At 41.8% G+C, this 72,089-nt stretch overlaps 1 long non-coding RNA gene across 1 annotated transcript; it reads left to right on the forward strand.

The window, feature by feature from the left end:
* The first annotated feature begins 4,963 nt into the window (after nucleotides 1–4,963).
* LOC306827551 lies at nucleotides 4,964–51,242 on the forward strand. Its single transcript, XR_013779645.1, has 3 exons — nucleotides 4,964–5,025; nucleotides 48,322–48,419; nucleotides 51,005–51,242. It is a non-coding gene; the product is annotated as an uncharacterized lncRNA (long non-coding RNA).
* The last annotated feature ends 20,847 nt before the right edge of the window (nucleotides 51,243–72,089 follow it).

A 72,089-nucleotide genomic window follows, 5' to 3' on the forward strand; every position in this document is an offset into this window, starting at 1 on the left:
CGATCACACGGCCCACTAAACCTCGACACTGCCCCAAACTCTGTGTGTCCGTGTGTGTGTGCGCCTCTGTGTGTTTACTGCTTGAGTGCTGACTGACAGCTGTCACAAAGTCTGAAAAGCAACAGACCGAATGCACTGTGTGTGTTTATGTTACTGTATGATGGATATAGTGTGTGTGTGTGTGTGTGTGTGTGTGTGTGTGTGCGTGTGCGTGTGTGCGTGTGTGCCTCCAGTCACAGGAAAAGGTCAGTGTCTGCTAGCTACACTGGGCCAACACACACATTTGCCCCCAGAAGATCGCTGATTGCAGCAGATGGTGGTTGTTAAAGATGGCTCACACACACACACACACACACACATACATATATCACACCTGCTGGTGAGGAGGACACACACATTGCTGTAGCAAAATCACACCATCTGACATTGCATTAGAAACAAGGAGAGGCTCTGAAAATGTAGAACGTTTTAATAATGGACTCTTCACTGTAGGCTAACCTAAAGACACCTAGAAAGTCCTTTATGTCCTTTATACCAGTGTGACCAGTACACCAGTATAAAGTGCTGCTATTAATTCTCGTTTCAGTTATCACAACAGGTGAGCTTCAGGTGGAGAAGCGTGTTAGTGACTAAGCCTGTTAGTTTAAACCCATCACTGTCTGAGCTAAACGTTTCATTGTGTGGCGATCCAAAGCAGGCGTCTTTCTCCAGCCCTGTCGGTTTGGAGAAATCTCAAACAGCGGTATGTAACCAGGATGGAGTTCTTTTAACGTACTCACTCTGAAGTTTCAGCGTTGATCCCGCTCCGCTGTGAAGCAGGCGGTGAGGAGGTGACGCGCCCGCGTGGGAACAGAAACTGCAGCATGATAAAATCATCACATTAGTGCGTTTCCACGATCTCTCTGCGTTGGCAGATCGTCAACACGTTAAAATCCTTCACGATCTAACATCTTTATATCGTACACCACTATCTCCAACTATTAACTTTGTTACAATTGCCCTGCTCGAGTGCAACGTCCATTTGAGCATCCGCACCGCAGGGGCTGAATAGCAAAGCAGAGGGGCAGAGGAAACAAACGAACCAATTTAGAGACACAAATGGCCTGGTTTAAGTCCCTCCATAGTTAAACCCTGACACAAGGCACAGAGGCAGAGAGACAAAGTGACATTAGTGGTCTCAGTGTTTCCCTGTAGGCTAATATGCTGTCTATATACATGTGTTTGTGTAGTCACAGTGAGTAAGTAAGTGTGAAAAAAGCACAGGGAGAAATGTCCACAGCATTTGGAAATCCTCACAAACTGTTTCCCTGCACATAACAATGAGCATGAATAAGTAATGAATTACTCATTAGCTGTCACTCATTGGACAAGCAGAGTCGTTAATGTTAGCACTGATTTATGACCTCACACAACTACGATTGTTTCTACTTATTTCTCACTCGCTCTCCGTGGAAATACTAATTGACCACACTTCCTGTTCCTGGTAAAGTGAGACTGGGTGAAACTGAGTGCTGTGTGGCCAATGTGCTGCCTTGTGGTCACATTTTTAAGAGCACAGCAACGGTTTTATAATATGAATTCCTAAGAGAGAGAGAGAGGTTTTAAAACATTTCACTTGCTTGATCATATCTGGTGTGCTTTGTGTCGGACGGCTCGTTATCAAGACGCAGCAAAAACCAAAAGAGCAGAATAACGTGCTGCCCAAAACGGGAAAAAGAACTGCATTTGAAGTTTTGTTTCACAGACATCTCTGTGTTCAAAGAGACTGAACAGCGGACATCTCTCTCTTTTTATCTGCATAGTACACAGACCATGGACCTGTATGCAAGGGCTACAGAGAGAAGTCTAACAACCTACACGTTCATTGGGCCAGATATCTGTATATCCACCAATAAGTAAGAGAAACTACAGTAGATCCCTGAGGCCACATGTTACTTTTTAACATGAGCTGATAAACCACATCTACAGTTATCCACATCAGTACAACATTGACAAAGATGCGTGCCCTGGTGAAAGTAGATGTTGATTTGAGAAGTCAATGTGGAAAACTAAAAGACAAAAATAAGACACGTGTCATGGGCCGTCATTTCAGACTTTCTTTAGCCTTGTCTGTTGTTTACATCCAGCATATCTGGTTGTTTTAACAGGTCAAAGTCTCTGGGGTGCCCTCTAGAGGTAGCCTCCAATAACACACGTAGCGTATAGTCAAGAATGTGTGTACGCGAGCTGTAAAAGCAACTCCTGCCGTCCTGGAATTCTCCAAACCTAAGTATCCCAACAAGTTAAAAATGATACAAAGAATGGACGAGCTGAGGGCAAGACAAAATACTTATTATCTATTAAAATTAGTGGTGGGACTTTAACGTGTTAATTATGATCAATTAATTACAAGAAAATGACGCATATTTTTTTTAAAAACGTATTTAATTACAGTTTGCTTCACTGTTTTTTTGGAACTGTTTGTTACTGCACGTTTTTTCCGGTACGTCGATTACACTGATGCACACGTGACGTCAGCTCGGCTAAAGGCTACTCGGATGAAAGCGCGCTGTTAGAGCCAACGCAAGGACATTTTTATTTCAAGAACCCACCTGACGGCAGCCTTGATAAAAGTGTGGTTCTGTGCAAGCTGTGCAAAAAAAGAGTTTGCATACCACTGAAGCAATTCAACCCCCCAGTACCATCTCAATGCAAAGCATGTCGGAGTGAGCACACAAACCACTGGAGCTACTAGCGCTAGCAGCTAGCTAGCATACAGCTACTAGTACAAACAAGAGATGTTTGCATCCCTAACTCGACCAAATGACTCGACCAAATCACAAATTCACTCTCTAAATGGATGTGATTCATTTAGATTAATAAATTAATTAGAACGCCCTGAGTTAATGAAATATTTTTTTTAATTAAGTTAAGTAATTAAAATACAAAATCATAAGTTAGTCTATCGTGATTTTATCTTCTCTGACCACTCTTATCCATATCGCCAAATGTTCCATAAAGACGCCTCATAGTCCAAACATTCACACCCTGATAAATGGCTGTCCCTCGTGCCTATAAACAACAATATCTCTCTCACACATACTCCCATACAAACACACAGAAACAGAGGAGGCTCTGCACTCCATTCTCGCCCACTAATTCCTATTCATTTAAAACAGCCACCAGGGCACAGCGTAGCCTCGCCGGGCCCCAGACACCAGCCATTCATTATTCAGCTGCTTCTTTATGAATGGCTTACAGGTGGATGCTGCAACAGCAGCCCTGCAACACTGCTCGTAAATCACAACGAACAAACACACTTTATTTTATTTTTTCCTCCCCCTTTTTTTTTTTTTTTTTTTTTTAAGAAACAGCCTGAAGATGCAGAGCGCTGTGTGTGCTTGCAATTGGTGTGTGCACAGTGTCGTCAATTTCCCTCTGTGCATTTTCTCTTGCTGCTGTTTAATTAGTAATGAGGACAAATATTTGTTTGTTTCAACACTGAAGGAGGGAGGAGAAGAGAGGGAGGAGAGAGGAGAGGGAAAAAATGAGAGAACCCAACAGGCTAAATGAGTTTTCCTTTTTTTAATGTCAAAAATGCTGCTTCTGTCTCTCCATAGGCAACCAATGATAGAGGTGGCCACTATTCTGTGTGTGTGTGTGAGAGAGTGTTTCTTAGTGTGTGCATGAACCAACACAGAAACACAGGGCAGCTGTTTAACATATTCTGTGCTATAAGTAATAGATCAAACTGTGTTACATTTGTCAACGTGACACTTTCTCCTATATTGAGTTACACTTCAGGGCTTTTCTCTCTTTCTTCTCCTCCCTCCTCGTCTTCTTCTTCATACTCCTCCTCTCTCGCTCTCTCATTTTCGTTCGGCCTGTGTCTATTGGTGCTAACCTCCGGTCAGCTCCTTTCTGTTTTCTCTCCACCAACGTGACTCAGGCTGCAGACAGTGAGGGGAGATCGTCCTTGCAGAACGCCACACAGGTCCCGTCCAAAGTGTAGACACTTCTCTCCTCCATCAGCTGTGATGGATGACGAGATGGACTGTGTGTTCGACCCGAGTTTTGTCATGTTATATGTCAGTGTCCACTCGAACGCACCTTGGATGTTTACATTTTCTACAGTTTGTCACCTCTGTCTGCGCTCATGTTCAGCTTTTCTTCCAATCTGCTGAGGGGAAGCGTATTGCTGCAGCAGGGTTCTTATCCATCTCGAGGGGTCGATAACATACAGTAACATTGGTGAATCATATCTTCAACAGTAAACAGAGTTTGTGTTTCAGTATTGAGATGTAACAAGGACTAATGGTTTCATCTGTGTCGAATAAATAACACATTATATTCAATATCTCGTCCTATCTGCTGTGCAGTTTGCGTTGTGCTTCTACAAAATAGTGTTAGATTTTTAAGAGGAAACGTAATGTCCAATAAAACCCAAAGCCTTGGACCAGGACTCTGCATGAAACCTTTCTGTTTTTCACTTTGGCTCTCAAATCAAGCCCCGTTTCCACCGAGCGGTCCGGCTCGGTTCGTCTCAGTACGGGTTAGCATTTTGCAGTGTTTCCCGGGAAAGATCCCCAAATCACCGACCCACTTTTTGGGACCCTTCCGTTGGGGGGCCAAGAATGTGGAACCGACCTGAAAAGGTGGAGCTAAACACTGCAGTCCGTTGATTGGTTGAAAGAATCGTCACTTCCCGTGTAATGTTGGCTAACAAAACTCCGCCATGTTTAAACCATTGACTGTAACAAACATATACAGTATATATATATAAATATCTTTTCCCAGAATGCTTGATAACTGCATTCGAGGGATAACGTTAATAAATGTGTTTGTCTAAATCTATCTACCTCTAAAGACTGAATAAATTCTGCTCTTCATTGAAGACAATGTTACAAAGTATTTTAAAGTAAGAGTACAAGTAGGAAATGTTCAAAAGTAAGTAACATTTGGGGTGTTTTATTTTTCTCTTCTCAGTTACAATGACAGTGAGCCACCTTGAACAATACCAGGAACTTCAATCTGAAGCAGCTACATGTAAGTCCCACTTCATTTATCATATACTGAACACCTAAACATGCCTAGATGTCTGAAGTGGTTGAGGCCTGTTTGACGTCTGCATAAGTCAGTCTCATCTAAAATATGTTGGCTGACGAGGCCAAAGAAACGTGCCTTTCAAATCAAATGCAACAGTTTGAAAATAAAAATGCTATCACTGAAATAGGCTGCAGATGAATAAAAGAACATGCTGCAGTAAACTGAAACAAATGCAAAACCAGATCATGCAAATACATGACATAATAATGCAAAATCCAAACACACTAATTGAAAAAATAACATAGTATTTCCAAAAAAATTAATGGCCTGGTTGAACAAAAACGTGCGTGTTGTCGTCACACACACACACACGCACACACACCAAACATTTAAAATCACAGTGATTACATGCTCATGTTTGCAGCTGACTGTATCACCAGGCTCAGTGTGAGCAGTTCAAACAGCTGTGTTGATCTTTACTGAATAAAGCAGACGAAAGAAGAATGTGTTCTTTAGCTTTACATCCAACCGCTCTTTAAAGCAGCCGGCTTTAAGGTTTAGATAACACACACACACACACACACACACACACACACACACACACACACACACACACACACACACATACACTTGCATGCTCTGTGATTCATAACCCAGTGTGCAGCCTTTTGACACAAAGGCAATAGGAGCAGCAGCCGGTACAAGCCTGGACTTTTATTCCTTTCAATTTGTCTTGCTTAAAAAACAAACCGGCCGTGAGCTGGTGAATAAATAAAATCAAGCACTGAGGGAGGGAGAGAGGATGGATGAATGGCCTCGTCTCAGCAGTGAGGGGGTACCAGGGGGTCGACCTACCTTGGTGACAAAAGTCTGGGATGTATGGAAGTGTGTTTGTTTACAACGGGACGTCTTTGTCTGCTACCTCGCTCTGTTTGTGCACATCTATAAACATGGCACAGTGTCCTGGTAAAGCTTCATACTGAAACACGTGTGCACCATGAAAGCACTTCATGTGAGGATGTGTCACGTGCAGGTGTAGGTGGGTGTACTCTTTCGAGGCTGCTGTGGCTCAGTGGTGGCTGTGGTTAAAGAACTGCTCAGCCCAAACACCAGCACAAGACGCCTCAGATCTGCCGCTACCAGCTGCCTCCAATGGGGGACAGAGCCTTCTCCTCTGCTGTCCCACCAACGCCCCTTCCTGTCCATATGAGAGCCCCACTGACAACAAAGGACCTGTCCATATAACCTAATATATATAAGGTATAATAATATAATATAAGCTTTTAGATCTTCTTTTATGCTCACGCTCATAACTCTTAATTCTCTTAACTTTCTGTAATTGTCTGATTTGTTGTTGTTGTTGTTGTTTTATGGTAACATAAGATAATCCTTCATTCATCTCGCGAGCGGAGAACTTTACACTGTTACAGCAGCAAAGCAGGAGAGCAGAAGAAAATATGCATCAAAAACAAAAATCAAGATACTTGGTACTTGTATTATAAGATAATGCTTATATTCATCTCACATATGGAGAAATGAAACCCACTCTTGCACATAATGGTGCAGTGTCATCACAAGAGTAGAATTAAAGGCCACCCAGTGACTGAAAGCAGAACACATGTAGTGCACATGTGAAACAGAGCCTTAAAGCACGTGAGATAAGTGACAGGAGGGCGATCGCTGCGATAGCTCTGCAGCACAGATCCCGTGTGTTCACACAAGGCGATGACAAAACCCTGGTTTGTCTTTTACTTGTGTCCCTGAGGGAACATTAGTCACTCAGTGACTCGCGTCAGTTAATGAAAGTCTTTCATTCTGTGTTGTCCTGTCTGCTCCTTCATTCAGCTCTCATGTTGTAAAGCAGCCACCTGGCCCTCCTCAGCCTCCGACATGGATGTGAAGAGTGTTCACAGTGGGTGGTGATGCTCTTCTTGCTTTAGACTTCCACATTTTTGAAAGCTTTACGTAGCCCTCTAAGAAAGCAGAATTTACTGTCTGATGCTCCTGGTTATTAATCATACATCCAGCATGTCTGCTGTATGCTGTTGTTGTTGTTTTTTTTCTTCTGTTAATCAAACGTCATAGAGCCGTGTTGATTGTAGCACTTTGAAATGTCCAAAGACCAAGTGTGGGGAAGTCGTTTTGCAAGAAACTGTGAGGCGATGAGTTATACGTGGGTGCTGATAATGGCACGCTTTATTTTCCGAAGACGTGCTTGGAGCAGAAAAGGATGAAGCCAAATGAATTCAGCCAATGTTTTTGTGTCACACTCGAGTCTTGATTTGTGAACAGGAGCAGATTTTACCCTGCAGAGCTTTGCAGATGTGTCCTTTATTACTTAACAGCAAGAAGAGCAAACACATTAAATACATCCTCGTACTCCATCTCATCCCATCTCCTCTCAATCTTCATGCTCCCCCCCCCCCCCCCCCCCACACACACACACACACACACACACACACACACACATTACACAACTGGACACGTCAAAACCCAGGAGATTGTTCTGTAAGAAGTGGATTAAAGGGAGACATGACACTAAGTGCTTGGTGTGTGTGTGTGTGTGTGTGTGTGTGTGTGTGAACAAGCAGACCAATAAAGGGAGTGTGTTTTATGACAGGTGAAACGAGCCCAGTGAGAAGCTGCCCAGTTCAATATCTCATCACACACACCAAATTGTGCTGTGTGGATGTCACACACACACACACACACACACACACACACACACACACACACACACACACACACACACACACACACACTCTGTTGTGTTTGCACCCATTTAAGGGAAAATTGTCCATTCCAATCCTGATGTCGGTCACACAGTTAAACTATACACACACAGTAATCAGGCAGATGAACAGCAGTAATATACAGAAACATAAAAGACTGTTTTTAATAAAACACACTGACAAGAAGAACAAGAAGGGTCTGAGTCAATTTGTGAAAAACTAGATTTTAGGAGCCGCAGGTTTGACCCCGGTCACCTCTGTCCATGCACAACCTAACCTGAAGCCGTCTTTGTTTTATTGTCATGTTCATGGATTCTGTTGGGGACATTGACGAGAGCTCTGCCATTTCTTTTTTGTCTCAGGTGTAAGGACAGCGAGGACGCTTCGGACTTTGCAATTCAAATAACAGTGTGTCACACATGGGAAGGACTCACTGACATGAAGGCCTTGCTGAGGAAAATCTCCACAGAAAACATTCATCTTATTCACAAGTTTTACACAGAAACACAAAAGGCAGTAAAATGCTGCATGCTGCATTAGCACAGATAGTCACTCAGTGAACACACCGAGCTGTAGACTCACACACACACACCTCGGCCTGGCCCAAACGACATGCTCCAATTAACAACTCCTTAATCCCCCCCCCTCCCCGACACCCTGTACCAAACCCTCAGAACCCTGACAACCTTTGGAATCAAAATATCAAAAAGCAGACATCTCTCAAAGAGGAAGTAATTGGCCTGACCCTGCAACCTCTGGTTTCTTACACGGGGAACACATCAAATCAAACCCGCTACTACAAGACACGCCCACACTGCTAACTAGCGCCTTGGTCGCCGAAAACACACACACACACAGTCCGAGTGTTTACTGCACACATTCGCACACACACCCAAAACAACACGTCATTAGTGGCCGTCCTGTGCTTATGGCTCATTAGACACAAACCAGACAGAGATGTCCAGTTGATGAGGAGGTGAAGTGGCTTCCACTGCACAAACACACACACACACACACTCACACACACACAGGCGCACAAACATTAAAAGCTTCTGCCTTCTTCCAGTGAGGACAGAAACTGCAGGGCTAATCAGGCAGTCTCACAAATAAAGAAGAAAGAGGAGGAGAGGGATGAAGGAAACGATGGAGAGACTTCCATTCCTCCCTGCTGTTTAGAGGAGTTCTGATTGATGCCGGGGCTGAAAGAGCTGGATTTTTTTTAATTAACCTCCTACGAAGAACAAATGGTCCTATCCTGTATGCATAAAGAAAAAGCCACCATTAAGCTCTGTAAATATATACAGTACGTCCATATGACTGATGATCAACTTACACGATCTGCTCATCAGAGAGGAGTTTGTAGACTTGAGTTTGTAAAATGTGCATCATGTTGCTGTCGGGTTAAGACGGAAACGTCAGCACTAAATTCAAAGAAAGTGTTAAACTATAGTACATGGATGTGATCAGTAGGGAAAGCTGTCTGTTCAGCTAATCATGTTTAAAAAAGTACAAGCTGCACTGCAGAAGGTCTTTAGTTTGGTTTGAAGGATAGTTACTCCTCCTTCACTTCCTGGTTTGGCCTTAAATGAGTCACAGACATGCATAAAAAGAGAAGGAGAGTAAATCAAAGTATGAAGGTGTATTTATAATTGGCAACTGCTGCTGCAAACATGTTTGGTTTGCAGTTATTCAAATATCCAGGAGACATGGAAAAAAGTCTCATTGTTTGGGTGTCGTAGTTTGTTCAGTTCTGAAATTGTCGACATGTTACTATGTTGATATGTTAAATTCTCTCTTATATTAAGAGTCTGTTTTGTTATGACGTGATCAAGCAGTGAGGCAAAAACAAAACTGCAACCGAGACTAGATCTGTAAAAGTTTCTTAAAACTCTCCATAAATATGCAGCGTGTAATATTTATTTAGTCATCCACTCTTATATTACATAAACACATTGATCAGAAAAAAAAAACATAAAGTAAGAAATGAACACTTTATCAAAAGCTGTCAAAAAGCAAATAGAGCGGACTTGTTTAAGAAAATAACATTTTTGGTCACGAGCTTGATGTCAATGATTGCATTTTATTTTTACCCCTTTTTTAATAAACCTTAGATTCATTCTTAGATGAGTGAGTGTTATAATGACTCATAAACACAGCACAATCACGGCCTACCCGTGCATATATTCAAGCTAACACAACATAATGAAGGTGTTTGGTGGCCATAACCGGAGCTTCTGTAAATGATGGCAGCCGACGCACGAGTTCAGTCTTATTCATTCCACGAACACTACATGCTGTATGCTAATGAGGCCTTTTTATTTACTGGACTTGGGGAGAAGCTCATAAGGTTGTCCCGCTGGTTTATATTGTTAACCAGGTGTAAACATGCTATTTGCATAGTCATTGGGGATAAAAATGTTTGGTCCTCGTGTTGAGGGGACAGGCAGACTTAATTTTCAGATCAAGATGCATTATAATGGAACAAGTGAAGGGCGGCTTATTTATGGAGTAGAGACTTGTCCCTGCTCTGCGTATATGCATGTATTTACATATTACACAACATATAACACACATGCATATTAGCATAGAAGCACACATGTTCAAAGTGTTACATAAACTCCAACTTGTATTAAATAAAAATACAGCGAGGAGGTTGTAATGACCAACACCACCAGGTTTCTGCATATCCCTAGGGGGAAGAGGAATTCACCTCATGTAAGTACAGTATGAACTGTAGTCAAAGGTACATACACAGGAGGCCGGGGGTGGGTCCTGACTTTGGTTGAGGAGTGTCTGGAGGGGCTCTGGCAGAATCACCTCATTGATCAAATCAAGTGTTGACATGACTCGTGTAATATTTGAATAAAACACTCCTGTCCTAACACAACACAGCAACATGCATTGATAGTCACATGACTTCATAGCAGACGCAGCCGCTCAAAATGCTCACCCAACACACTTCCATATCCTCTCACTCCCTTCATTTAGGCGCTCACACACACGCATGTTAAAAACACTCTTACACTGCGCATCTCACTGCGCACACACCACAAGTTAAAGCCTCTAAACAAACCCACTGTAAGTTAATCACTGTGTTAGATCGAGAGCAGATGCAGCCTATGCTAATGTCCCGGTTAATGCCTTGGTGGCTCTCCTTGAGAAATATATTTATCGCTTTATTATGGTCTCGTTTCTATAATTCATAGGAAGCATGAGGTGCTCGATCACACCCAGATGAATAGAGCCGAGGAGAGAGGCAAGTGTAATTCACTGAGGCCTGCTGCCGTTATGTTCCTCTCCTCTTTCTCCCTTTTTCTTCTTCCTGTTCTTTCTCCCAGTGACTGTACTTATGGATCTTAATATTATCATAGCAGGCTGTGCACGCTCCACTAATGGTGTTGCCTCATGGGTGGGAAAAACGTTTTCATCAAGTACACAACCCTGTGGGAGCAATCGCAGAGAGACATTATATCCAATACTTCAATATTATCTTGTAGTGTTAGCGAGGCAATCATTAAGCATGCCAATCCAATTAGCATGAGGTATAAAACAACAGCGAGGGGTTCAAACACTGGCAGCTAAAAGGCTCATGTCAATGTGGGTCGGCATGATCACTTTATATTTAAAGCAAACGGAATGAATCGCAGCACAACAAACAAACAAATGCACACATGAAAACATGCTCATCTGTTTCTGTTGACAGTTTTATTGTTGAGTTCTTGCATCTCGTCAAATACTTCCAACAGTTTTCAAAGTCAGAGAAAAGGGTAAGTCTATAGTTCTAACGATCCGTGTCTTCTCTGCGACTGTCATCATGACACAAAATGTTTATTGTTGCCAAGGAAACATCGGATGCTACGGCAGGACCACTGCACAAGCTAGCCGGAGCTGCTACTGGAAGCTGCCGTGCGGTTGCTATATGAGCTGCTTAAAAAAAAGCTCATGTAAATTATACTTGGATACGTTGTCGGTACACATACTCTCTCTCTCAGGTCGGTTTCGCCTTTTCGAATTGATTACGTTCAACACGAAGCTCGTTTTCACCAGAGGGGGAGTGGCAGAGAGAATCATGATTCTCCGTGAGCCTCAACGGTATGCCTTGTTATTGTTTTGATTGAGAGCCCCCTGGAGGCCTCTTTTACATACTGTGTATTGTAATAAGTTTAAAAAAAATTTGCAAAAGAAAGAGAGGAACCAGGTGAAGAGTGAGGACTGTGCACAACAATGATTCAATAATTTTAAAAAGAAAACTTTATAGTGCAAGCTTCTTTCCTGCAGTCCTGTTTTTTTGGTGTGGGTATTTCTCTGTGTCCTGTATTAGCTGGTGGAATTATAAATAAGAAAATGAAACAGAGGGAAGTTAAACCTGATAAGGATTCTTTTCTCTACCTTCAAAAAGGAATGACCGTTTGCTCTGACATTTGCTTTGCCTGCCTGAATGTTTTCACGAAATCACCACAACTGCTTCCTAGTGCGAAGGAAGAAAGGGGAAAAAAAGAATGGAGAGTAAAGGAATTGAGGAATAAAAAACGATGTTTGGCGAAAAGATGAAATGGGAGGAAAAGGTGTGGTTGAATGAAATAGGACAAGTTAATAAAACAAGGGAATAGGTCTAAAAACAAATGTGAAGAAATCAAGCTGACCTCTGACCTCTGTCACACACCTAAATGCATACACACTCACACAAATCCATCCACTGGTCAAGGAACTTAAAGCAAGCATTTGTAGAGTTCCTGTGCTTGTCAAGTGATCAAATGCCACACGCAGGTGGTGTGTACATGTGTGGTTGTGTGTGTGTGTACATGTGTGTGTAATGGCGTCAGAATGTTGTGACCTGAGAGGTTTAGGTCAAAGCACATTTACTCACTGACATGACTCTAATTACATCCCCATCCCTCCCCCTCGCTCTCTCTTAAATACAGACCCACTGTAAGAAACACACCTCAGTGTAATAATGTCATGCTGCCGTGTCGCAGTGCAGAAGGGAGCGGGTCCCCTCACGGACAACACAGCACCATGACTTTTCCTGTCTGGGTCTTCTCTGATACATGACCCCTCTGTCCTCTGCCGTCTGACTTCATGAGGTTTTTGTCCTTAATATTCTCGCTAAAATGGAAAAAATAAAAAATAAAAAGGCAAACAGATTCAATGTCTGTGTCTAAAGGAAAACAGTGAGAGCACAGATAGTAGTCCAGTCCGCCCCAGCCTGAGCCTGCATCGGCTCCTCATTCTCTCCTCCGACAGCCCGTCGGCAGCAGACGCCTCTCGTTCTTCCATCAGCCTCAACTGCCTGTCTCTATATCTCTGCTCGTAGTGAGATCTACTAACATCCGATTCCTCTACAAGAACATCCAAATCAGTTTTCACTATCCTCGGTTCTTCTCAGCTTTGCCACATGACCTCTTAGCAAGGCAGTGAAATCAACTGATCTGTGATAGGTCTTTAGCTTCAGTTGGTCGAAAACATGAGGAACTAGCGATGTAGTTTCACCCCCTCTAACCAAAACAGCCTACGATGATGCAAAACAAGGCTTTTCGTGTGGATGGAGGCTCCTTCTCAGTTTCTAAGTTTTGAAACATCATTATAAAATCTTTTTAAGTGTTCTCTATTGTTCCTGTTTTACCCATACAAAAAAATCATCGTCACCAATATATACAAACTGAATGTGTTGAAGCTGCAGTTTCCATTGTGATGGTTGAATTTGAAGGTGACACAGGAAATACAAACTGCCTCTTCTTCACATGCGTGTCCTGTGCGTTCATTGCTGCATTGTGAATAGTTTGCTGTCTTGCTTCCTTTGACGCATCATGGCAACATGGATCACTGGGGGGGCATTTAGCACTGTGTGGGGTTAATTTAGCTGACCCTGTCCTATGCTGGACACATTGTGGCAATAAGTCTTTCTCTGAACAACACACACTAACACATTATACACACAACAAATGTATGTGAGCCCATGTCTGTTGATGGTGAGGATGGGCAGTGACAAGCTGATTTTACAGCAGATAAAACGGGGAGGGTTTGGGGTCAAGTCAGAGGATGTAAAAAATGTTGGAAGAGAGAAAATGTTAATCTTGGAACGTTAGGCTCGTTTATCAAGCTATAGAGGTTCAACTATTGTATCGGAAACAGCAAACACACACACAAAAATCATTCCTGGAGCAGTATTTACAATGTACAACAGTTATAAGATAGTGGATGATATGAATACTTCATTGGTTTTACAAGTGGCAGCAGTGTCACAATATTGACAAGGTTTTGACTGAAATGCTCCATTTTCTTGTTAGCATAAATCTTTACCTCATGCCCTTTGGTTATGCAGATGACCAATGGGAGAAATGAATTCCACATTTTATCTTAATGTATCATCCTAATCCTTATTGTAGTATTCTACCAGCCAATTATTTTTTAAATGATGGAGAGTGACAGCATCTACAGTATCTCTAGTATAAGTTTGATGAACCACCACTTGGAGACTGAGTCTGTGGGAATCACATGTATTTAATAAAGACATTGGCCGTCTTTCCATTGCTATTAAATGGACCTTGAACATAGAGTTATTAGGTTACACATTTGGAAAATGCTGACCCCAGTGCTCTCCAGATCCAACCTTTCACCCAAATAAAGTCACTGCTGGCAATAGACAAAACCCCAACGTGGCTACGTCCAAATAGCTGAATTTGATCTATTTATTAATGAATGACTTGAAATAGCTAAATCGACTTTTAACCAAAAATGTGTGGTTGTAAGCTAACATAATGATTATCAACAATATAATGCACAAAGAAAAACGTAGCCAACATTGCTCCCAGGGTTGTCACGATGCCAGGAATTTTATGTAAAGATTAATCGTAAGGGAGTTAAAAATCGATACAAAGTGGTCACGGTTCACATCCATACTTTTTAAAAAAAGAATCGCAGTAACAGGGTCTGAAATCAACACCGGCCAAGCGCCAAATGTGGCTAGATTTTCTGTTTGGTGAGTCCATTTCAGAGAGCAGAGATCTGCCACAGAGAAGGTAAATGTTTAATTATAAATTCATAAAAACTATGCTGTGAGTATTTAGCGTGTGCGACGTGCCCTTTTAACTTTTAGTGCATCAGCACACAGTTGATCCGTGAACCATACGACTGAGTCAGGAAGACGTAATTTGGTCAAACAGTCGGTTTTTCTCCGTTCACTCTCACCTTGTCTGCAGCTAACATAGCGCTAGCAACGTCCTCTCATGGTCTCTGTAGTCTGTGAACTTCTCCACTCAGAAACAGTGCAGACTAGAGTTATAAACACTGCAGGTAGTGCACGCAGCAGGGAACAAGCTATTTAATAATAAAGGCCAGCAATATTTTTTAAATTTCTCAATTTCCTGATCTGACAAAATTATTGAATTTGTGACTTAAATCTGTGATTGATTCAACAGAACATAATGTTTCTCAATTAAATAAACAACAGATGTGTTGGTGACACAAAAACACTATTTGTTATTTCAGCCATTAAAACATGTTTGGCTTGTACTTTTCATTTACCTGCCACCTGGGCTGGTTAGTCAAAAAGTTAATTTGGGACCCTGTCAGTAATATGGTGAGCGTCAGCAGCTGTAGAGCAGAGGTGGTTGGTTGCAACAATGCAGAGCAATTTCATAATATTCCTTCTTAATTATCATTCATATTCCCGTTAAACCCACCTGTCAATCGAGCCACGGGCAACAAAGAGCTGTGGTGGTCCAACACAGCTCTCTGTAGCCCGTGGCAGCTTTTGCTTTAAACTATGAGGGAAGAGTTTTTTATTTTAATCTTCGGTTCTTTCCAAAACTATCTGTCTTTAAAATGATAGAAATGACATTGTTGAAAAGCACCAGAGTATTGAAAATTATGACAATCTTACTGCCTTGTGGGATTACGTCTGACAATCTGAGATCTGCTGCCAAGCATCCTCTACGACAGCCGAGAACCCCTGAAGTTGTTAAGGGTCCTGAAGTTGATTAAGACTGAGGTGAGCACTCCACTGCCTGCCTGCCCTTAAAGAGCTCTTCATCCTGAATATGACGAGTCCCAAGGACCCCACTCTCCAACCATCCAGGGATAGACTAGACTAGACTAGCGTGTTTTGCAGCCAGGCAGGCCAGCAGGCAGAGAGAGACAAATGCAGAGCAGAGAAGTAAAGTGCCTCTTCACACTGCCAGTTAATAGTACCAAAGTGGGGGTAGCAGGACAGAGGGAAACCTCTTGGCTGCCTGACCCAATGAAGAGCTCTCAATCCTGGGCTCGAAGAGTCTCGGAGCCCCCTCTCTCTCCTAGACCTCCGGCTTTGCAGCCCCGCTGGGTCAGAGCTTACCCCACAGCCCTACTCTGGAGCCTCGGTAATAAGGCCTGGATGAACTCTTCAAGGGGATTAAAAGCCTCTTCTGTCCCCTGGGCTCCGGCTTTTTAAACTGGTTGAATTCTCTCTATAGCTACATCCAACTTTAGGACTACAGTTTTAAATACAAACACCAATGGAGATGTCAGTCTTCATCTAGATAAATATAGAAATAAATAGATTATTCCGCCACAGGAAATTGTGATTTAGGACTTCCAATTTGATAATATTGAACAAGGTTCAGAACGATTTAGTAGTTTGAAGCTCCAGTGGAAACAAAGGCACTGCACGGTGGGTGTGAGAGCTTGAGTATGGAGGACGCGTGGAGAGGCAGAGTGGCCGTCGAGTGGAGAGATGGAGTGTTAAACTGGAGTCGGGGTGGAGGAGAAGAGATGCAGAGATCAACACGGGTCAGGAGAGGGTAGATTGGGAGGTGGGAGGAGAAAGAGGAGATCACAATACCGAAGTCCTGTTCTAATCTACTGCACAGCAAGTTGCTGCTGTTTGATCAAAAAAATAATACAAATGAAGCTAAATGAAAATCTATGCGTAAGCTCAGTTTTTAAACATAGTTTTTCTAATAGAAAGACCAACAAAGTCTTTCCATTAGGCCTGTAATATACAGTTTATATCCAGTAATTTGATGATACATTTCTTCTGTTTGGTCTGTTTATGTGGACTGTTGTTTATCGAGGATACTGAGACTTAGACAAGTAATAGTCCTGCATGAAACCTCCCCGAAAACTCTGTCAATTTTACTTTGATTCATAAAAACATGAAGGATGAATGATTTTGTTTATGCAAGTGTTTCATGTCTTTATGCTAAGCTAATTTTCTGGACTGGAGTTTGGGAAGTGTTCGAGTTTCCATTAATACATTTGCAGTGCTTGTAGTATAAACAGTCTGCCATAATGACCATCTGTAATCGAACATTATATACAGTATTTATCTTGATAAAGATATCTGCATACAAGCGCAGCTAACCCTTCTTTTCTTTTTTTAAACTCTACTTTGAGCTTTTTACACTTTTATTTGAATACAGGACAGTGGATAGCGTCAGAGTTGGGAATGATTTGCAGGAAAGGGGCCACAAGTTGGATTCAAACCTGGGATGCTGACTTTTTGGACGTGGAGTATGCAAACCAACCACTCGTCGACCAACACAATCTGTTCTTGATTGAAAAGAAATCAATTGAGCGTAACATCTGCTTGACGCGTGTGTCATGGAGGCAATCAGTGCTTTCAAATCCTGAGTCGTTGAAATGCTGTAGAAATGATCGATCCATCAAACACGTATTTTAAAAGATTTCCTTCTTCTTTTGAGCACAGTCATGACACTTAGATTTTTTGGACTTTTTACGAATCTGCATCTTGATGTCATTATTTAGCTAAATAAAGAACCTATAATTAGAAATAAATTACAAAAGTTTAATTTTTCAGGCTCATACCACTAAACTTATCATTATTATTATTTAGGTTTATACACTGCTCAAAACAATAAAGGGAACACTAAAATAACACATCCTAGATCTGAACGAGTGAAGTATTCTTATTAAATACTGATGATCAATGGAAATCAAATTTATTAACCAACGGAGGTCTAGATTTGGAGTAACACTCAAAATCAAAGTGGAGAAACACACTACAGGCAGATCCAACTTTGATGTAATGTCCTTAAAACAAAATTAGGTTTAGTGTGGCCTCCACATGCCTGTATGACCTCCCTACAACACCTGGGCAGGCTCCTGATGAGGTGGCAGATGGTCTCCTGAGGGATCTCCTCCCAGAACTGAACTAAAGCATCTTCCACCTCCTGGACAGTCTGTGGTGCATTGTGGTGTTGGTGGATGCAGCGAGACATGATGTCCCAGATGTGCTCAATTGAATTCAGGTCTGGGGAACGGGCAGGCCAGTCCATAGCATCAATGCCTCCATCTTGCAGGAGCTGCTGACACACTCCAGCCACATGAGGTCCAGCATTGTCTTGCATTAGGATGAATCCAGGGCCAACCGCGCCAACATATGGTCTCACAAGGGGTCTAAGGACCTCATCTTGGTACCTAATGGCAGTCAGGCTACCTCTACCAAGCACATGGAGGGCTGTGCGGCCCCCTAAAGAAATGCCAACCCACACCATTACTGACCCACTGCTAAACTGGTCATTCTGAAGGATGGCAGAACGTTCTGTATTAGTGTAGTGTGTACACTATATGTGATATATATATACACACACACACACACATAGTGTATAAATGTGTTTGAATGGTATTAATTGATAATGATGGACACTTAATATATCAACCTCTGCCATCAGTGAACATGTGTGAAAAGCACTACTTTGAGTATAGTCGGGAGAAAAGTGTCATACAAGCTCAAGTTCATTTACCATTTTCATCTTAAATCAATTTACATCAACAGACACAAAAAAGGAAACTCTCTTATAATATCAAATACCCTTTTTTATTTAGCATTTCTGCCAATCACTCAGTGCTTAGAATATAAGAAAAATGGGCACATCCATTTCAGTGATCTCTAAAACAATTGAGATGGTTTGAACCAATCATTGTTTTCCTCTTCGTTCATAGCAACACGATCCAGCTGCTCCCTCCTCATGTCTTGTGTCTCTGTGATGGCGTGTCACAGTGGGGGCGATGCAGGTTAAACTCTAGCACTCTCACCCGGTGGGGCAATTAGACAAGCCAGCATTCAGGAGCTACTTGGATTGCTTTTGTCGCTCCGGGAGGTAATTTGGTTTGTTTTCATGTAAATGTGATCAGAACCAAAAAAAAAAAAAAAACCCAGTTGCTGTGTTCTTTCATTTAACTTTCTGTCTTTCCAACAGCTTAACATCATCGCCTCTTTCTGTTTGTCTCTTTCCTCCCCATCACTTTCTCTGTCTCTCACTGCCGCCACAACCTCGACAAGCTTCTGTCTCCACCCACCTCTTCCTCTTCTTCTTCTCTTTCTACCTCACTTCTCCTTCATGCCTCCTTACCCTTCCATCTCACTCGTCCACATTTTCCAACCTCCCACAACACCTTAACTCCACCATACAAATCTCCCTCTTCTCTTTCTCCCACTCTCTCCGAGTAAGGTGACACCAGCAAGACCACTAATTAGAATTCTGTCACTAAGTAAATGCATTGTGACCGCTGGCTGACAGCGCTGTGTGTGTGTGTATGTGTGTGTGTCCACGCGTGTGTGAGTGTGTGACAGTTTGGGCAGCTTGTTGGCGGTGACGATGGCAGCCGCCTGGCATTTTTAACGTGGCAAGGTGCTGCTCCCGCCACTGACCTGACAGTCATTTAAATTACACAGAGGAAGGCTGCTGTGTGTGTGTGTGTGTGTGTGTGTGTGTGTGTGTGTGTGTGTGTGTGTGTGTGTGTGTGTGTGTGTGAGGAGAATGAGAGGGAGATTGAGGAAGGACCATTAGTAGCTGTGGGGTAATTCACTGAGTTGCAGGTTGACTGATTGTGTAGCTGACTGACTCACTGACTCATTGTAGGGAAACAGACAGACAGATAGGCACGGCTTGTTTACTGTGTCAGCTCAACAATATAACACAAATCTTTCTCATTTACACACACAGACACACTGTGAGATAGGATGGAAAATGGTAGAAAAGAAGTGAGAGGAAGCTAAAAAAAACAAAAACACAAATGGCTCTCATAACCTGGCGATCAAGGTGTGCGCTTTGATAAAAAAAAAAAGATTGACATGGAAATGCGGTTTACAGATTTATTTTACTCATCCATTTCGTCCGTCCATCACTTTGAAAGCTTTTTCAATCACACAATCTTCTCTTCTTTTTTTTTTCTGGAAAGTTCCGACAACACAAAACAACAACAGCCTACACATCTTCTCCGTGTACCAGGCAAACGTTCTTTCTTTGTTCCTCGGCGTGATGTTTGCACAGAGTGAAAGTCAAATGTGAATTTGGTGATTTGAAGAGCTCGTTTAAGATGAGCCGTGTTATAGCCTTCTGCAACAACATGTTCACACACTTTTGCTTTATGCCTCATCCACATGCTGGGCCTCGCTGCTCGCACTCTGAAAGCATTTAAAAAATGTCTTTAAATCAGAAAGGGGGGGGGGTAAAGGCAGGACGACAGGGTTTAAATTATTGGAATTTCGCGAATAAATAGAACAAAAGATTTCTGCAGATACTTCTTTCTCTCTTCTTGTGCAACCTGCAAATCTTGACTGAACCGTGAGCCCCCCCCCCCCCCCCCCCCCCCACAATCCTATCAGTGACTTATGAGTGCAATGTGCAGATTTCAGACAGTTGTACAAATACTTGTTACAAAGATCTGCGTAAATGGTAAAATGAGCACATATTTTGCACACATTGTAATTTTCTTAGACAGCGATAATGTGTATAAATCAAGCTCCAGAAGCTTTAAGCACAAACACCATGCTTAATGTACATGTTTTCTCCCAATCTTTGCTGTAGTGGAGCCATTTACATTTGAAGTGAAAGTTTCACGTCTTCTTCGTGGGATGCTTTGCATATGTACAGGCACATTTACTCATTTCTATGTTGCTTTGGAGAGGATTTCTGCCAAACTCGATTTCATTGTATTTTGACACACAATGACAAAGTGCCAATCGACCCACAAATCAGCCAAGACAGTATACAAAAGCCATGTTAGGATCAAGCCAAACAATGGCCTCCGCGGTCTCGTCAATCATTCAATCATCAACATTACACTTTCAAATGACGTGCCATGCGTACTCCAAATTGCATTTTAGTGTGCATATGATATGACTTGCAACCCATCCCGACAGGTAAAGGAATGGATTCTGGGATGGGTAACCCTAAAGTTATGTACATTCTTGTACTGTCACACTAATTCGCTGGTGACGTCATGACATTGTAAAGGTAAAGCGTGCGTTTCCGCTATAAAACTTAGTGGCAGGGATTTGCGTAGTCATATGCAATCAAAATTGCAATTTGGCGGATGCGTGGCACGTAATTTGAAAGCGTGACGTCGTGTTATTTGTACGCAGACTGTGAGACCGGGTTGCACTGGCCTCCTTCTGTTAGTTTTCCTCCCTCTGATTTTGTGACGTAGTGAACCAGATCAGACTTCATCGTGATTTGAACCGTTCGACACCAGAGGTCATTTGAGTGTGTGTTCAGAGAGAACGTGACGCATCAGTCAGTCACGTGATTTTACCCGAACGTTAGCTGTTAGCTAGCTACATGTAGCGATGAAAGCTCATTGTTGGTAAAAGTGTGTTTAAATGGCAGCTCAGCCTCCGACTCTCTTCCTCTATCAGGGTTTCAGTCATGTTTCTTCACCGATAGAACACCTTTACGCTCAATATTTTATTGAAACCATGACAAACATCAATGTGTTTAGTACAAACTTTAAAACTACAAGGCTCCCCCTCTTTTGAACATGATTGTCCTGTTTGATATCTACAGCCGAGTGTTTGTCTCTTTGTAAGGTGAGCGCGTCAAAGTGATCAGAGCGGAGTCGTGTGCTGCGTTAAGTCCAGCTGCAGAAACTCTCTCTGTCTCCGCCCACCGCTTCATTTTCGCCTCACTTTTCTCCGTCCGTCCCTTTAGTAGTAATAACGGAAGGCTTCCGTGTGGCAAAGTTGACGGACGCCGTGTGACTGCTGGTAAAATTGTAAACGGCTTGTCGGGTAATATGTTTTTAATCGGTTAAACTCTTAACAGCGATGAATTGATTAATCATGGATTAATCATTAACATCCTCGGTTTAAATCATAGGGACAAACATGGAAGGAAAGAGGAAGAGAGAGAAAAGAAAAGTATTCCTTTTCAAAGAGAGGACACATTTAATTTAAAATAAATAAATTGGGATGCAGTTGAAGGAGTGGTAGAGGGAGGGATTGGAGGAGAGCCTTACAGAAAACAGTCCCTCAAAGGAAAGTCAGTGCTCAGCAGACAGCCACAATGACAGCAGCATGGTAAAACACCTCTAATGCACCTCTATGGCTTTTTACTGCTTCTCATATAGCAGCAAGGACACACACACACACACACACACACACACACGACGGCGGCACACAAACACACACAAGTCAAAGTTGGCGACACTTGAGATTCACGTTTTTTGTTTTTGCACCGAGGCAACATGCTTCGGCACAAACTCACGCACACAATGTGTATATTTATTATTCACGCTTTTGTTTTGCACACTGACAACGCGCTCGCTGGAGAGAGGAGGGCGGAGTGAGCGGGAGGGGGAGAGAGAGAGAGAGAGAGAGAGAGAGAGATAAATAACAGTGATAAGTCTTGTCTTGTCAGAGGAGAGGAGAAGGGCTGAGTGACATACGATTGGTCTGGCGGTCGTGAAATATGCATGGCTTTTTCAGCAGCCAGAGGAGAGCAGAGGAGTTAATTTAGGCCTCTCGCTACGCTCGGGGTAATTAAAAGAGATGATCGATAGTCCCCCCCCACCCCCCCCCCCCCCCCCCCCCCCCCCCCCCCGTGACTGATAACAACCACCACACACACACACACACACACACACACACACAAAGGTAGCAAGCAAACACATAAGCAAGACACAGACAATTGCTTCACACACAGATAGTGCACAAACAAGGATACGCTGCTTGTAGAAGCAGGAGGAGGAGTGTGGAACATGCATACAGAGACACAGCTCTTTAAAACACCGTTTTAAAGTCTCCTTTGTCAAATTCAGGATATATATATATATATTTTATGATCTCTTGAATCTCAACTCAACTCAATTTGTAAAGCACTTTAAACAGTCGTAGCTGTGACAAAGTGCTGTACATACATGAAGAGCACAAAACATAAAACATAAGTAAAACAATAAAAACAATGAAACACTAAAACAAGAACAGAGTCTCACGCTGGGTTGAAAGAATAAAAATGTGTTTTAAGATGAGTTTTAAAAATGGACAGTGAGGGGGCGTGTCTTATGTGCAGTGGGAGGTCGTTCCAGAGTTTGGGACCGGCAGTAGAGAAAGCTCTCTCCCCTCTGAGCTTCTGCTTAGACCTCGGTACCTCCAGGAGCAGCTGGTCAGCTGACCTGATGGAACCGGGCAGGAGCGTAGGGATGGAGCAGCTCAGAGAGGTAAGGTGGGGCGAGACCATTTAAAGATTTAAAAACAAATAAAAGAATCTTAAAATGAACTCTGAAGTGCACAGGCAGCCAGTGGAGGGAGGCCAGAATGGGAGTAATGTGCTCCCTCTTTCGTGCTCCGGTTAGTACGTATCATTGTCCTGATTTCTCCAGTTAAAATCTGTTTCAATGTTTTGCGCAGAAATCAACACACAGTTGAGTATAGACCACAGACAGACATGCAGATACATTTTTAAGTAAATTCTGCTAAAAGGAAGCAAAGAAAATCCGTTTCCATCTTTAAAGCCTCCTTCAAAAGCCGTGAGAGCTCGTGTGATTCGTTCACATGTCGAAACATCCTTTTAGTTGTCTTTCTGCAGCACCTTGATTATTTGTGCTCATAAGTCCATTCTGATGGATTGTTTCCTGCGTCACACTCTCAGTTTGTTTACCTGTTGGTTTGTGTAGGTTCAGTCTTTAACAGCTGTCAGTGTGCAGAGATACTCAGGGGTTGGACCACCGCTGCTTAAAGATAGAAAACAGGTCACGACTGCACATGGTACTCTGCGTCAGCTTGATTGGCCGTCTATGCTCACACACACACACACACACACACGAGGAATGTAGCTTCAGTACTTGAAGTTTTGTGCAGGGGACACATCAAGAATTTGTTCTTAAAACAAATAAAAAGGCTCTTTATCAGTGGGCCATAGGCTCAATCAGCATCCTTTTAGCTGTGTGATAGGAACTTTAAACACATTGATTGTTTTGAATGTCTTTGGCTATTTCTGTAAAAACCCCAAACAAACAACAATGGAACGAGGAAACTCTTATTGGAGTTCCTGAGAAAACTGAAGCTGTAAGCCATGAGAGACGGGAGTCTAAATCGTAGAAGCTAAAACTGGAGCCCGACTGATTAATTGGCCGGCCCATATTATCGGCCAACATCGGACTATCAAGAGAGTATAAGTGTCGGCTAATTATATCAGTGATATTAATAGATTTATTGAGCAGTCATTTAGGTATCGTCGTGTTACATCATCACTCTTTCAGTGTCAAGCGGTGAGGCACAGACATACCTCGTTACTTTCCAGTTAAGTGCCCGGCTTGCCTGCGTGATACCGTTGTGTTTGATAACTGCATTAGAAGGACAAACATCTACAGCTCCATTATCTCTACAGATCAAACACAGATCGAAGAAAGCTGCCGCTGATGTATCCGCATCACATATCGTCCCCAATATCGATATCGGTATCGGCCCCAAAAATCCCACATCAGTCAGGTCCTTGCAAAAAGATGCTGATTGATGCTCTGCTATGTGGAAGCTCGTGCATGTGACCAGACTGGATTATTCCGTCAAAAGTGCTGAAAACAATCGATTTGACTTCACGCTTCTTTTCCCAGATGTTGATTTGTATTCAGCTTTCTCTGGTAACAAGGTAAAGACGAAGAGAGCTCAGTCCTCCAATCTGTTCCATAAACAGGCACTCTGTCATCAATATTGTAGAGGAATCCATACTGCAGGACTAGAAGACTAATTAGAGCCTGCTCTAAATTATTTAAGTCCCTCTGATTTTATTGATTTGTCAGTTCAGAGCTGCAACTCAGAGCTGTAAAATTGACTCGGCTGAAAGAGACATGCTCGTCTGCTGGTTTATGGCTGTCAGCACGCGCACAGTGATGTCCTAATACAGCCGCAACACACGCACACACACACACACAAACAGGAAACAGTCATATGCGTGGAGCAGGGCACACGCGTTAATAAAAGACAGGACTTAGTGGATAATATAGTAAAATCGTAAAGTTGGAGCAGCTTAATTAACTGTAGTGCAATTAAACACTTCCATGTTTCCAGCACACACACACACACACACACACACCGAAGAACACACACAAACTCGTAAACTAATTACACATCTCTCAATTAACACAGATCTCCATGTGGAGTGCAGGGAGCCCCAGGGATCCTGTTAGACACCTGTTACTAATATCTGATAGCATCTACACACACACAAACACAAACATACATGCACACACTCCTTGATACTGGCCTTCAATCAAAAGCGCACACACACACACACACACACACACACACACACACACGGAACAGGGCCGACTCATCAGGCTCGTTAGATGTTTCCTAATTGGTTAAATGCTTAATTGGCTGAATGCAGAGGGATTATGTTCAGATGACTGGGGATCAATTGAGCGGGCGTGTACGTGTGATTGACGGACGAGGGAAATGATCTCATAGGCTGTGAAGCAGATCAGCAGCAGCGATTAGCCAATCAGAGCAGACGTCCATTGATCTTCCAGGCCTGGAGGTGAGTTATAGATTATGACAGTAATCGTCAAATAACTGTTATTAATGGAACATCTGGTCTTCTCCGTATTGATGTTGAGTATTGTTTAATGGTTTGATGCATGCATTGATTTTAAAGTGCTGCTAGAACAGACACTCTTTAACGTGTATTTATGACACACACGCCTCAATAGATGAAATGGGATGTTTGAAGTTTGTTTCCAAATTTTTCATCAGTCTAAAAAAAGTAAAAAAAATCACATCACTTAGTTAGTGACTGAGTTGGAAGAATATTCTACAATTGCAAAGGACTCGCTGTACAGCAGACTTGTAGCAAATAAACCCGTTTGTGTGTGGGAGCTTTAGTGTTACGAGTCCTTTATTGCAATTGTATCATTAATTAACACTGTAAATAGAAAGACTGTACATAGTGAAACATTACCATATCAAGGATTTCCCTGTAAAGTAAAAAAAAAAAAAGTAGTTTTTTCTCTGCCGTTTGGTGCAGTTTCATGGCTTACCACGCTTCATCCTTTAACTCTCTTTGTATCGCTGTCAAACATTATTTCTCTCTCTCCTACATTTATCCTGCTCTCTGAAATTCTTCTTCTTACCTTCATTCATGTCATCCGTTCCACCAAAGTTCAGCAGTAGTGTAGCTGTTTGTCAATTTGTAGGTAAATCTGTTTATTCTTTCTCACATGTAACATGACCACCTGTGTACGGTTGGCTGTGGAGGACAGCTCCCCCCTGCTGTAGATGATGTTTGTGCTTTTGGAGCCTGCTCTACACAGCTCTGCCTGATGGAGAAGCAAAGTGTGCGACTCTCTGACACTCACAGATTTCTACACCTGATGTCCTCCACGTGTGGGTGGAGGTTTTAGTCCACGGCTCTGTGGTTCATAGATCAGAAGAATCTAATAAGTGTGTCACAGTCGACTGCAGCTGTGGTCTGATGTCCAGGTGACATCTGGCCAGGTGCTGATTCAAAAAAAGACAGAGTTTGAACATTGTTCTTAACCTGACTTATTTCTTCTTTGCTTTGAAAGTTTAAATTCTCCAGTTCTCCAAAAAGATGCAGATTTAGAGATGTGGACGAACATCAGGCGAGGTTGATTAATATACTGAGTGGGTTTTCAACACACTGAGGATACAGCCTGTGTTGAATGCTGGACGAGGTCAAACGAGCCTAAAATAACCTGTAACTGTTTATAACCTGAGAAAACCACACAGATCTTTGTTTCTTTTGTCTCTGCTGCTTTATTTGATCTTCTTCTGTTCTGTTGTACAAACTTGTTTGTGTATGTGGTTGAGTTTCCTGTATATTTCCTGTACTTAATTTCAAATTGGTAAATGTTTGTTATTTGCTTCTTGTTAATGGTTTGTACAACTTTTATTTGAGGAGCTCTCTTAGCCACTCTTACCAACACGTGTGTAACAATTCTCTCTTTCTCGTCTGATATGCTCTTATTTAGCTGATTTGTAATCTTTGAACAATCAAATTATTTATCCAGTATCAGTTTGATAAAATCTGCTATCTGAAAGCCCCGTGGCCTCTGACAAATCCAGCAGCCGGCACAAGCCCAGCAGATGTTTCACATGTCTGAAGATTCAGTCAATCCATCACTCTGCAATCATTTATCAAACTCTCTCACTCGCCCTGTTTACTCCCTCACTCTCTTCATTCATCAAACTCTGCAAACCAAAAGAAAACCAGCGGACCCTGAGGTACACCTGGCCCGCAGCCGTCACACACACACACACACACACGCACACACACACACACACACACACACACACAGGCTCACAAACAATACAACAAAAGAATTTCGTTTCTAACCCCGGTGTCAATCAGCCGCGAGGAGCTGTGACTATTTTTCATGTTGCACCAACTACAGATGCTCCTGTGTCTGTGTGTGTGTGTGTGTGTGTGTGTCAGGGCTGACTGGACACAGATTAGAGGTGGCGTTACAGGCCGCTCCCTCATTGAGCAACAGTCAGAGTGTGACTGCTGTCCCTCTCTATTACTCTCTCTCTCTCTCTCTCTCTCTCTCTCTCTCTCTCTCTTTCTTGTGTTTGGCTGCTACTAAAATCACATTTCCTGATATGACTCCTTCATAATGAAACACAGTAACAGTTGACTTTGAATGTGAAGGATTTGTCCGAATAAAATTAAATTAATTAGCCGAGTTTTAGCGGCGCTACAGTGACTGGTGGTTTTTCAAAACACTTGAGTTATCTCATGAGAAGTATAACCAGCCCTTCCGTCCATCATCTCTTCCATTACTGGTCTGTTCAAAACACAAAACCACACTCCACAACACACAGATGGCAAACGTTACTTTTAATACAAACGACCGATGACGGAGGATCGTATGTGAGAACTAAAGCTTCATTACATGTTGGTGAATGAACATGCTTTTGATTGGAGCCTGCTTCCCAACTCCCACCACCACATGTTCAGATGCTCCCAGTCGTCTCCAGCGTGTGGACACTGAGGATGCATCTGTGTGTGTGTGTGAGCTGCATATGCTAAGATATGCATGTATGCATCCACAGACACACTTAAGTTTGTATGTTCTTCTCTTCCTGTCAATAAATGTGTGTGTGTGTGTGTGTGTGTGTGTGAGGTGGTGACAAACGTATCCAGTGGCAGTCCCATGAAGAATGAAGTCACCTGGCTTTCCCCTGTCTTTGAAGGTCAAGGAGACCCACTAGCATATTCATGGCCAATCGTGTGTTTGCCTTTATGTGTGTGTGTGTGTGTGTGTGTGTGTGTTCATGCACCTCTATGTGTGAGGGTGTGTGCAGATCGATGGCTTTTAATTGTTTTTTTCCTGAGCTGTGGAAAGAAGTGCCAGCAGGTATTGATTGGATGGAGGGATGGGAGGAGAGAGGGGAGCGAGCGAGCGAGCGGAGAGAGAGAGTACAAAGAGGAAGCGAGCGGAGAGAGACAGTGTGGCAGACAAGAAGGAAATGTGACAAGACAGGGTGGCGACATGGAACATAGAATCACTGTCTACAGGCTGGACGAGGGGGAGGTGTGTGTGTGTGTGTGTGTGTTTATGTATATGTGAGAGAAGTGGGGTGGATGGGTGCCATGTGTGCATATGTAAGTGGTGCGTAGCTGTGTGTGTGTGTGTGTGTGTGTGTAGGCGGCTGGGGGATGTCACAGGGTGTCTGATCTGGATGCTCCACACACATTGTGCAGCTCACTCACTAGGTACATTATTAAGTCGGGTTTAGTGTGAGTGTGTGTTGTGTTTGTGTGTGTGTGTTCGCATCAACTGGTTCTCAGCAGAAAGGGAGGCCTCTGTTGTTCTTTGCTTTTTATTTGGACAATATTACATTTTAGGTTTGACATTTTAATTTTGTGTTCAAAGACGTTTACACGTGAATATTCACTGCCTGGTTCATCGATCACGCAGCTTCTCTGATGGTTAAATATAACATGTAGTGAAAGCATGAGAGGACCGCTGACAGAGTCAGGGAAGGTTTCTTTATAAAGTGCATGTTAGAAAGGAGGCGATTTAAAGACATGAAAACATATAGACAAAGAGAACTTCATCAATTAAATCCATTGAATTCTAAATCATAAGGAGCAGTGCTAACAATAATATATTATTGGAATATGTGAAGTAATAAGATGAATGACTTATTAATAGTCAACATTTATGAAGCTTTCTTTCTTAATGCCATCGAACAGCAACACAGAAAACACACACACACACTGCTCACCAACGAGTTTGAATGTTTTCTGTTTTCACAGCTTTTTATACAACGTCATAACTAAAACTAAAACAATGGTGGTATTTTATTAGCAAATGCAGAAACATCAAAAGTCACAAATACATGTATTTACTCTTTTAGTTGTTTTAATAAGTGGTCAGGTTATATTAAATGTGTTACAGAGAAAAGAGCAGTGTATCATCATGTATTTAGCTTTTCACTTACATAGTGTTGTTGTTGAGGTTTCCAGGTTACATGGTGATGTCTCTAAGAGTGAAAAACATAGTTGAGTTGATCGGATACAGATACAGTAGGATAAAGACAGATTTGATTGTGCAATACTGATATGAAGGTGATAAACAAAGTCAAGAGTGCGTATTAGCGTTTACTGACAGTTTGTGTCTGACGTTCATGTTTTACACAACACCTGTGTGTCACCTCTACAGCAATCTGACATAGATTCAGAACTGTTCCACTCTGTCCTCCACTGAATTGGTAAAAGTTCATCAGAGAGAAGCTAATGGTTAGCTTTAGCTTCATCTGAATGCATCAAAATACTGTGAGAGCAAAGCCACAGTACTACACTGTACGTTAAACAGGTTTTATTAGCATCAAATATGACTACTTCTCCAGCCCTCGTAGGATACAATAAGGATGTTTATAATATGATAGAGGTGGGTGAAAAAAATCAGTCTATGTAAAAATCAAGATTCTTACCGTCTGAGATTTAAGGTAGATTCACAACTTTCAAAAATGCTAAGTGCTAATGCTAGCTCTTTCACTCAGTAAAATAAAACATGAGGTATCAAGAAATTCAGCCAGTCTCTCAGATGACTGGAGTAGATTCTGAAGTATGGACGAGTTCAAAAATCGACTTTCAGTCAAGAATACAGCATTGTTCTAAATCGAAAATAGATTCCCAATCAAATTGTGACCTCAAGAATCAAATGGAAATCACGAGACACCCAAAGATTCCCAGCCCTAATATGATATGACATGATAAACTCAAATTTTTTTTATCTTATGGAAATTAGTTTTAGACTGAGAGATGCACACATTCAGTAGAATCAATAAATGAAACTACAGAAAGAAACCTCGATCGTGATGCAAACAGAGAAGCACACAGTGTAAACCACAAACATCACAAAGTGAACATTAGCCTTACTGCTCCTGATCTGCTTCTATCAACATTAAGAAAGGAGTCGAGCTACACATGATGAGACCACCTGGAGCTGTAACACAACGAGCCCAGCCTGAAGAGACATGAAGCAGACACAAACACGCTGGATGTGTTTTTCCTTTGCAGGTCATATAAGACAACTTGATGATGCAGCTTATGAAGGTTGGCAGTCATGATGTGGTCTATGATGAGGATAACCAGGCCGTCCTGTCTCACACATTAAACACAAGAAAATGAGTTTCGAGGGAGCGTGTGAAACTCACATTTGTGCCGCTGATTGTTTGTTTTCAAGTCTCAGCCTCAAACTCTGTGAGCGGCGATTAGTTTCACTTTGACAAAGAAAGAGAACGAGCAGGCCCACATCGGAGCTACAGGCCAACATGAAATTGGAGTCAATGGTGTTGGTCAACCCTGACCCAGAGTTAGCTAAAGCTTGTTTGGATGAAGTGTGTGTGTGTGTGTGTGTGTGTGTGTGTGTGTGTATTAGTGAGTGTGTTTGGACAAAAAGTAACAAGCTTTATTCCCTAACAATGTTCCAGCATGCCCTCATTACACACAGGTTAAAGTGGCCCTCGGCCCTGTCTAGACGGCTAAAACAGTGCACAAGCACACACACACACACACACACACACACACACACACACACACACACACACACACACAGGGTTATAAGGGGTGGTGTGTGGCCTATATTAGTGTCTGACCAGGACACAACCCTCAGTCCCTGGGTAGTGAGAGGGACAGAGTGTGTGTGTTTGTGTGTGTGTTTGTGTGTGTGTTTGTGTGTGTGTTTTCTTAATAACGTTTGTTTCAAGCTTTACACAAAAACTGAGCAGCTGATGAAGTAAACAAGGCAGACACAATAAACATATGTTTATGATACTGGTAAAGACTGAAGTGATTGGCTTTGTGCTTTTTGCTGCGTCAGTCTGGATTTTGACCCTCGATGAGTTTTTGGTTGTGTTGTTGGTCTGCTTGTCGTCGTCGTCGTCCAGGGGTCCTCAATTGGCCGACTCCGGTCTGGATCCGGACCCAAACGTGATGACATACGGACCGAGACAAATATCAGTGTTCCAGTTTTGTGTTCAATCACGTATCTATCCCGTGCCCAATTCAAATGTCCAATCAGCTGTTGTTTAACGTCACTATGGCAACTCATTGTGGTCGTGAGTGCTTTTTATTTTTCTTCCTCCAGTGCTTTTTTTCCTCTGCAGGAAGTTTGTTTGAGGTTGGATATTTGACTCTGCTTCGCTCCGGGCAAACCGAACATCGAACCTCCAACATAAAACCGACTTCACCGCGGCCACACAGGTCACCATTAGCTACAACAACGCAGTCAGGTACCTGTTCTTTACTAAAGCAAAAATCATGGCGTGCTCCAAACTAGACAAAAAGTGAGAGGTGGAATCTGAACAGCGTGCGTTTAAAGACAGAGTGGACTGATAAATATGCATTCTGCTGCCTGTGGGAGCACCAGACCGATGTGTTTAATCTGTAATGAGAGTTCTTGTCTAAAGTGGAAACCTAAAACATCATTATGAAACAAAGCAGTATTACACACAAAACTAACACACAAAAAAAAAAAAAACCTTACACCAGTGTCTACGCCTGGTCCTCACACCTTTTGTAGCCACGTTTAAAGAACTAGTGTCACGTTTCACTCTGATGTGGACAGAACACATCATCCTTTGTGCATAGCTCAAATATTCGTGGATTTACTGCCTTTTTTTGTCGGAGTTCTAATTTTGGAATCACTGTTCCAGACCCTGGACAGAGTGGACATTTGCTGAGTGGACCTTTTGAGTTTCCTTTCCTTCTTGTGTGTCCATTGACTTTGTTGGATTTTCTTCTGGATTGCTGTTGCTGTGATTCTTGGACACGTTAACCTCCTCGCCTGCATCAGCGTGTCAGCTCGTGTTCTGCTTACGGTGATTCACGTTGTCACAGTGGCTTTGACGTGTAGAGACCAAGCCTGAGCGACGTCAGCCGTCTCACTCTGCCTTTCAGTCAACCTACAGTAACCACAGGCTGAGAGCTGGAGCCGAGGCGGGTTTTAAGCCTCTTGACCAACCATTACATCAGACCCACCTGTCAATCATGTCAGCGAGGAGCCTAACTTTGAATAAAGTGAATACTTTTCGAAATCAAAATTCCCACCCCTCGACGTACCTTTTTTTTTTTTTTTTCTTGCTCTTATTTCAGGAGATATTCTAGTAAGGCTGTGGCTCAGGGTTTGAATCTGACCTCGACTCTTTGCTGCATCACATCCTCAGCGATCTCCTCCCAACATTTCCTGTCTCTCCTCAACTCTGCCTCGGATAAAAAAGCCCAAAATAATATAGCTTTAAAACATGTACATCTTCTATTCTACCTTTGTCCTGACACCTGTGTTTATACTGGTGTGTGGAGCTTCATCTGACTGCATCATACAGTAATCATGTGAATGCACGGCCATTCTGTTCACTTGCAGTTTCAGACGCATCCGAACTCTTTAAAGGACACTGTGAGCTTCACAAACTCTGCCCCCGCTGCGTTCTCTCACCCTAAAGAACAGTTTCTCACTCTCCCTCCATCGCACCGTGCTCCATCTCTCACTCTCTCTCTCTCTCTCTCTCTCTGTCGGTCTGTCTCGCCCTTCGACCAAAAGCTTCCATTCCAAAAGACGTAATAATCAGCGTCTACTGAAGCACGGCAGAAAAACATTTAAGTGAAGAGAAGGTGGGTTTGTGGTGGTGGAAACGAGGTTGAGGGGGGGGTTGAATTGGCTTTGCTCTGCTCCGCCACACTGTCAAATCTTACTTCTCTCTCTCTCTCACACACACACACACACACACACACACACACACAAAGATCTCTAATAGATTCTCGTCTTGACACTCAATTCCGCGACGAGACGATCCCGCTTTATCCCTCCCTGCATCAAATATTTAAACACTTGTATTAGTGGCTGTGTCATCCCCTCAAACACCCGCAGCTTAGGGCTCCAATCTCCTCTCTTCCTCCTCCTCCTCTTCTTCTTCTTCTTATTTCTTCTCTCTCTGCTCCACACCGCTCTCTCTCTCTCTTTCCTCATCTTCACCCCTAATATCCACAATGTTATCACCTGCTCGCCTCCATCCACCACCCCATCATTTGATATTTTCAATACTTCAACCCTTTTTTTTTTCCCTCGATGAAGGAGCATGATTGGAGGAGAGACATAGAGGAGAGGTGATGATTTTTTTTTTTTTTTTACTTTCTCTTAGCACAGCCCGAGAACCCTTTTCAATCTTAAGAGTGGAAAGCTCCACAGATTGCAACAAGGAGAGAGGGAGATGGAAAAGAGAAAGTGGGATAAAGGAGGGAGGGAGCTGAGGAAGGTGGAGGGAGAGAGAGAAAGAAAAGGAGAGCGCGTGAGGGGACGGGGAGTGGGGATCTGTGGCGGTGGCTGGCTGCGCGCTTGAATGATGTCTTTCAAGAGGGGCAGTCTAGCTTGTCAAATCGCCGGCTGCAAAATGAATTGGCATATCTGTCGAGGCCCGGCGCGGAGATGTCACGCCGCGGCGTTTCATATTCCTCGATAAGGCCGAATAACGCAATTGTCGGAGAGACGGAGAAGAGGGTGACAGAGAAAGGTTGCAGGGGGAGGAGGGAGAGAGGGAGAGAGAAACTGGCGACAATGGAGCATGTATGATGGACAGAAAGGGCTCTGCGCCTGATCGTCTGTGAGTGTCCGTGGTCGGTGGTGTTACAGCACGCTAATGCAAACCTTTTGAAAGCACTCAACATGTGAATCTGGGCCTGAAATCTGATTGCTTTTCATTCAAGTTTTCAACCTCGAGGCCAAAAAGGCCCAACACCGTGACCTATATGTGTTTGCGTGGGATTATGAGAGGGCATATCTGCTTCTGATAGAACACAATAGGACACACTGAAGATCTTACAGGAGAGGGAGACGACGAGCAAATAAATATGACAAGCAAGACTTGAACGCCACAATGTCACAAGTAAAAGACGCCTCGGCCTCCTCGCCATGTTCGAGCCCCACAGCTCGGATACTATCCCATGAACTGTCACTGACACTTTGGAGAACTGCTACGGGCCAAACATTTCACATCTTCAACATATCACTTTAAAAAGGGCCGCACTGGTAGTTTCTGCAGTGACACTGGGATGCGTGCAGGTGCATTGGCTAAAAACTGACTCCAAAGAAAGAAGAGAAGTCTGAAGTCCAGAAGTCTTTTTCTCTATCGTCATCTCCAGTCCGACCTGGGTCAGGCTCCTGATTGGCCCATGACGTGCACCTGGCCTCAGTGTTTCAAACCCAAGTGCTGGTTCAGAGCCCAGCTGAAGCCTTTGGGTGGGGACTCTCAGGCAGAGATAGTTTGTTTTGTTACATTTTCTTCAAAATGTTGTTGGTCTACAGGTGAGGGCTGTGGGGGGGCTGAGGGGGGGGGGGGGGGGGGGGGGCTTGTTGGGTGAAGTTTGGGTTGTGTTGTCTACTGTTCTGTTTGGATCTGACAAACTGAGACGTGTTTGTTCAGTAGCACCGAGTCCAACAGGAGAGAGTGGTGAAGTATCGTTAAGGGAGACCACTGTCTCCTCATGTGATGAGGGGTGTGAGGAGACAGCCGCACACACACACACACACACACACACACACAGAGTGCAGTGGTGGAGTCTGGTAGTGGTTCAGTGTGTGACAAACTCAGTGTGTTTGAAGCTGTAGTCCAGTTGGAGAAAGAACGGACAGACTTGTCTTGTTTAGAAAAACTACTGCAAGTTTTATCATGCACAGTGTGTGTGTGTGTGTGTGTGTGTGTGTGTGTGTGCGTGTGTGTGTGTTATGGGCCCCAGAGTTGAGGACAGGTACAAGCTTCTCATGTTCATACTTACAGAAAAATATGCAAAAGAAACAAGAAGTGCTGTCAGGTGCTGGCAGCTTCTTGTACATGGAGGGTACACAAAGTTACAGTCATGCTCTCTGTCTGTCTTACACACACACACACACACACACACACACACACATATCTTTCTGCTTCTTTCTGCTTGTTATTTCAATGTTCATGTACAGATGAATGATAAAACATCAAATGTTCTGCACTACATCCAGTACGTACGAGTTTAAAACGACATCTCTTCTTTAAAGCAGCGTCTCTGCAGATCTAAAACCCGACGATGTTTGGCTCTTTAGCTTCAGCTGAAATGTAAATGTTCGATTGGATGTCGTTAAGTTAGCGCTGAATGTTTTGCAGCTCGGTGACATTCAGACAATTACAATCACACTGTATTCATCTTAATGTGATGTGTAGCACACTTCACTCATCACTAGGAACAACATGAGCTATGGTTGACTTTAAAGGCTACAAACTAAAACTGTATATATATTATGTATTAGTGAGGGATTTGTCTTTCTTTTACGTCCCTTGCAAACATTTTCCTTTTCCCTCCATCTGTTCCAGCCTCTCTCTCTCTCTCTCTCTCTCTCTCTCTCCCCCCCTCCTCGGTGGTCGGCCCATTAGCTCGCTGACCAGCGGACTATGACAGGGCGGCCTGGTCATGGCAACACACAGCTGTAACATGGATGGTGCCTTTCACATTAGTGTGGTGAACAAGGGGAACAGGAGCAGGAGCTTTTCCATTAGCACCTCCCACGATCTGCCAACAGCCTGACAGAGAGAGAGAGAGAGAGAGGAGGGGGGGGGGGGGGTGAAAGAGGGGGAGAGCTATATTGACCGTGTTTTCAAATGGCTGCTTCTCAACAGCATGACAGTGACCTGAGCCAGGCTTTGTGCAGGACCATCACTCCATATTCAGACACTAAGAGAGAGTAAGAATGTGAGACAGGGAGTCAGGTGGCAGAGTGTGTGCAGTATAATGGGGACTGGATCAGTGAGATTAACATGAACATTTAGGGAAACATTTATGTGGATGCTGAGAAGCTACCAGATGTCCTCTGTGCTGCGTCTCGCCTCCAGCAGAACTCAGCAGCAGATACAGCGTCTGCTTTTACCAGACACCGGAGCACGGCGCATCAATAAGCGTCAGACGAGACCGAGCGGGACAGGAAGCCAACAACATTAAAACATCCAGTTCATTTTCAGAATAAAACACAGTTTTAACGCTCGATGGTATTTCACTGTTCATTCAGAACAGGCTCCTCACCCCATGATAGAAACAAATCAAAGCTAGTCCACTCTTCTTCATCTCCCTTGTTTGGGAACAATGACCTACTCAAAGCACTGTTAAAGCTGTTCGCCAACAATGTGCTGTCCGGCATCCCATGAAAAGATTCACCAGTGTTGTCATCAAATAAGATTCGACTCTTTATGAACTTCATATCGCTCACTCCGTCTTATAGATGGCACAGTCTTATTTGATACAACGCTAGAGCCGTGCAAACTTCACACACAAACTCCTCGCTCTGCTTCGCCTCGGACTCTCCCTCTGCTGACACAGCAGCCCAGCTCTTCCACCGAGTGTTGAGACCCAACATGCACTGGGTGATACTGGTTGTGTTAAAGGGGCTTATACAAAAGTCGTCCAGCTCTACCTGGAGCTAAGAAAAACAGAAAAGTGACTGCAGGTTTTTACCAGAAAATATTAACAGTAATACATTTACATGACCCATTGTGTTTCATTTAAGAGTACTCAAGCTGTTTGATGGTAAACTCCCATGAAGTTTGAAACCTTAGGTCAGAGAGAACAGACAGAGGGGAGATGGTCCAAAGCAGAAGAAGAGGACTTCTTGTTATTTTTTGTCATCCAAAAGGTGGTTTAAAAAAAAAAAAAGTTCCCATAATGCATCTGGACAGTTGAGTGTCTCTTTTCAAGTGTCTGACATGAGGCCACTTTCTGTTCTAAAATGTGTAATATGGTCGGGGCAGAGGACGGTTTTGTAGCACGACATCACTGAGAACAGAAAGTCTCTGGAGCAGTGTCATTCACTCTTCTCTCTGTCTGCCGTTTTATTGGCTGATGTATACTAGATGATAGGTTGTGCTTATGGACTTTTTCTAAATTCTTTCTTTTTTCTGCCCTATTGAAATGATGTTTGCAGTGTTTTTAGGCCATGAGCAGAAACCCGTCAGTTGAAATTTAAACTTCAACTGTCGCAGGAGATTTTTAACCTATTAAATGAAACTGAGATATGAAATGTTGACATTGCATTTAGTCCAAGTTGACCATTTAAACCTACAGAAAGCTGCTTAAAGAATATTCAGGAATGATGTGGGACCCATAGGAGGAACATTTCAGCTCATGAACCTGCTAACGCAGGTTATGTTTCCTATGAGGCATGGCATGTCCTATAAATCTCCTTGCTTGTCTTTACATTTGTCTGGTCTTACAAATCCTTCAGGCATAATTACAACGGAGCCACGGAAACAGATTGCGCAGCATTTCATCAATGCTCTGCTTTTTAAAATGTCTTTGTCTTCGTCTCCAGCCTTAGCCGTGACGTCTCTTTTGATAAAGTGATCAAATGATGAGGCTCTCATTTGCTGTGATCACAGGGCCACATGTTCCCGAGCCCTAAATCTATCCGCTGCTTTATTTATTTTTTATCTTTTTTTTTTTTTTTGTTTGGTCTCCTTCTTCTGCTGTCGGCTCCTGTGTAATTTGACGTGGAGATGCTCGTTATGGCAGATCAAAAGCAGCCATCTGTGCTCTGTCAGCTCCCCTCAGACAGAGAGGGAGGTGAGACGAGATGATCTACAACATGCAGATCACACCAAGACAGACGGAGTCAGAGTCAAGGAGAAACACACAGACTAAGAAACTTGGACAGAGGTGAGAAACAAAGAGATACATAATTAAACTTGGCATTAAATCCCTTTGTTTTGCTTTAAAAAATAAGTACTTGAACACCCAAACATCCGTCACCACTTCATTTGCAAAGCTCAAACTGTTTGTATTTTTTACATTGCCGAATTAACAACAAAAACAGCAGAAGATTTTATAAAAGATGACCCACTCGCTCAGTTTTATCGAGCTTTCACCCTAACTCATGATAACCTTTAATGAGGATGAATCACTTCATGTCTTCATGTAAATGAAACAAACAAAACATCTTAAATGTGATGAAAATGAATTTACGACAAACATTTTCACTCTTCATTTTGTCTGGTTTGTAACACCCCTGAGTGATGCTTTTGATGATAAATAAAATTAATAAAATGTTTTCCATTCTGGGTATTTTTTCTGAAGACTTGCTTTGTGTTTGACCTTGCTGTTGAAGCTCCTCCTCCGTTTCTCCGTCCCAGGTCGGCATGTACAGAGGCTCAAGTTATACGAGCGTCAGTGCATTGTAAGCAAAGATTTGATTCTATAATTTAATTGGGAACATCTGATGCGACCTTCAACACTCGATAAACATTTACTAAAAATTATCTTCTTTATTTGTTCATCCATACTTGCTTTGGAACTTTGTCTCGGGAGGCGTGTGGACTCGTCTCAGTACAGAGGTGTCGTGGACTAAAAGTGAGGCCTTTTTTTTTTGCTTTTCTCTCAGAGTCAGCACCACATCAACTTCACAGTAAAATAATAAAAAAGCACTATAAAAAATGTTTGTACTTATATATAGGGAAATCAGATCAATCAGCTTAGATCAATTTTTTTTTATTTCAGACAGGAACTTTTGCAAGTGTTGCTTCTTCGTTAAATCTGTAAAATATATTTAGCTGCGGCCTTTGGCATTTAGTTTTTTATCCAGTATTATTCAGGACATCAAATAGTTATAACTGTAACAAACAATGAAATAACACATATCATTCTCTGCATGAACCATACAGGCCTAATCATCTCTTTTCTTGTCTGTAATAATTGACTGCAGGCCATCTTTGCTAATATCCTCAAGTGCTCATAATGCTGACTATCCAATAAGTGCTTCTCTGATCTGAACAAGATGTAGCAAGACAAGACAATAGGTGTCTAATGATGAAGGGCACACATTACATGGAGGAAGACACAGAGTTGGCAGGGACAGGACACTGCAGCCATGTAATGGTGCTAGACCCTCATTACAGAGGACAAGACACTGCAGAGGACAGGACATAAAGTGATGGAACCCTCTCCAGAGAGATAGAAGAGATGAGAATGTGGGAGAGAGGAGAAAGATGGAGAGAGAGAGAGAGGACGGAGGGATGAAATAGGAGGACAACTTCTCTCGGGCAGAGCCTATCCCTCAAAGTAATGATGATGTCTTAGTTGGTTAAAAAGCAGTGTTAAGTATTGGCCGCGTTGAGTATCAGAGAGAGCGGGCTCACCGAGATGAATGGCATCTTAAGTAAGAGCGTCCTGATAGATATGTTGGCACAAGAGCAGAGTGTGACGTCTTCTGTAAGGAGAGGAGAGTGAGAAATATTACAGGAGGAAAACTGTTTGAAAAAGGATGCTAACACTTGCATTCAAGATTCATATGAGTCATATGATCCATATTCAAGATCATAAAGTGTCAAAACTAAATTCAAATATTGCAACATCACTCCTTCGCTAGTGAGAATGAAATTAGCATCATGTGCATGCAAAAGTTTTGCTCTAGGCTAAGGGTGGAGTCGATGGCTGGAGATCTTTTTTTTTTTTACCCAAATCCTGCTGTGATGTCACAAGTTGAAAACATTTGAACCAGAGCATTAAACACTCAAGTTACTCAAATATATACTGTATGTGTGTATTTCACAACATGCCCCCTTCAAACAATTAAATTCTCAGCATCCTCTAACTCAGGGTTTCTTAACCTTTTTGACCTTGGGGCCCAACATTTTCAGGGCAAGGTAGTCTGGGGCCCAATCGAGTGAATGGTTCTGATTTAACTTTTGTGGTCATTTTTTATTTAATAGCTATTTGTGTCACTATGTTGTAATAATGAATACTGTTCTTCATTTTATGTTTTTTTTGTTTTTTTTTACTTTATTTTGCAGTTTTCCATGAACAAACATACAATTGTCAAACATAGACACAAGGAAAGTAAATAAAAGAAGAAATATATATATATATATATATATATATATATATATGTATATACCCACCCCCCATCCCTCAAGGCTTGTAAATAGAAATAAAGTCAAATAAACAGAAAAATACAAGAGCAAATACAAAAATAGTCGGACAGGAACCTCTCATCATATGTTGAGTGGATTGATTCTTCAAGCACGTTACAAAGCATTTTTAATTATTCAGTACAACTGGTGTTAAGTATGTTATTGAAAGGGAAAACCTTCTACAAATTCTATAAAGGGACTCCAGGTCAAGGTGAAGTTTCTGTGGGCTTTACATATCTCAGTTTCTCCAAAGGTAGAAAAGATAGTACATCCCTCATCCACTGCATTTAATGTTTTTTAATCAATATATAACCTATACATAGGCTAATTATGCATATAAACTTGCACAAGTTAAGATCATTTAATTAATTTTGCTCATATAAAACCATGTTTAAGTGCATGTTTGTCAAATAAGAAACACAATATAAACTTAGCAATAAAATTATGTGCTCAATGAAGTTAGGTAGTTTTGGTGAAATTAAAAAGAGCATTCTGTTTTGTGTAGCGCTGCCCCCGTTGAGGAGGATGTTGTGGAGGAAGTGGTTTACTGGTGAGTGTCGCGTTGTACATTTCTACTGCCCACTACTGGCCGGGCGTGAGAATTACATCATTTTCACTCAAGCAAGACCTGCCGTGTAGACGGTCTGTACTTCCAATCCGGAGTGGGGTCGTTTCGATGTGTTTCTGTCACAGCGTCTCTGTGTAAACGGGGCCTCAGGGTAGTCACCCAGCACAGTGGAGACTTCTCCGTAGACATTAAGATAAATATTCTTCTCCTTCTCGCCATGTAGGCCTACTTCTAACTGGCGCATTAGGGCCTCTGGTGGTCGGAGAGTATATTGCAAACTAACGATCACGGCCCTTACGGCCCACAGATGCAAACATATTATCCCCTCGCGGCCCTGCAGGTGGCGCCCTTTGAATGGCCGCGGCCCCATGGTTAAGAAACCCTGCTCTAACTTTGTTCCATCACTGGATATTACTTTTGTTTGATTAAAAACTAATGATTTGTTGATATATCTAGAAGTAGACCATTCTGATGTCTGTATGTTTCCAGACAAGCTGGTATAATAGCACTTCGAAGTTATCTCTCTAATGCGGAATTGCATTTTTTAAATGATTATCCCAGTAGGCCTATCAATCAAGATTATTGGAAGAAACCAAAAAAAGGACCTTGATATTTATGACTGGAATCAGGACAAAGCTTTCTTAATAACACTAATATCCAACAGCCATGCTAGCTAACGTGAAACTGCTCAGACATGGCGATAGACTGGTTTAGTGATGACGTATTTTTGGAGGCCAACCCGAAAGAAATGGCACCGGTGGTTCCTACGAAAATGCTCCTATGGGATTTTTGCATTGGATTTTGGATCATAGCAGAAAATAAGCTTTGTGCAAGCACACGTTTTTGATGCGTAGCTGTTTCTTTACAGATGAACACCATTTATTTGACATTTGAAGAGCTAATGCAGCTGAGAGAAGTAAAATGCTAACGTTATGCTTTTGCGAACTACACCGCAAACTACACGACCATCATACTTTATCGATCTAATCAGCAGTTTTGACAAGCCAGCAAAACAGTAGCTTAATAACTTGTTCTTTAACCTAATATTTACAAGAGCACTGAAAAACATGACAAGAGGCTGTAAGGAGGATTAGTGAGAGAGTTCCCGGCGTGATGACGTTTAATCTCCCCGACAACCACTGTAGTCTCATTTAGCTACTTATTACCAACCGCCGTTTTATGTACGCGTAAAAACTTTAAAATTCACAAGTGGGGGTCTTAGCTAACACCGTTTATCTCGTCTAACACAACGTCAACATCTCTTAAGCTAGTGTTAACCATAGACCTTATTTCAGGCGTCTAACCACAAACCCATTCAAAATCCACATTGACTTTTAGAGTTAGGAACCAAAGCAAACTTTCTTGCGGGTTTTAGGACTCATTCCTGTGCCAGTCTATACTTTGAAGCTAAATGCTAAAGCTACATGCTAACATGTTCATAATTACAGTGAAGCTTGTTCAGGTATTTACCTGCTGCTTCCAGCAGTAACCTCATAATCCTTGATTAGCATGTTAAACTGGCATCGCGGGGCAGGGTCACCAAAGCAGTCAATGCTCTTTATGAACATAAGGGAAATATTATTGGCATCAATCCAGTTATTTACTCATTTTACAATGAAACTAAAATATTAATGTTACAGTAAAAGTCAGAGGCTCACCAAGGTGAGGAGGTATGATGGTGATCTCACACAGGTCATGTAGCATTTGGCACTTCAAAGCAATTTATTCAAGCTACATCAGATAAAAAGGATTAACAAACATTCATCACAAGATGAACCTGATTATTCAGATAAAATGAAACTTTAAAATAACACAAATCTAAAGTCTCACCAGCTGATGCAGCTCTGTCATATGTCCTGTCAAAAATGCTTAGTCACAGTTTGACTGTCAACATGACCTGTTTATGATTGAAAGGTAATTTTTCTAACTAGTTTCCAACTAGTTTCTAATAATAAATTATTGGTCAATGATTCTCATTGTTTAAATATCTTTCCCCGTTCAATACAAGCCATTAAAGATATTACAATGTAATGCATTTTCTAGTGAAACTGATATTTTACCACACATGTAAAATAAGTGTTATCAGTACTACAAGGGCCTTTTTACCTTTTGTGCCCATTTCATTTGTAGCGCCTCCAGCCGCATGGTTTTGTCATGCGGCCCAGCATGTACAGAGGTTATAGTCCTCGTTGTCGCGTCTGTGGGTTTGAATTCGACTCGGCTCTTTGTCATCCCCCTCTCTCTCCTCTGAACGTTTTCTGTCTCTCTTCAGCTGACTCCTTCAATCAAAGCAAAAAGGCCCCCAAAAAATAACTTTAAAATAACAACAGAAGAAAGTCTTAGTTAATGAACTTAAGTGGAGCTAAAGTATATTCAGATCTTTCATAACTTATTGTCTTTTTAACTTGTTTGTACAAGAGGAAGCTTTGTGCATTTATTTTAGCGTTGCCCTGATAGATGAGGTTCAGAAGAACAACAAACCATTCCCTGAAGTAGAATTTGCATTTTATGAACCCGACTTTTCGCAGAATTCGCTTTTATTGAACACTTCGAAAGGGAGGGTCCATTTGTCATCAAAAATGACATGTTTGGGAGAAATAAAAACACAGACACACCTGAAGCCTGCCTTTTAAAAAGATGTCCATTTATCATCACCTTAAGACTGCTCTTACCCTCCCAGGGTTATTTTGTGTGATGGGACTGAAGCAGCCCTCCTCCCTAACGCTCCAATAAGTGTTTTTCAATTACTGCTGTCAGCCGGTAATCATCCAGTGATGAATAGTCTGATATCCAGCCTTTATATTCATCTGCCTTCTTTGTTAGATTGTTTCTAGACAAGGCTGCGTGTGTGTGTGTGTGTGTGTGTGAGTCTGAGAGGTAATGTATTTTTTTATTTACAAAGTACAGAAGGGGATTAAATGAATGGCAAAGTTAATGAATTTCGCCTTGTTTAATTTTTCATAACACAAACGAATATAAATGCTGCTTTTGCGAACAATTAAAGCATCCGCAGTCACTCCTGAGAAGAAGCTGAAGATTTTGTTTTGATCAAATATTTATGATTATTACTCATCAGGGATAATTGTTGCAATTTATTTCTCTTTTCCAGCTCTTTTAGTTCTCATAACCAAAGCACGCGCAGAATATTATCATTAGAGGCATTATGTAAATACTGTATTATGCAAAAAAGCCAGTAATTGCACCAAACGAATGGCCGCACAATGCAGGAATGAAAAAAACACAAATTATTTTACATTTAGGTCGTTGCAGCAGGAGCAGAGTGGGCAAATTTGATCTCTTAGAATATTAACTAAATACTGTACAGAAAATGGAAAGTACTCCGGTTTTTAATGGAGCAAACAAAAACAAAATAAGTAATATCACTTATGCTATCAGTGCAGTGTAGCTCCTCCTCAGACCTACAAGGCTTTAGCTTAGAGACCCTTTAAAGCTTCAGGCTTGCTGCTGTTTAGTCCTTCTGTCATTTCACTATTTGATGTAATATTTACTACTGAATATCTACAAGAGCCCGACCGATTAATCAGCCAGCCATCGGCTGATATTAGAACATTAGAACATACATTGACTAGTGAATAACGATAACGACGGGCCTCCTCACTGGGACTGGTGGTGGGAGCGTCTTTAACTCCACTGTGTCCAAATGTAGCTTCCACACCTTTGAGTTCACATTCGCAAATTGGTAGATACATAGATGAGCATCTATCAGACTATTATACTAAGTGGTGTGACACGATCATATAATATATCATCTTCCTGATTCTTCAATGCAGTAATCAAATCGTTGGTGCCAAATAACAATATTTTAATTCATACAAATAGCACAAACCTAACAGACTTCATTGCATCACTAGTTCACCACTCCTCATGGTGGGTGCCTGTGACGTTTGGGGGGGTAATGTGAGGAAGTTTATTAGCCAAAAATGAAGTCGACAGGAAAATTAAAAGAAGAAGAAGAACACTGGTTAAAGTCAGACAGCAGTGAAAAGAAGCTCAGAGATAAATCTTAACAAAAGGTAAGGTTCAACTTTTTCACCAAACTGAAGTGAATGAAAATAAACCTCACCTTTTTTTGGGACATTTTATAATATTCAGTATTCAATATTCAGTGAACAATTATCATGTAGCATATCATAATTGTGCTTTAGTATTTTACTTATCTTAGAATCATCCCAGAGTCAGTGATAATGTTGTCACCGTGGGAAGCATATCATACATGCGATTCCCACTCTTAACCATACTGCATATTTCGGGCCAGGTATTGCTGGACTTTGTACATCAGTGGCCCCACAGTCTCTTATTAATACAGCCCAATTAAGCCTAGTTATCCAGTAGCCCAACACATATATTTGATAACTGGAAAGATAAAGTCACTCAGGATGATTTCTAAACCTCTCAGACCTGCTCAAACCATTTAGATGATTTGTAATTCTCTTTATTTGATGACCAAGGGACACCTACCGCCCACACAATGTGACTTTAAGTGAGTTGTAAGTAAGTATGAGAAACAAAGCCAACAGATAATGCTCTCTCTTTTCCCCATGTGATAGAAAATGCTTCAAAGTCCTTTCCTCAAAACAATGAAATAAAATCTGTGTGCAGGCAGAGAAAGGACTCCCTGCACCCCCCTCCCCTTCCTCCCTCCCCCCTCACCACTCTCCATCTATCACATCCAGCAGGTACCACAGGCCACTGACCAAGCCTGTCCTCCCGTCATTAGCCCCGCGTTCTCCCCACGCGATCCGTGTGGCTACCCCTGTCTCCTCTCTCCAGCCCGACACCCCATAATAATATCTCTTTCAACCTTCACACCGTGATAAATAGGGCTGTGCAGAACAAAAGGGGTGGAGGGAGAGGAGGGGCGAAGAGTGCAGGAATTAGGGGTAAAGAAAGGAAAAAAAGAGAAGTCTCATGTGTGAGAAAATGTTGATGTGTGTTTGTGTGTAGTTCTAGTGTCTGGTCTCACACTCTCTCTCTGATAGCAGACTGTCCACAGTCCTGTCTCTACAATAAAGGCACAAAAAGCGCCCCCCCCCCCACCCAAAAAATAAAATTAAATAAATTTAAAAAAATCATAATCACCTAAACAGAAAGGAAGAAAGTGATGTCCTATCATTGTAGTTGTTCCACATATATGAAGCTTAAGAAAGATTTCCCCCTGGAGAACTTAAAGCCTTATCACCTTGAAGAAAATAAAACAACGTAGAAATAAATTTCTAGAATGAAAATGTTTCAACAACTTTCTGAAAGTCTGAGACACAAATAAAACCAATTAAAATACTTTGAGACATTTGTTGTAGGACGTTTAATATCACTGTTTAAGATATTAATAGCACAGGTGTGAAGCACCTTCATCATTGTACCAAGGTGTCATTTTAAGTACTTGGACTTATCCTGCTTGTATCTGATTTGTGTTTCTTCATTAATCTACTCCATGATGTGTAAAAAAAAAAAAAAGAAAGTACGTTATTGATCTCGTGGGACGAAGTGATCCCCCCCCCCCTCTCAGCCATCCCCAAAAGGTAGTAACAGTTGTTAACAGTAACAGTAGTAAACGGACATCTTCAGTCGAGCCAGCGCTGTGTGTGTGAGCATGTCTTACTGTTTGTGTGTGTGGAGCTCCTCACAGACTGGGCCACCAACATTACGCAGCAGCAGTATGAATGTCCAAAGACATGGTAAGGGCTGACCGTCGTTATAGAATGTGTGCAGATTACGCCGTCTGAACAGCCCTGGAGTAAGAGAAGTAGAGATCCAGTACAGATCCAGGCTCCATGTATGTAAACTCCACCTGCTGACCTCATCAATAATAATAATGATAATAATAATAATAATAATACATGTATTTTATATAGTGCTTTTCTAAATACCCACAGACGCTTTGACATAATATTGTAAATAATATACAGTACATAATAATACATGATTATAAAGAAATGGCATAACTGAAATAATAATAAACTCTGTCCTTCATTTAATGTTTTTAAGAGCTAATTTTCTTTGATTAATGTACAACACATACGCTGAGGTTTAACATCATTTAACTACTCACCGTCCTATTAATCCCAACTAAAGAAATAAGAGGTTATGAAGTACTTTCTATCAATTCGATGCATAGTTCACTTCCTAACAAACTAGACGTTTTTCTCCTGATTAGATGTTTTCATACTTTCACATGTCGATTCTTTTTTCACTTTTGCAAAGTTTGTGATTGTCACAACTTCCTTATCAATGCTGGTAACTTAGCAGTGTCAGTAATAAGGACAGCAGCTTTATGTGAAAACAAAGAGGAATGACGAATGGACCCGACTGAATTCCTGCTCCTTGGACTGTCTATACTGTGACTTTGTCTTGTTCATTCATTTAATGGTGTAAAATCAAATAAAAGCTCCTTCAGCTTCACAAAGACAAAAAGAGGGGGTGAAACAATTATGCAGATTCCCCTGAGACATGTTTTGAGTGTGATGCTGAAGTCATAATTAAAAAGTCTCTCTCCTAATGTCGCTGTGATTTATGATCATCACCCCCATGAATATTTCCTCCCGTCTTTGATACGTTTGGTTACATTACATTTCAACTCTTAAACAGATTGGTGTTTGTACATCTTAGTGAGGACCTCTACCTTTGACTCCCTGCTCTCCTCATGTCTGGAGAAGGACTGTGGATATGGACACAAGTTGTCACACCTTTATCATCTGATAAAGAAAGTATCTAAACTGGGCTGATGTTACAGACTGCTACTACGAGACAACCTATCAGACTCCTGCTTATTCCAGTGTGCCATTGTTGGTCTGGTTGGTCCCTGTAAGGGATTTATCTCAAAACATCAAAGTTAAAGTAAGGTGAAAACAAAGCAATACCAGGAAATATGGAAGCCCAAAGAGCATCTTTCTAACATAGTACAAAAGAACTGATGATCCATTTCTACATCTGATAGAAACAAAAAAAAACCTTCCTGTGGCAAAATGACTTTTTTTTTTGTTGGTCTGATTTATTCATTTGTGTCTAATGAGCTTCTTCTGTTCTGACTGAAGGGACACTTCAAATTAGAGTGACATAGTTTTCTTTTTTTGTTTTAGAGTTCGTATAGACGTAAATAATCAACTGAAATGAATCATGGTTTGCATTAAAAAAAAAAAAAAAAAAACAACAACAACATGGTTGTTGTGTACTGAATCGATTGTTAACACAGAGCTGTTTTTCAAAAATGTTTTGAAGGAATACCTTTTTAAAATGAAGTGCCATGAAGTACTTCTAACATGAAATATATATATAAAATAAAACAGAAGCAAATAAATCTGTGCATTTTTTTTTCATAGATGGAAGAAAAGAAAGTCAGGAAAAGTCTTTTTCTCTCAACATTGTTTCTCCTTCACCTGTTTTTAGAGAAAGAAAACGAAGAATCTAACGGATTAAGGTGAGAAAAACTTTCCCTTTTCCCCCTAACCTGTAAAACACCACAGATTGTACAAGAAGCAGATCACCAGACTGTTTTTTTTTTCCTTTCTTGTCTCTCAGGGCTTCCATAGCAAAGTAAGGTTGTTTTTATTTCTTCCACTTTTACAGTGTAGATCTTTTTCTGACTCCCGTCTTCACTGTATTTTCTCTTTCTTTCTTTCTTTCTTTCTTTTTTTCTTTCTTTCTTCCTTCCTTCCTTCAAGAGTTGCCCGTATTGCTCTGACACATCACACATCATGCACATCACTCTAGGAGAGTGTGTGTGTGTGTGTGTGTGTGTGTCTGGGTGTGTGAGGGGGATCTCTGTGTGATTCAAACATAATAACTCTGTATTGCTGCCATCCCCTCCTAAACCGGCCATTGCAGAGATTAATAAGTGTGTGTGTGTGTGTGTGTGTGTGTGTGTGTGTGTGTGTGTGTGTGTGTGTGTGTGTGTATCTGTGTGGCTGCACATAACAGTCCAGACAGTAATATATGCCATGCATACATTATCCATCCTCCCTATTAAGCAGAACTCACAGGCAGGAGAATGAAAGTGAGGCTCCTCTCAGTCTCGTTGGTGTCTCGGTGCAGAGCAGCCTGCCGACCCCCCTCTCCTCCCCACACAGTCAGAGGTTAACATAGCAATCAGGATTGGAGCGCAGATGTAGGCAGACGCTTTAATATTATTTTAATATTCACTGCAGCTTGTAATTGTTAAAGGACAGTCCAGTCCTCACGGCTCTGCCTCAAAGTCTCAGTAATGGTGCCAAACAGTGTTCAAAGCATGAAGGCTGCAGAGCAATGAGTGAGGGAGAAAATGAACAAAGAAAAGGCCCAACACTGAATATTTACGCCACCTGTGACATCTGGCCTTCAATATAAATGCCACAGATGTGCAATGTGGAAATGATCCCACCTCTGTGCTGCCATCAGAGGTAATAGCAGAGCTGTTCTTCATATGTGGGCGGATCTGTTCAGTGTCAGGTGTATTTGCTCAACCTGCAGGCGGTGGCAGGTATATATACTAAGTGTAACGAAATGATATGTGACAGACAACAACTTCAATTGAATCCCTGTCTTCTGATGCTCCGTCTGACTTCATGAGCAGAGCCAGGCGCTCTCGCATGCTCAGTTAGCAGAGAGCTCCAGTGATAGGCTCTATCTGTTAAAACGGCTTGGCTCGGTGTCATTTGTGCCCGGCTCAGTACAGATAAGTATCTCTATCAGAGCGGGTCTACCTGCTGAAGGTGTGTTTAAACTGACGTCTCGCTCGTCTCAAGTCCACCATGATTAAAAGCAGCGAGCTTGGCTCTGCCTCGAGGTCACAGGAGCTTCTGTTCATGCTGTTTCTCCCAACAGGAGTATTGATCATCACCAGTAATGAAAGCTCCACTAAATGTAATTCAACCATAAACACATTTCATTCCCAAAGTTCTTCACAATAACAGTCTATGAAAGTGTGTGTTTGTTGAAGGTTGTTTAAAATAATATATAAATACAGATGTAACTTTTCAGTGAGGCACTGATAAGTCACTGATTACATTTCCACTCAGCTCTGTTGTGTTCTTTTCATTTTTGTGATGTCAAAGGTTTTGATCCCGACCACGGAGCAGAGGTGAAGGCAGGAAAACACAGGTTGTGTTTTGCCTGAAACAAGCCGAGCTACAAAACCAGATGTCAAACCTCGCTGTCGGGCCATCACAAACACAGAAAACAACTTTGATCAAAGTCATGTGGCAGCCTGAAAGCCGTGCGTCGGATCTGCAGCCTCTGAAGGTGCTGAGTGAAACAGGGCCGGCTGGAAAATAAAGGGAGTTGACACCCAAATAGCCCGTCTGCTCTGCATGCTCCTTGCTGTTATGCATCAATCTATCAGCCGGCCTTATTACTATTCAGATTACACCCCGTGCACACACACTATTCAGATGAGAGGCTAAGGTGTGCGGGACTTTGAGGGCTGCGGCGGAGACATGGGTGACCTTTTCAATCGGAGCTGGACACTTTGAGTCGGTAGTGAATCCATCTCAGCGAACTGGTGTGATAGGCCATTTCTTGAAGCCTGTCCAATGCTCTTCAGATCTACTGCGCTGCTATTGTAATGTATGCACATTACATTTGTTCACTTGTGTCCTGGTGTATGCTGGTGTTTGTTTGATGCCACTCTGTGTGCGTTGCAAATATTCAACACTGGTGTTGGCGTGGAGCTCAAAGAAGGAGGCCTGAATCAGAACAATAAGATCACTTCATGGAAAGGTTTTTCATTTCTGTGCTCATACACACACACACACACACACACACACACACACGTGTAGATGTTTACAGCAGCTGCTTTACTAGCAGTGCAAGAGTAGTAAAAAAAGAATCGTGCAGCCGTTGTTGACCGCATTCATAATCCTCTGATTTTGCTGCAATTGATTTGAATCAGTGCAAAACAAATCAAAGTCTATTCATCTTCTCTTTCTTTCCTTTAACTTTTTTTTAAAATACTTCAGATGTGTAGAGAAAGACATTATGTTGTTATCACAAAAGGTCTTTTTTTTTTTTTTTGTCTTTATTGGTCAGGACAGCTGAAGAGAGACAGGAAATGCTGGGAGGAGAAAAGAGAGAGAGGAGGGGTGAGATGGAGCAAAGGGCCGAGTTCAGATTCGAGCTGCAGCCTCTGCACATGGGCCGATTGACAGAACCACGAGGTTACTGACGCCCCCTGATATCGTTTCATTCACTGGCTTGAGTTGCCTCGTCTCATGATTTCTGCCTACTCTGTATGTCGGTGACTGAAGTTTGTCTCTCCTTAGATTAAACCTCACGAAGAGAACTGCATGTGTAGAGAAGTTTATCGATTGATTACAAGTAAAGGAATGGATTTCCTACCTGAGCGTTGTGCAGACGTGACTTCCTTTTAACACTGGGATCTTAACACGAACAAGATCGTTGTTTATTAAGAGTGAACCCCCGAATCACATCAATATGAGATCAAGCATTTGGGGTTAGATTATCTTTACACTGAAGAGTTAATTTTAAGATCACTGACATACATTGGCCAATAGACACCGACACACACGAACACACACACACACACACACACACACACACACACACTTCTGTGGGGTTGCGAGGCCCATAATGGTGTCTGGTGCTCCGTCATGCATCTCCAGCTGAACTCCTGGTTAATTATCCACACCATTAATTTATTGCTTTGTGTGTTTGTTGCTTATTATCTCTCCGAGTAAGAGAGAGAGAGAGAGAGAGAGAGAGAGAAGACACTCACACTCCAGCTTTCTCGCGCTCATGTTTAATTACAAAGTAATGTACCCCAGCAGGGACTGAGGGTGTGTAGAAATACTGTCACACACACATTTTAAACCAGGGGATACACACAGTGAGGATACCATGGCATACAATTACAAAGTGTTGATATCCTATTAAAGCGTATGCAAAAAATATCAAGCAGCCCACACCTCAGAATATTTCAGTACTGGGTGCTTGACAGAAAACATTTCCAAAAAACAGACACTGCTGCAAATAACATTTCATGGGATTTATCGCCACAAAAATGAATGTTTCAGCTCCTCTGTTTAATTATTATTATTATTTTTTTTTTTTTACAAATGCAGTGGTAAATATGAGGTTTGAATCACTAAAATCCTTAGAAGTCAGGTTTCATGATGAGAGTGGCTGTGGCTCAGTTGGTAGAGTCGGTGGTCTCTCAGCCTGAAGGTTGGAGGGGTTCGATCCCCTGCTCCTGCAGCCAAGTGTCCGATGTGTCCTTGGGCAAGACACTTATCCTGGAGTTGCTCCCTCTGCTTCCTCAGCGGAGTATGAATGGGATAAGATTCTTCTGATGGTCACTTTACACATCAGCCTCTCTGTCAATGTGTGACTGTGTGACCTGCAGTGTAAACGAGCTTTGAGTAGTCAGAAGAGTAGAAAAGCGATGTACAAGGTCGAATCCATTTAACATTTAAAAAAAGTAATCAGGATCCGGTTACCAGTCACTTGTTGGTAAAGTGTGATTCAGAATGAAATGTCATTTCTAAGAGCTCCGATCATTTAGTAATAAAGTAATTATGAATAAACTAATTAACCTTTTTTTTTTTCAAAAGAGAGACGAGGTGGAGACGACACAACAAACTGTTTTCAGTTTTCTGTTCTACATTTATTTAAGATACTTTATCAGATGTCTTGCTTTCTTTAATTTTATTTTTCTTTAAAGATGCTAACTGCACCACAGTGGTGTGCTGCAGAATCAATATTTGGATTTACTTTTTACACAAAAAATAAGCGTTAAGAATCGAACCCGCCCATCACATGTTAAGCAGTGAAATGTGTTATCTTTGAAGAGGTCATACTCTTCTTCTATGGTATTTATTATGTGACTCTTTTCCCACTATAAGTGCTTCCTGGTTTCGTTTTGGGCCCTGTCTGACTCTCAGTATTGCTCAACTCACTTTTTCTGAAATAATGAGTCCTTTTTTTTTTTTGTTCCATGATGCTCCATTAGTGACAAATATAGCTCTCGTGTGACAGATCAAGCATAAACTATTGAATCCCACCCTGTGGAACCAAATAATAACGTCCATAAAAGCCTGCACGAGGCACACGGACAGAAACGTCGTCAGACACCTACACAAAGACATGGGAGGGAGCGCCGTGAGCAGCAGATAACTTAATAGAGGGATCGGAGCAGGGCTAAAAAGGAAGAGTGAAATCATTAGGATGCAAATGAGAGGGAACGATTAGCATGTGTGTAAGAGATTGAAAGAGATACTGTATGAAAGGAAGAAGAAGAGATTGAGCCGTCCCTGCTTTCACTCAGGGGTTTTCAAACTGAAAGAAACAACTGTCACATGTTCCCCGTCAAAGATCCAGGCGACGGGTGCAATTAATTTTTACAGTGATGACTATTTTATCGGCTGCTGGAATTTGTTTTACAATGCCGTGACTCATCCCTCTGTCCAAACGATTTCATGCAGCCTGTTATCAAAGACATGAAGACAAGGACGCGTGTGTGCGTGAGCTCACTGAGCTTTGATAACAACATTTGAAAGGTAGGTAAGTAGCTTGCATATGCAGCTGCAAATACATAAAATGCCATTGTGTAAAAGAGAAGTTTAAGCCATTTTTATTACAGCCTTTTTTGGATTCTTAGTCAACTTACTTCCCTTGAATTTTCATGGAGGTTGACGGAGGACAAAAAGGAGAATGACAGGACCAAAATCTGAAATGGCTTTCTGATTTTTAAGTGAAACTGAATGAACTAGTCCTAAATGTATTTAGTGTTATGTTGATGTGCCAGAGGCCTATGTTTGTCTATGGAGTGCGTTTTGGGGCTATAGTATTTTGTCGGGGCTTTTACATGACTAAGAATGAAATATGATACGAGCCACTACTAGAGTTTTTTTAGTTTTGGATCTTAATTTATCTTATGGGATCTTTAGTGTCGCTTAAAGTGAAAATGACGAGTTGATAAGTCATTCAGACTTCCCTCTTAGACTTTCTGCAGTTTAATTCAATTTCTGGTGTGTTTTCTCTCAACCGGGAATCTGACGTGAAACACACAAAAATAGTCTCAAACAAGTGCATTATTTCCTACCAACTGTTGAAAGCCACAGTGCCTTAGTGATCTAAGAAATGTTGTTTAACTTACAAGAAGGAACAAATGTGAACTTTTTTAAAGGTTGAAGTCAGGTGGTACAAGTAGACCTGAGGTTCATAAGCGTCTTTATAGTGAGTAACAAGTTGATGGGCTCGGTCTCATCTCTTGGTCAGTAGAGACGGAACAGCAGAGAAAGCCTGATATGTTGAAAGACACAGATCTCATGGACTGTGACAAAGGCCTGGCTGATGTGACCCAATGTGTCGTCACCATAATCACAATGATCATTTTATTTCAAGAGCTCTGAGACAGTAAATCAAGTTATTTTGCGTTATTTACAGAACACACTGTAACATAAGTTCACTAAACCTGCAGTCTGAAGAGACACAAGAAAGGACTGAAGAGCTTGTTGTAACGACACTTATAACACTCAAAGCTAAATGATGTGGAAGTTGTTCTCTGAACCAGTAAGTATTTTCAAATGCTTGATCATTTTTTATTTTCTAAGGACGATGAATGAATAGTAGAGTTCGATCATTGGAGCTGTCTGATTCACAGGCCATTAGTTAATAAAAAGCCTTCGCTAATCAACCATCATTGTTTCCCCCTGAATGAGAATGTGTGCAAAAAGCTAGCTGACTGATTTGTTTGGAATAAAGAAGTCAAGAGAGCTTGTAGCTCGTTGACAAAAGAAACTTTCTCACTTAAGGTTCCTACTTCTTCTCAATGCTGCAGGCTTCATCTTCTCTGCTCCTCTTTGACCCCAACGCAGTGGCAGCTACACATAGATCTCTGTTTATGCACTCACTGATACCCGCTAAGCAATGCTAACACTTCAATAATATAGTTCCAGGATTTCAGTCACCAAAAAGATTCAACAGACATTTTGGAGTTGACACCCTGCAGCCAACCAGCAGCAACATCTCGTCACTTAAAGTAGCCGCGACCTTTGTTATGCATATAAAAATATTATATTATATATTTTAATTAATATTAAGTACATTTGTCAATAATTGTCAGAAATCATCTATAGAGACCAAATGTGTGTTATATTTTTTGTACCAGGCTGTAAACATGTTACAATTTGCTGTAAAGTTGGACTAAATAGGGATCGACTCACTTGTGATATAAGCCTTAAGTGGCCACTCGAGGAACTGCAGTTTTTTTGGCCCTTCAATGTTGGCTGCTATTTCCTGCCCAGGAGATTGCAGAGTTTCTAAACTGTCCTCTTTCCACTAAAGTTAAACTTATCAGCTTAAGTTTTGTAGATGTTTTTTTAATGCTTATAAGAGAAGGTACATTTTTTACATTTAAGCTCACGCTGGTTTATTTATATGTAATCCTTTTCCACTGTCCCGTCTCATGTTAACTTTCTTTTTTTTTATGTCTTCATTTTTTTTTTTTTTTACGTGCCTCCCTCTCCTCCTCCTTTCTCCACCTACCTAAACAAGGTGAGAGGGTTCGCTCCACTCTGTTAGTCGCTGTCTTAGCCGTTGAGTCTCTTCATAAAACAGAAATATGTACTGGCTCGGGCCAAAGCCAAGACCAAATAAAATCCAGCCAAGTGTCTACCAGGGAACCCATCCATTCACATCATAAAAGCGGCTCTTTATTTGTGTTTTCAGTCCGTCAGTCTGTTGTTGGCCATTTGGCTCATCTTAGGCACTGGGATATCCCCACCGTCCATAAATCCCCCTCTCATCTCTCTGTCTCTCTCTCTCCTCGCCTTAACGCTGCCTCTCTCGTTGTCTCTCCGAGTGTTTCATGGTGCATCATGGGAGATTTATCTCCAAATATACTGTTGCCAAATGCACTGTGCTTCTTGTTGTTTTGAAGAGGGATTTACTCTACGTTAAGAAGAGTTATGAACACGGTGGCGTTTTACATCCTGACTCTTGGTAACAGTGTGTTCTGGGACATATTTCAAACAGGCTTTCTGCTAATCCACATATCAATCCACAGACGGCCATAGAGACATGTTCACACACATTTACAGGAGAAGAAAAGGATGGCACTTGATAATAACTCTCAGACATGATTTCACATTTTCGCTAGTTTAATTTTATTTTGATGCTGAGGATGTTTTAACCAGCGCCATGTGTGAACAACATGTTGCTTGTCTAAAGACACTGGTTACATTTTTGAGAAGTATGTTGCACTTCTGTTGCATTTGCAGAGGAAGAAATCACATCATACATCATAAGTGACAATCTTATCCCCTCTCTGGCAGCTCTTCGAGTTTTCATGCTCGCTCTGCTTGTCTTCACTTTATGCTGCAGAGGTGTTCTGCTGACCAATTACTGCACTCTCACTTACTTGAGCCCCATTCACACATGCATTGCTAAAAAAGACATTCATTAACATGGATCTTTTCAGAATCTGCCTTTTTGCACCTGATAGCTGGAGGATACACGTCAACAAATGCTGGGCTCGCATGTGGAGCAGGTGTCTTCCATTATAGTGCTTAGGCTCCATTTTTAAGACTATGTCCTGCTGGATTCACGTACCAGCACACTTTGACTACACACGGACATTAACTGTCAGGGACAACAAGTCTGCACAAGAGAAATCTTTGTTTTTTTTTTGTACATACACAACAACCTCATAATGTGTGAACATTTTCAGGAGTGTAGTGCATGTGTGAAAGAGGCTTTGGTGGTTTTTATTATTGGCCTCTGTGAGTTATTTCAGATGTCTGCAAAACAAAAAATAGTTCAGAGAGGCTCGAACAAGAAGGTCTGAATGTAACCTGAAACACAAGATAACACTTAAATACCGCTGCTATTCTCATATAAAGCTTTGATGTTGACCTACTAATGCATTCACCTTATTCACATAAGTAAAGGGAATTATTATTCTTTCTTATGAAACAGTCTCAGCCTAAATGTGTGGCGTATGACTTCAGGTAGCTGTCTGTCACAGCTGGAGGCCACAGACACAAATAACAACGATCAGATACTGTAAACATTTCAGGATGAGGTTTGTCAGCACTGAAGCTTTGTAGAGTATTTATAATAATTGTATTTCATAACCAAGTGTTCCTGTCACTAAACAGAGATCTGTTTCATGTACTAACTTTGATGTAGCCTATGTGATAAAATGAAGCCAAGGCATCTGTTAAAATATCCCTTTTGAATGATCTTGTCTGTGTCTAGATTGATTGAAACCAGTCGTTTAACCAATGAATGACGCCCCTGAACTGTCCATGTTTTATAAAGTCTATATTGTCTAAGCCAGAACAATTTCAACAAAATAAACGTGATAATGTGGATTATCCTATCCCTGTCAAACATTTCTTGAAACAGGGATTTGAAGGCCCAGTTGAGGATAGATGTACTTTTAAGACCATCTTTGCAGTGTCCCCCTCTGTAGTTTCCGTCTTCTCTCCCTCCCTCCCTCTCTCTCTCTCTCTCTCCTCAGGCGGAGTATCAGGCCTCTATGTTAATGACACTTGACAGATAGTTGAAGGGCACGGGCTGCTCCCTGTCAGCCCTGTTTTGGACTCATAATTATTTCACCAGTGTCACGTCACTGTCACCCTCGCCTGCTTAACACTGTCACACACACACACACACACACACACACACACATACGCAGCCCCCACACCCGCCCGCCCTGCTAAGCCTTGAGGAGAGAGAGAGTACGTGTGTATATGCGTGTGTGTGTGTGTGTGTCTGGCTGTCACTCGACCTCAGCGTTGGCCGTTTCCCTGCCAAGACAAGCATCGCTGCCAAACAGCAACCGTCGCTCTGCGTGCTCGTCTCCGTGGTAACAAACCAGAACCACAGCCTTGTGGCAGTATGTGTCGGCGTTGTGAAAGGTGACTCTCCAACCAGATACCAAAATAATGTTTGGGCAAGGAGTTGAACAACTGGAGACAGATGTGCTGAGGTCTGCATGAGACAAATATGACAGTAGAAAGGGTTCATGACAGGAGCAAAATGCTAAAGAAGATTCAGATCACAGACACAGTATTTGTTAAATCCTCGTCTTCAGTCATCCCGTAAGTGTAAAAGATTCATGTAGACTTTCAAAAAAATATATTAATTAGATGAAACCTTTTGAAGAATATTTTTTTTTGTGATCTCTAACCCCTGGATTTCCACATACTCCATGCACGCCGCAGCACTTCAGCGCCACACGCCGACTTTCGCTGTTAATCTAGTCAATGATTGTGTTTCCACAGCGAGCTCCGCATTGTGCCAGCAGGCCGTTTCAAAAATGCTTCGAGTCTAGTTTGGACAGATAACGCTGCGGGCAGATGTCGAGTTGAATAGGATATCACATCCCTGACAGGAAGTCAGACAAAGAAACACACAGGGCGTCCAGTCACTTTCAAAATAAAACTAAATATACAAACTCAAAAATCACATTTTCTAAAACTTTTTCAACATTCATTCAAATGTTGAAAAATGTTGCTTGAATGTTTTTATCTCTTTTATTCCCACGTGATCCTGTGGTTCTCCTGTGATGTGTGTACAGCTGCTCATGGCTGCACTCATGTTCCAGAAACAGATCCAGTGGATCAGTCTGCGCTTTCCAGCAAAGTAAAACCGTGGCGCTGATGTACCTTGGCGGGCAGGTAGTATGTGGAAATAAGGTCAAATCATTATTCATTTTGTATAGAAGAATTTTTTTTTTTTTTTTTTCGAAACAAATCCTACTCTTGAAAGACAGTCCAGTCTGTTTGTTGGACTGTTAATGAGGGCCTGGTTCTCTTTGAACACCACATGAACATCAGACAATGAAACATGTAACTGTTGATAAATCATAGAACCATTACTGATCATCATCAATCAGCATTGACTCAACAATGTGACATTTACAGTATTTATGGCCTTCATTAAGTCTTTAAAATGCATTAATGTTAAACAACACTCATTATTAGTCTTCATATGTGTTCCAGGTTTTTAAAGGCACCTGAATTATGGTGAATGTGAAGCTGACACACGTGACTCTCATCAACAAACCTGTCCTGATCCAAGGACTCCGACATGAGATCCTTCACTACAATATGTTGAGATGTTTAAGAACGGGCAGTCAAGCTGATGGGTTTGGATAAAATGATACTGATAAATTCAGAATCACGTGCAAATAGTTCAGTGCCTTTGATAACAACGAAAAGGAGTGTGTAAATATGTAGACTGTGTGAGTGTGCCAGAAAGAGAACAAAGACAAGAAAACAGGCGGCCTTTGTATCTGTCAGAGGAATACAGTATCTAAAGTGAAGAGGAATGAGATTGAAAAGAGAGAAAACAAGATAGATCTATAGGAGGAGAGAGAAAGGGAAGCGATCAATGATTTAAACAATAATGCAGCCGTCTGTATTCACCGTCACACTCTCGCTCTCGGCCACCATCAGGATTGTCTCTCCGACACACACGAGTCCAGGCTGTCCATCTGCTTTCAAGCTGTCTGTGAGGTGGACTCACCCTCCTCTGCTTCCTCTTTCGATCACTCCCTCTGCTCTGTCTGTTCTCATGTGCTTCTCTCTCAGACACCATCATGTCAGGAACAAGTCACTCCTGCTTAATCTACTCTGCCTTCTTTCTTTTTTCAGTCCTCACTCCGCCTGAACCCCACTTTATGCGTTTGTCTTTTCTTACCGTTTTTACACGAATATATACAAAATATTTAGACGTCTTGACTTTTGAATTGATGGTGCCCATTGATATTTGATTTTTTTCCTTTTAAATACAGCACACTTACACAGATTACTGTACCAATTCTCCCTCCATTGTTGTGCATTATATGTTCATAGATAATATCCTCATCATAGGCCACGTATCTACTATCATATCCTATTTTATTGTATCATATTGCATATCTCCTTGCATATCTCCCCCTTACTCTCCATTCATCAATATTTTCATTTTCCCCTTTGAAAGAAGTCAGAAATTAAAGTGATGGCACATTTTTTTAAACAAAAAGAAACAAGCAGGCCCGTGGTAACAACAGAGTGAGGAAAGTGTTGAGGTGTAACACACTCACATTCCCGTGATCCTCACCTCCTACAGTCTCTCTCTCTCTCAGCCCTCTGTTTAAATTAAGGGGCTGACAAACAAATTAAATCTGTCACATCCTGTTTGCATGAACCCGACAGGAAGTCAATATTGTCAGCCATGTTGGTTAGCCAGAGTTCTAATCACACTTCAACGCCATGGCAACGGCGACGAGGGTGAGGGGCCAGGGTGGCCACATGGGCCATGATCTGACAGCTGGTGAGCAACACATCTAATGCAAATGTAGTCAAGATTGTTATTTGACAATATATTTAAGTTTTAGGCCTTTTTTGTACCTGTGTGTCGACCAGAATCACAGAATATTTATATCGATCAATGAATTCTCCAAAGAAAATGTTCATTCAGCTCATGTACCAGTCATTGTGAAAGTCTCCTGCCTGGTGCCATTAGAGTTTGTCCAGTTTAACTTGGTATCACAACTGACGATTGCTTTTTGAGCGATGATGGGTTGTGTTGATTTTGGTGCCCCCTGTGGACAAAAACATCACTCCCGTCTCTTTGCTGAATATTGTCCTGTGTTTATATGTAAGCAGGGTTTTAAAATTTTTTTTTTTTTTTTTAAATTCACAAATACTCTTACTTGCTTTCTTTAAACGACCATTTAATGACAAATCTTTGTTGTTGAAAATGTAAACTGTCTGTTTCTGGTTTGGGTTAAAATATTTTTTTAAGGGTTATTCGGCATACTTACCGATTTCCCCCATCACTCTGAAGACAGCTTGACTCTCTGCCACAGTTCCTCCTTTGTACTTTTGACATGAGAGACGAGGTTTACCAGGGTTGTGAATGTCCAGACTTGAACTGGCTCCTCACAAAGAGCTGTTGTCAGAGTAATAACCAAGTTGTTGAGGGTGGATGATGGTCATACATATGAAAATGTGAAATCAAGTTTGAAAAAGGAAACAAACACTGGTCACTGGTGTTGAAATCAAATATTCCTTTTTTAGTTCCCTCCCTTGAGGGCTTTGTAATGTGAAAGAAACACACACCCTATAGTTGCACCTTCCCCTACTACTGATGCAGTTTTGACTCCTGTCATATAAAGCACCATTTACAAAAATGTATTTTAAAGTGAAGGTTAGTGAAATGTGTGATACATTTATTATCTGCAAAAACACATGGAAATTCACACAGAAGGTCAAAGGTCATCTTAGTCCTCTTTTTACTTTAACCGGTCTGTTAAATCAATGCAGACCTTCTCTCTCTCTCTCTCTCTCTCTCTCTCTCTCTCTCTCTCTCTCTCACACACACACACACACACACACACACACACTTGCTCTGTGTCCCACACACACTTCTTTGTTCCGCTCCCTGTGGAGACACATAGTTAATTTCAACGACATCAGTCAGTCATGTGCTTGAGGCTGTGTTTGTGTGTGTGTGTGTTTGTGTGTGTGTGTGTGTGTGTGTGAAGGTCAAAGGTCTGAGGTCAAGACACCTGCAGGGCTCAGTTTGACCCTGCTCCTCCCTGAACACACAGGTGTCACACAGGGATGTTTAATGCACTGCATTTGAAGCTACGAAAATGCAACAAGGAGGAAAGAAATGGACTCTGTAAACATATACAGACTCTCACATTAAACATGGTCCAACCAAAATAAGCTGTATGTACAAACTTCACATTTTTTTGCCATTATTGACAGTCTTCATTGTCCCTCACTCCTCAGTCTATCATAAGGTTATCCAAATTTTAGATACTTCGATACAGTTAGCACGCTAACATGCATCGTTAGCCCAATGTAAAGAGGATACAGTCCTCCTAGCAGGCGGCATGGGTTCAAGTCCATGGCTCCTGTCCTAAAGTATGTCTCCCCGACTCTCTCTGCACAGTTTTTTACTCTATCCACTGTCCTTTCCAAATAAAAGCAAAAGATAGTATCAAAAAGAACTGGAGCTTTTTAAAGATCTTCAGCAGCATTTTGGACCAAAAGCTGTTCTTTCCGTATTGTTTGATTTTTACATCTCAGTTTCCAATTCTGGTATTATTCAACTCTCATATCCTCGTTAAAAAATCCATCTCTCCTGCACACCTTTCTCTTTCCTTCTGTTCTTCAAATGAGTAAACATGACTTAACCTGAGGGGGTTAAGTCCTGTTTACTCATTTGACCCCACTGCTCTGCTGTTTAAAAATGCATGAACAATAAATAAGGATGCTCTCTCTCTCTCTTTAACTTCACATCCATCCGTTCATCTGCTCATGTTTGTGCAGAGCTCATTCAGGCTCTTAAAGGAAATGGAAATCCACGATGGTGACCCTTCAGTCACTGAGACGACTAACTGAGATCCTCTCTGTCAACATCGAAACATTTTCAGCGAGATGCTAGGATGGGAGAGGGAACTCCATTTCCCATGGGGCACTCGGACTGATGTTTTTTAAAGAGTCAGGTTGACCCCCAGGACTGCTGAAGATGTGTAAGGACTAAAATAGTGGTAGATGTCCCTTGAATGTGAGGCACAGGAAATACATACCTCAGAGGTCCCTCGAATAAGCCACATGACATTTTTTCATCAAATACTTTTCCACAAATTACTACTGAAGTCGCAAGTGTCGGAATAATCTGAAGGGTACTTTTCGGACAAATTGACATCAAGGCTTCCTCAAGATGGAACAAAAAGCTTAAAGTCTGAGAAAGCTTCGCTGAATTGACAGGCCATCACACACTGAGTCTGAAATTGATGCATGTTAAAAGAAGAGTACATCCCATGTTGTGTCAATCATGTTTGGCCACTGACCCAGGAACTTTTGTCCATCTTTATTTTTAACGAAACAGGTTTGTTTATTGGCTTTTTCTTCTTCTTTTTTTCAGATTAATTGCCTCACGTAAATTGGTGTTCTTTTTAGTGTGTATACTCCCAGTATAGTGAGCAGCGTATCGAACTGCACTATAGTGACTTACTGAAATACATCTAGAAGCGATGGGAATAATTCTGCAGCTCCTTGTGAACGAATAACAGAGTGAAAATTCTCCTTAACCCCCAATTTACACACACACACGCACACATGCACGCCGCGCTCTGTCAGCGGGTATGTGATTGATGCCATCAACATAGAGGAGATAATGCACCAAAGGTAGAATAACGTCTTCCATACAGCCAGATATGGGACCATTATGTCGCATGACTCATTATTTACAAAAATGATAGTGTAGCTTCACAGTGCACATCTTCTCCCTATTCTGGAAACTCTCACACTTTAAAATGGCATTCTTTGTTCGCTTTAAAAATAAGGTAATGTCAGATTTCTACTCCTCTGGATAATGAGGGCAACTGCTGCTGCTGTCCATGTTCTTGTCATCCATTAACTCGACACACTTGCAGTGATGGCAGCACATTTCAAATCACCTTTCTCCTGCCTGTGGACTCGGGGACACTCAACATTGACCCGCAAAATTCAAATTATGGGTGAGGAGGGGGAGTGAGATGATGTTGAGAGCAAAATAATAACTTATTACAGGCCTGAAAGTCTGACTATAGAAACATGATGATTCCTATGAACTAACTCTTATATGAGCCAAGATATTAAAGACTAGATGAGATGAATTAATATCGCAATCCACATTCACTTTTTGTTTCATTTAAAATGAAAAACACCTTCATTTTGTATCGGTCCCACATACATACCCTGGAGTTTTTCAAAAGATTTTTGGAAGTAGTGCTTTGACACTTGCAGAAAACTCCTGAAGGATTTCTGATGTTTGCCTTAGAGCTGTACACGTGAATGCAAACTGGACTTAAGCATGTTTTTGCTGAGACAGGAGCCATTTATGATGACATCATATACTGTAGTGGTCCACTTCTTTGTTTGAGCACTGTTGCATTCATATCTCCAGCGCACTGTAATCTAGTACACATGAATTGTCCCTCTCAGACTGCTGGGCACGGTACCTGAGTACGGTGTTTTTGTTCACACTGATTAAATGAACTGGACCTTGGGATCAAGTGTATTCTGATCCGGCCCGGTTCCCGATAATGTGAAGCCACGCTTACATTCAACGGTTCAGTCAATTCTAGGTCTGGCTGTTTCGTGTGTTTTATACATTTTCAGTTTGACCAATAATGGAGAAATGTTCTGAAGATTGTTTTGGTCGGTCCTGAAAATACACAGAAAGAAGGCACATGAGTGAAAGACTGAATTCACACATATAGAACAAATCTGAATCAGTGTTTTTCATAGTTTCCATCACTTTCTTACTGCTATAGCTAAAAAAAATGTACTCAGAGTTTGTTTCAATGTCACATCCAAAGATACATCTGCATCATTAAACAGACGTCCGGAAACGTAACTCGGCTTCGACGGAAGAAAAAAACGGCCAGCAAGGACAAACGTTTTAAAACAGCAGGAGAGCCATCAATCTTTCCCCAGATCAATTTCGTAGAGGCCGAGAGATCAAGAATAAAGCCTGAATGGGGTTAATCTGTGGAAATTATTTTGTTATTAATAATAATTTCTCAAATATCTAACAAGCGAGAAAGACGGACTGTCACACTAATCAAAGCTGATGGGAGAGTCTGTCTTAGCACCTCACGAGATTTCCTCCCCTTGATTGTTTTAAGTGGTGTATGGATTTAGTCCCCATGTAATCACTCCAAGTAAAAGATGAAATTAATCCTAATGTATCTCTATTACACACAGAAGGATTCTTTTCTTTGCTAACTCAACACTTTAACATATAAAAGCGAGTTTTCCTCATAAACATTTTGCATTTCTGTCGCCGTCCTTTGTAAATCAGCAGCTTTAATTGTGGAGTAAACGTACTTTAACTCTATTTAATTGCTTTGTTTCTCGTAAAAGAATACATACTATCTACGTTAATAGTTTTAAATGGGCTAACCGTGTGCGTGTGTGTATGCGTGTGTGATCTTGGAGAGTTAAAGACGGCATAATGAAGTACAAAAAGCCTCCTTCATCCTCAGACCCCTTAAACAAGCAATTAGAGCTCATTTGTCCTTTTAAAAAGACATGGGGAAGCCATTTGTCCCATAACACACGCTCTCACACACTGCCAGAGAATATTCATGTCTCTGCCTCCCCCCCTCTCCACAAACACTTAGGAGCTAATTATTGTTATTAGCATCATGGTTGAAATCCCTCCACAAGGACATGTCGGCACACTTCAACATCTGCACACTTCTCTTCTGTCTTCGCCGAAACGAGAGAGACGAGGGGAGAAGTGACACATAAAAAATGTCCCCAGATCACCTTGAAAAGGTCTAATCAAAATGTTTCACACCGCCAAGGCGTTTTGTTTCCAACACAATGACACCACAGCTGTAATTACCTTACACAAATGATTGCCCTAATACATACATGAATATTGATTTAACCATAAGCAGCACCATTCTCATTACAGGCAATGCTGCTCTGATTTTACTATTATTTCAATCACATGGCCATTATGGACAAACATGTTTACCACAATGACAAAATGTTAACGATAAAACATGGAGGAGACTGTGGCTTGATTCCCATAAACGCTATAAACATGGGTGAAGATCAATAAAATATGGATTGGCTTGCATACGCTGCATGCCATTGGACTGAATGAAGTGTGTTCTGAAGCAATAGTTCATACAGCATTTATCAAGACGTTCATGTTTAGATCATCGGCTGTCACTCCTATTTGGACCGTCGGTGAGCGGTCATCGCCCTAGTTTTTGTGTTATGTCCGGCTCCGCCGCTGTACCCTTTGGCCTTTTTTTGGTTGACGAGACATGTTGAAACAGTGTGAGAGGAATCTCTCTTATTGGCTGTTCGGAGCTTATATTTATCTATACAGATACAGAAAGCCCACTGAGCATGCTACTGTTGTATCCATGTCCTTATAAATGCAGTGTCTCATTATGTGTTGCCTCCGCCTCTTCTGGCCGGCAACGCCGTGCCATTTTTTTACTTTTCAACTTTTTAATCAGACGTTATTCTCAATTAGGAGGCAGCCGATTATACGAGTAGTGCGAGACAGTGGTGTGAAGATGGTCTTATCTCACATCTACCGCTGCCTGGTTGACTGTCGACCGTAGTCTTTGCAGTGTATTCTAGTGCAACTTTTTGGCCAAGACAAGAGGCAACGCCACAGGCGGCCTTCGTCGCCACAAGCGGCCTTTGTCACCACATGTTTTTTGCCGTCCCATTGGTGTGTCGGGGACTTTAGAAACCTATGACATGTGAGTGGTGACCTTGAGGTCTTCCTGCGCAGGTGGGTGGTATACAATCCCTTCAGCATGATCTGGATCTGTCCCATGGTTCCTCTCACAGGCACAGATGGTTCTGATGGACGTCCTGATCAGACGCTCAAACCTCACCAGCTCTTTTAAACACACGCAAGCTAAGCTTAGCTTCTGTTGTCATTCCACAGGTCAAAGAGGAGTGAGCCTAAATCAAAGACAAGGCTGGATGAGGTGAGACTTTTGCCTTCTTTGAGAAGGAATAGCCATTTCTCTATGTAAGTAACAATATATCAGAGACTCACTTTAACTTCAAGTTAAAGGTTGTAGTCAAGAGAAAAGTCTTGTGTTGTTTACACGGTGCAAATAAGAATCACAAATATTTGATCCCCTGGGTCTGTAAAAAAACAAAACAAAACAAAAAAAACAATTTTAATATTCAAATATTGCCAAATTCGAATGTAAGGAGACGGACCAAGCTGCCATATTTGACATTTGGAAGCGAGTCCAGGCTGAACGAGCTGATTTGTTGAGAGGAACAAAGATCTCATCATTTGTGGATGCGAGCTACTGGACACACAAGACATCATTTCACCTCTGTGTGTGATCACTGGAGTCTCTTTACCAAGTGTGAGTGTGCTGCTAGTCTTGGGAGATTATGTTCATCTCCCAAAGGCATACTCAGTAATGGGGAGACTCGTATACCACACAACCTTTTGTTTATGCCGGAGTGAAAGGAGTCACTGAAACGATCCAGGAGACTTGAAGCAGTAACAATGCCAGCCGGTCAGTTTGATGATTCTCAATGCATTGCAGATTAACTGGAATATGTCAGGATATCAGACCAGTTTTTGTGTGGTATGTGCTACGTCAGCGTGAACGCTTACTGTGTGTGTTTTATGTGTAAACTTTAAGAGAAACCACACTTACTGAGCTCATTCTGATGTATCCGAAACACAAACAATAAACACTTGACTGGTGGACAGTGTCCCTCCACAAAGACACGTACGAACCCACACACGCAGACGCACAAAATTAACTGTCTTTCTCTTGACTCTAATGCATCTGTCATATCAGGGGTAAGCCCTCTTGATCTCTCTCTCCCTCGCTCTCTGACAGCTGGCTCCCTGCTCACTGGTCCTAAATGAATTGATATTTCTTCTGGCCACTTGAATTCGTCACTTGACTTTCTCTGTGTAATCTTCACTCCTCAGTGACTGCTGGCGTGCATGTGCTTACGAACCTGTGTGACACGGTTCTGTGTTTTGGATGAAAACACATGGCTAATAGAGTCGCTCGCTGTCAGGCCAACGAGTCACGCACACAGCCTCTGCGAGGCCTCCGTGATGAACCTGTCAAAGGGGATCTCATTTTTCCTCCAAACACAAACACTGCAACCAAATCGCCTGCAAAAGTGTGATTAACACAGATCACAGTTTACTGTGTGCAGAGTCGGTCTGTTTGCAGGCACCTACAGTGTGCGATTGTTCGTCACTGTTATAACAAAGTAGATATCTTACAGGGTGAATTACTCGGAATATTTTGCAATAGATTGTTTTGTCTTTGTTATTTTTCTTTTATTGGACGGGAAAGCTGAAGAGAGACAGGACATCTTGAGAGTCGGGGGTGACATGCGGCACAGGGCCGAGGTCAGATTCGAACCCCCGGCTGCTGCTGCTGCAGCAACATATAGCCTCTGTGCATGGGACGTGCGACATAGCTGCGAGGCTATCGGTGCTATCAATACGATAGATATTGTCAATACATGAGATGCATGAGTTTAGCTTCAACATGCAAAGCATAACCACAGCAGGATATCCCAATGCGTCGTGTTTGTGTGTTATTTATTCCTCACAGCTGGTCAGACAAGCATTAGAAGTGTGAACAGAGAACCACATCTCTGAGCGGGCGCAGTGAGCTCCAGCGTCTGAGACTGAAAATCCATCAGCAGAGTTGTTTCATAGTGCATGTTCCTCAGAGCAACGACATACTCCTTAGAAGATGTGCCGTCGACATGATGTTTCAATACAACACTGGGAACATATCTACCTCTCTCTGACAAAGACTTGGCATTAAATAAGTGTCCCATTTTTACATATACTGTTTAGTGTCTTGCAGATCAAGAAGAGGCTTCAAGCAGAAAGATTACCTGAGTTCGATGTGTTTCTTAGTCTGTGTATCAGTCTTTGTGTGCAGTGTTCAGGATCTATATGGAATGGTTTGACCAAAGATCCATTCATGTAAATCAGCTCACAAAATGTTAATTATTGATTTATTTTATGTTTTTTAAAAGTCCAGACCTCATCTCCCATCTGCTTTTCTCCCCTTGCTTGCTTCCATCGTTATACATCACTCTCTCTTTGCAAGAGTCGGAGTCCAATCACTGCATATCTCTATGAAAAGCACTCTTGAGGAATATGGCACAATAATATTCAGCATAAAATCAATGGCTTGTTTAATTTAAACAGGGAGGAAGTGGGAAGGTGGGTAATTGCAGAGAAAGACCCACAAATCAGCCGTCCTTGTTATCCCATTTGACGGACCATTAAACGTCTGCAGGAATAAACATTATTTTTAGCTTAACTGCCAGCTTCAGCCGCCTATGGACTAGATGGGCAAGATCCTTCTTGCAAAAAAAAGAGACAAGAGTTAAGAAAACTCTTTGCTGTTTGTTTGTTCAATCACATAATCTTTGCATAAAGTTTAAATGTTGTTGTTTTTTTCTCACTGTATATCAGCTCACTCTTAACTTTGATAAGAAACAGTCCTGCCTCCAACATAGATTTTAAACAGTCACTTTTTAGTCATTGTTCACGTCTTGTTTAGTCTTGAGCTCATGAGGAACTTTCGTTTTGTGTTTTTTAAAGTGTCTTTGATGTCGCTTGATTGTCTTTTCTGTCCCCCCCAAAAAATGGCGCTAATTTAGCTAACCTCAGCGACACAAACCCAAAATGCGCCTTTTGTTGTGTCTTGTATTTAGGCTTCTGAAGCGTGGGCAAACAAACAGAGAGATATTTAACTACAAAAGAGAAGTGGATATATATGGAATGGTCAGAGTGATGGAACTACTGCCCAGCAGCAGCAGCAGGGACAGTTTCAGGGAGCAGTTATATGGAGATCACTCGGACTATGAAATAGAACGCTTTTACTGGATTGATGATGATAGAAGGAGGCCACTTCACCATCTCCACCTGACTGACTGTGGAAATTACTCTTTCCATCCCACACACACACACACACACAAACACTCCAATATTTATCTCTGTTTCAAAGAACAAAGCAGATGTATGTTAGATACTCGTGTATCTCCCCCAGGCTTATTTTTCCCAGATAAGACTTTTTTTTTTAATGTTGCCCTTGATATATTTTCCCTCGGGGAGTTGTCAGAAATTAACTTTATCTGGTCTTTAATTACGCTACATGTGCTCTGATGCATCTCTCACGCCCCCACCCAAACCCCAACATCGCCCTCCTCCCCCCACTCTGTCATTTTCAAAGCTATTTTAAGACGATGTGTGATTATCTGTGACATTGCTTGACATGTGCCTGAAGACTGTCTCTCTCTCTCTCTCTCTCTCTCTCTCTCTCTCTCCCCGCTCCCTCCCTGTGTCTCCCGCTCTCTTTCTTTCTGTCTTTCTCTAATCAAAAAGCCAAACCATGCAGACAGCTCAGAGCAAATAACAAGTCATTCCCCTCGGATGTTTGAAGATGACGGAGGGACCGCAGCTACGAGCGAGGAAACACTCTGATTGTTCCCGGTGTTGAAAACAACACAATATTCCAGCCCCACATTTTGCACCTGTTTTATTTTTTCGTTAATGTTGTTTGAGTTGTCATTGGTAGAGATCTGTTTTTTGAAATGCAACAAGGAACCTCCAAATGTATAGGAACAAAAAAATAAACACATCAGGCATGTTTAATTAGGGAGGATTTAAACAAGAAAAAAAGTAATTAGACCCTTAAAATAGCTACTTAACTAACTTACATTCATTCATAATGTACAGCATAACAATATATATGTTCATTTAATTCTCAGAATTTAAGAGATTTATCAATAACAGCAGAGGAGCACAATGTGTACAGTAAAAAGTATTGACTGAAGTCCCTTTCACACTGGTAGTTCGAGGCAGGACTTTCGCGCCTGATTCACCGGACAGTCGATGTGAACGCCTCCGAGAAGTGAAGGGGCCAGGTCATTGTGCTGCTGAGACAGATTCACAGCGTGTAACAGGGTGACGCAGTCTCTGAAAGTGTTGGAGCTGGCAAGAGGCAGCACAGTGTGTGTATGAATGCCTGAGTGTGTTAACGTGAAGCTCTCGCTGTTTGTTCAAAGGGATCTCATGATTCCACAACCACATCAAGCGACGGTTAAATCACACACTGGGATTCTGGAGGATTCAGTTTGAAAGCACAAAAGCGGGACATGTTGTTAGCTCTGTTACGGCGCTGTGGGCTTAATATACGTAATCTCACATTCAACAGATCTTCACTTTTCATAAATAATTATATTAAAACAAGTATAGATAGGTGCAAATGCAATATAAGACAATCCAAAGGGTATTTTTGATCGGCCCTTTCTGTTTTAAGGACTAATTGATTAAGTTAGTGAAACTAAAACTCTATCGATGAGGTTAGAAAAAGATGAACAAAACATGAAAACTTACTCTGAATATTAGTCGGGGTTTCTACCAAGTAAAAGTCCCATGCTTCACACTTCTAAACTCCCCCATTAAAGCTTCCACAGCACTTTACCAAAGTCATACTGGGACTTATCTCTTTGGATTACCACCAGAGGTGTCAAAGCACAAAGAAAAGGTATGTTCTCCTAAATCAGTCAATATGAGGCTGCCGAGCCAAGTTGTGTTCAAATCAAGAGCAGTGAGTTTATTACATGTAAGTCATCTTTCATAAATTTTATTGTAACATTACAGCTTGGCGAAGGGCCAAAAGTCGGCCTATCTTAATCTGTCCAGATCTCAGCTCTAACGGAAAGGTTTTGAACCGCCCTGGTTTTAGGGATTTCAACAGTTTACCAACAGTCATGTCACAAACTCGATCGTTTATGAATGTGGAGCCGACCGCAAGCAACAGCTCGATGTAGATGACTGTCGTTCTGATGGGTTTTTATTTCATTTGTTCACATTTCTAAAGGGATACATTTCAATCTGAAAGGAGCATTTCAGGCGTGGTCCCTGTATTCTTTGGTTATTTATCCGTTTTATTTAGCGGTGACTTCAGGTTTACGACAGTCAGGTCTGTAAGTGACGAGTGGCAGAAAATCAACATTTATATTACAGCAGCTATCGACGGCAGGCCGTGAAACATAGATGAAATTACCCATCCACTTTCCCTCACAACGCTGCCCATGTATCACAGCCAGAACAAATACCACATAATTACATAATTAATCAGATCATGCATGTTTCCTCTCCCTTCCTTCATTTTTTTCCCTCCTTCTTTTGTACAAGAGTCAAATGCATGTAATCACTTGTTCTGTAATGTAATCTGATCAGGGCCATGTAATTCTTCATTTTCCAACAGCTCCCTGGAGCAACGGATCTGAGGAGATGAATGTGTCCTCTGTCGCTCTTCCTCTCTCTGTCTCTCTGCTTTCCTTCCTCTAAACGGGCCTCTTTCTCTGCGCTTAACTGCCTCGCCGTGTGGCTGCAGCTCCCTCTCCAACACGACATCGCTCTATCCATCTCGCCATACTGCCATGCTCCACTTTCCTTTTTCTCCTCCCCAGCCTCCTTTCCTCGTCTCCTCCAGGAAACGTGTCCTCTTCCCCTTTCATCTCTCCCTTCTCCTTTTTCTCCTCCTCCTTCCCCTCCAGTGGCGACACCAACCATCAGGTCCCATCTATCT

This window comes from Symphodus melops (assembly GCF_947650265.1).
Source record: "Symphodus melops genome assembly, chromosome: 7".
NCBI lineage: Eukaryota > Metazoa > Chordata > Actinopteri > Labriformes > Labridae > Symphodus > Symphodus melops.